Source organism: Apodemus sylvaticus, chromosome 7, assembly GCF_947179515.1.
Source record: "Apodemus sylvaticus chromosome 7, mApoSyl1.1, whole genome shotgun sequence".
Lineage (NCBI taxonomy): Eukaryota > Metazoa > Chordata > Mammalia > Rodentia > Muridae > Apodemus > Apodemus sylvaticus.
In genome coordinates, this window is record NC_067478.1 from 33,893,831 (window position 1) to 33,961,375 (window position 67,545).

The following is a 67,545-nucleotide window of genomic DNA, read 5'->3' on the forward strand; positions in this document are numbered from 1 at the left end:
GGCAAGAGTTTACCCTCTGGACCGTCTCACTGGCCCTGTCTTTGTTTATGATTTTGTACATGAGTGTTTGCCCTCGTGTGTGTTTGTGTTCCGCATGTGTTTCTGGTGCCATGGAGACCAGAAGAGGACATTAGGTCCCTGATACAGGAGTTTCAGGCAGTTGTAGCTGCCATGTGGGTTCTGGGGATGGAGCTCAGGTCCTCTACAAGAGCAAGTAGCTCTTTTAACTGTGGAGTCATCCCCACTATCTTCATTATAAAGAAGGGAAACACTACATTTTAGCTTGAGTAGGGAGAAAACAATTGTGTTCATTGGCTTCTAAATTAAGCTCTTCATCTATTTTTAAAATGGCACAACAGCCGGGCAGTAGTGACACATGCCTTTAATCCTAGTACTTGGGAGGCAGAGGCAGGCGGATTTCTGAGTTCGAGGCCAGCTTAGTCTACAGAGTGAGTTCCAGGACAGCCAGAGGGCTACACAGAGAAACCCTGTCTCAAAAAATCAAAAACCAAAACCAAACCAAACCAAACCAAACCAAAACAAACCAAAACAAAACAAAACAAAACAAAACAAAACAAAAGAACAACAAAAAAATGGCACAACAAATAAAGACTCTTGTCTCGCAGTCCTGGAGACTTGAGTCCCAGTACAGGATTCACAGAAGGTGGGAAGAGAGAACCAACTCCACACAGCAGCCCTCCAGACCACACATGGGTTGGGGCACTTGAGCCAATACTTGAGTCATACATACATATTTTTAAAAAGAGGGAGGGGTATGCACAGCTGGAACTGGAGTTACTGTGAGCTGTCCTGTGAGTGACAGGAATTGAACCCAGGTCCTCAACCAGTGCTCTTAACTGATTAGTCATCTCTTCAGCCCTCATAATAAAATCTTTTTAAATGGCCATAAACATATTTTTGTTGAGCTGATTAAATGGTTCAGAGGATAAAGGAATCAGTTGCTAAGGTTAGTGACCTGAGCTCTACACCCAGAGCCCAGATGATAGAACTGACTCTTGCAAGTTGTCTTTTGACCGCAACAAGTAAATAACTGTACCACACATAGTAAATAACTTAAAGTTTGTTATTATGGTATAATGTAGTTATGGTAAAGTCCTTTACTCATATGTATATATTTGGACATGCCTAAAATTCACACAATCATAAAAGATCTAAAAAAAAAAGATTCCTTAGTGCCTGTCTTCCTTCCTTCCTTCCTTCCTTCCTTCCTTCCTTCCTTCCTTTCTTTCTTGGGTGGTTTCCACAAGACTTTATTGGTTCAACAACGAATAGTAAAGGAAACATTAACTATCACCGGAGGGATGTCATGTAGACGTGAAGGACACCCTTGGGAAAGTGTCTCATATTTATCTTCCTCTATCCACCTTGGACATTCAATTAAACACTGTCCTGATTTCTAATCAATGATGAAAATCTCACTTTTAAACCTTGCTTTTGCACAACCTCCTTATGTTGATTTAAAGTCAGAGCGTGGAAATAACATGTATGGTAAGGATGTGGAAAAACAGTTATTCTCAAATTGCTGGGTGAACTGTAACCAGAGGAAGCTTTTCACAAAGTAGTTTAAAATACAGCAGAAGCCAGGTTTGGTGGTGCATACCTCTAATCCCAGTACTTGGGAGGCAGAGGAAGGTAAATGTTTGAATTTCGGCTAGCCTGGTCTACAGAACTAGTTCTAGGACAATCAGGGCTACACAGAGAAACTTGGTCACCAAAAAACAACAATGAAAAAGAGTCTCAGGAGGTAGAGTCTATGAGATCATGGTCAGTCTAGACTATATGGCCAGTTCCAGTCAAGCCAGGGCTATATACATAATAAGACTGTTAGTCTAAAAGAGAAAAGGCTTTACCTAGGTTAGTTAGGTAGCTGCGAACTGTGGAAGGGCTTCAAATATCAGCACGGCTATTTTCCGTCTTATCTCCTAGTTAAAGGCTCTAAGCCTTTGTGTGAGATTCATGTAATTTGCTGGGTACAGGGGTGCAGTGTTATTTCACAGCAGAGTTTTTGAATATAGGAACAATGTGAAGAGAGTTTTGTTGTCGTTTGTTTCCACACCCCCCCCACCCCAGGTTAAATATGCATCCAATACTACCTCAAAGAAATAAGATGGGGGAAAATGGTACAGAGAGGTTAAGTATGGAACCCTGACTTTGGCAGCAGTCCAGGTTTGCCTCCTTCAGTGAGACTAAGTACTTCTGAAGTCAGAAGCTGCAATCTACAAATGGCCATGGGCACCGACAGCCCGCCCCCCCCCCCCTGCCCCCTTACAACTTCCCCCAAACAAGGCTTTATAAACACTGAAGCTTCTGGAGCGGACTGCCTCCCCACTCGCCTCAAGCTTCATTTCTGGCTTGCAAAGCTCTCCTAGGCCAAGTCCTGGTGATGTCGTGGAACTCAGGCTGCAGAGGCAGTCCTGTCCTTAGGCCACTTCAACATCTCACTACATTTACGTGACTTCAATTCGTATCTAAGCATCTGCCCCCTGAGCCTTTCCTATCCTTTCATCGCTAGCTAGTGATTTACTTATTTCTTCCTCTTTGTCATCTACATAAAATCAAATCTGGGTTTTAACAAGCCTCTGGGGTCTGGATATTCAGCGTTTGGTAGAATCGCTGGGGGGTGGGAGGGGGAGGTGTCTCCGGCTCCCATCCCCCACCCTGCTCGCGTCATCCGAAGCTGAACTACCAATCCCGGCATGCCTTGGGGCGGCACGGGCGCAGGCTTGTGTGCGCGGCGGGTAGCCGTTGGCTGAGGCGGCGGCTGCGCGGGTCGCTGTGCTGTGAGGTCAGACGGCGCTGGCAAATCGCGCCCAGGATGTAGAGCTGGCTGTTCCCGACGGCGCGTCTGACGCTAAATTGGGTGGGGTAGAGAGTAGGGGGCGGTAGTCGGGGGTGGTGGGAGAAGGAGGAGGCGGCGAATCACTTATAAATGGCGCCCAAGCAGGACCCGAAGCCTAAATTCCAGGAGGGTGAGTGTGCAGCTTTGGGGAAAGGCACCTAACGGTGCAGGGCAGGGAGGCTGACGCAGGGCGGTTGAGGTTTGGGGGGTCGGGGTCGGCGTTGCTCGCGGCCTGGGGAAACCGCGGGCCTTGCTTTGTGAGGGGGAAGGCGCATTGCGGAGGGTGATTTCAGTGCGTCATCTGGCTTCAGTGCTTCGTGGCCTGAAAGCGAGCCTCCGGCACAGGCAGGGCCGAGGGAGCTCCGTGCGTGTGCAAAGCGTCGGCGCTTGTTTGTTTTTCTGAGAGCGGAGAAAGTCTATTGAAGGGAGGTGCCCGGCGGGCGAGCGATGGCGACGGTTAGGAAGTGATGTGGCGTGGGGGAGGGGAGCAGCGGCAGCCCATCCCCCGCGATTAATTCTCAGTTGCGGGCCGCGCGGGCGACTGTTGTCTGGCGGTTCGAGGCTGTTGGACAAAGTGGGGGTCCATCTCGGCGTTCTGTGGAGTTGTACTTTTTGGAGGACGCTGAGTGGGCTGTGCGCCCCGCGGCGGGAGAACTGCGTTGTAAAATGGCCGCGGCAAGATGGCCGCGCCTTCATGGCTGCCGGTGTCTCGCAGCTACGCGCAGCTTCGGGCCAGATGGAGCGCCCCCTGGCATGGGGATCAGGCGCAGCCGAGTTCCTCCTCTTGCCTCTGAGTGATGGGTGGGGACAGAAAAAAACGGGAGCCGCCCGAACGAGTTCCTTGGCTTGCTGTTGCCCGAGGGCATCGTTTTGCAGTTTTTGGAGCGCTGCGCCTGGGCCCTTTAAGTACTCTGCTCTCTAGAGCGGTTGCTCGAGAAAACAATTTTGTATTCCTCCTTAAGGCGTTTCCTTTTAGAGGTCCTTGGCCTCGTTGTCATTTTTAAATACGGTAGTTGCTTGACTGGTTGTAGTAGTAATTCGATTGATGGCGATTTGAAAGCTAAAGCTTATTAGTTGGCTTTGAGAACAGTGTTGCTGATCAGCGGTACTTCAGTGGAAAGCAGTTAGTCATCTGTCGATGTGGTTTTTCTGGCATACTAAAGGGAATAAAACTATAATCATAATGAGGTACACTTTAAACTTTTTACTGCTAGCTCTGGCCCTATATGCTTGTTATCATACATGCTGGGTCCAGACGCTTGCAGAACAACTGTTTTAGGATGTTTAACCATTAACGTACCAGACTTTTAAAAAGTTTCAAGCTCCAAATCGAAACGATTTTAACTAATCGATGTACATAAAGGTATTCCAGGGGTATTTTGGTGCGGCCTCTTAATATTTTTCTTCCACTTTGAGAAATTGTGGCCATTCATTGTTTTTGCTAGGTGTTTTTGCGAAAGCTTTTTTGTTTTGGTTTTTTTTTGAGGCAAGTCTTGGTATGTAGCCCCAGCTACTATATTCGTCTTCCAGTGTCAGTCTTCAGAGTGCAGCAGTTAAATCTTCTTTGCCTATAAGTTCTCTTAATATTATGTAATTATAATGATACTCAAAATAGTTTTGAGCGGCTGGAGAGTCCAAGTACTTACCAAGATAAGCATGAGGACCTGAGCTTGGAACCCTAGCAAGCAGTTTCAAAAGTTACTTTACTTCTGGATGAGGTGGTGCACTCACAAGGCAACAGCAGGTGGATCTTTGGGTTTGAGGCCATCCTCTTAGTCTACTTGAACATTTCGGGACACCCAGAACTATACAGAGAAACTCTTGTGTGTCTGGGGAGCGGGAGGTGTTGCTCTATACCCAGCAGGGTGCCTGTGTGTATGTGTAGACCTGCGCAGGTAGATGAATCTGTTAAGCTCATTGGCCAGCCAGCCCATTAGTGAGTTACAGTTAAAGTGAGAGAGCATCTCAAAAATAGTGTGAAGAGTTAGCTACTGTGGAAGACACTGAGCTGACTGGCCCTCACTTGTAGATAGATTGGGTACACTGTAGTTTTGCTAACTCTACTAAACAGTTTTCTTTTGAAATTCAATGTTTTATGTAGCAAAGCATGCCAAGAGGCTCAGACTTCTCCAGGTTGTCGGAGCACAAAAACTTAATCCTTGGTTGATGTTAGAAAGTAGAAATCAAGAATGGTTGTTTTGAAAGAAATTTTTTTCTTAAGGATCAGTGACAAAGTGAGATGGTTAAAGGCAAACCAGAAAGATGGTGCTGGTGTAGTTGGAGAAGAGTAGGAACAAATGCTAGGTTATGAAAGCTGTGGATTCCAGTGGTACCTGAGTGTGACACACACCTAAAAGGCTGTCCACCATTAGAGAAGCAGAGGCAGGAGGCTGACCAGCCAAGGGGTATGCAAGATGACCCTGTCTCAGAAAACAAAACCAAACCAAAAAAAAAAAAAAATGTAAACTAAAATATATGGTTATTTTTTTAAAAATTGTATAAAAGATATGCTTGGTTCCCACCTTGGCTGATTGCTAGGGCCCACAAGGTAGAGGTAAAGAACTGCCTCCCACAAGTTGTCATCTGACCTCCACATACTTACAGTGGCAAGTATAGGTACACTTACTCCCCTCCCCGCAGTAGATACAAACCCAGAGAGCATCTACAAAGGAAACAGTGTTGATGGGATTATTTGAAACCTTGGTAGAATTTTGATAGTGAAAGGTGGTTAATATCCATTTTGTGTTATGTGTGTGTTGCATTATTTTATGTGTATGAGTATCCTCAGAAGCCAGAAGGCATTGGATTTCCAGGAACTGGGCCTGCTGGGAATGTTTCTTAGTCCCCTGTAGGGGTGTTCTAAATAATCAATCAGCCCAGGGCAAGATTTTTGTCCTTTGAGTCTAGAGTGGATCTGAGGGTGGAGAACTAACTGCCTTTGTAATTTGTCCTTTCCACTTGTTAGATTGATGTTAGTTAGCTTGTGTTAGGTTGAAGCTAGTTAGCTTGTGTGTGTGTGAATTTTCATTATTCAAAGAGCCTTACTTAGTGTAGTTTTTAGCTGAAGCAGCCAGTTTAAAAAAAGTATATTTCAGATTAGCTTAAAAGATACCTGGAGTGAAATCAGTAATCCAGATCTTATCATAGTGCTTCTGTTTAATACTAGACTGTTTTACCTGTTTATTTGGATCTTACCTCTGGGCTGTTGGGAAAGAAAGTCTGGTCAATTATCCATTGTTATTCATTGTGGGCATAGGTTTAGTAATGCTTTCAACACTTGAGTGGTACAAGATTTTATAGACCCTTGATGTTAAAGTTACTGGACCTTATTCGAGAATTCTAACAGTAGAGGTCTCTGGTGAAGCTTAGGGGAAAAAAATAGTTTAAAAAATTACTCCAGGGGCTAAGGAGTTTGAAGCACAAACCATAGCATGCACAAACCATTAGATACAGAATCATTAGATATGATGGAATCAGCATCTGTTTCTCTTCTCCTTTCATATACATGTTCCATGGGTAGTGAAGAACATAAATCACTACACTTTTACAGACTTGTTTCTGCTGTCTGTATCCTGCTTTGTGAACAGTCACAAGGAGTTGGCTCTCTTTACTGCTTAATGGGAAGAAAAGTACAGTATAAATACAGAAAAGGATTCAAACATTTGATTACCTATGATCCCACACTAATGTGAAGTGCTTAACACACAACAGAGCCAGCAAATAGATGCTATAAGGGCACATTTGGGGTGGTGGTGGCTGGAGAGATGGCTCAGTGATTAAGAGCACTGACTGTTCTTCTAGAGGTCCTGGGTTCAGTTCCCAGCAACCACATGGTGGCTCACAACCATCTATAATGGGATCTGATGCCCTCTTCTGGTGTGCTTGAAGACAGCTGCAGTGTACTCATATAAATAAAGATAAATAAGTCTTTAATAATAAAAAATAAAAAGAGTGAGGAAAGGGTCTCACCGTGTAGCCTTGGCTGGGCTGTGTAGAACAGACTGGCCTTGAACTCAAGAGATCTACTATAGTAGCCTTGCCTCTTGAGCGCTGGGATTAAAGTTATGTGCCACTATGGCAGGTCCATAATATATATTTTTATATTTTATAATACACTTTTTTTTGGATTTGGTTTTTTGAGACAGGGTTTCTCTGTATAACCCTGGCTGTCCTGGAACTCACTCTGTAGACCAGGCTGGCCTCGAACTAAGAATTTACCTGCCTCTGCCTCCCAGAGTTCTGGGATTGCAGGTGTGCGCCACCACCGCCTGGCTATAATATACTTTTTAATGTGGTGGTTTTCAGCATAAGACTAGTAGATTAAATTTTATAGTCACATACCTGACCCTGTTGACTACCTCAGTGGAATGTGTAGAAAGAAAGTGGACTGTAAATATGTGTGAGATAAACTTCTGCTGTCATGTGGGATTGGAGTCCAGAGATCCCCTGTCCAATTTGTTTGAGCACAGGTGACTTCAAGTCTGAACTCTAGCAAGATTTTATTTGGATTTGCAAGTACTGATGACATTATTAGGTTTAAGTTCCCAGGGTTAGGATTGTTTCTCTCTGTTGCTCATTGAAACAGCCTAGATTTCAGAATACTGAGGAATAAACATAGGTAGGAAAACTTAATAAACATAAAAAAAACCTAACCATTCCATCTCATGTATGCAGTCAGATTTTAATGTGTAGGGGGTATTCATTAAAAGGAAGTAGACGTTAGTCAAGTGACTAAACTTAAAACTTTTGGAGAAGAATGTTTAAAACGTTTTATTTCCAGATAATTAAAACAAGTGAACTAGCCACACATTATCCCATAGGTAACTGCAGTAGCATCTATTACATAATTAAATGGAAATTTAAGTTAGTTGTTGCTCTTGGATACTAAGGATATGGCTGAAGTGTTCATGTATAGTCTGTTTTTTCTACTTTTGCTGGGATTATTATCAAGTGTAGTGACTCTTGGAGACTCATAATTAGCCGGGCAGTGGTGGCGCACGCCTATAATCCCAGCAGTTTGGGCAGGTGGATTTCTGAGTTCGAGGCCAGCCTGATCTACAGAGTGAGTTCCAGGACAGCCAGAGCTATACAGAGAAACCCTGTCTCCAAAAAACCAAAAAAAAAAAAAAAAAAAAAAAAAAGAACTCATAATTAACCTGGCCTTTCCCTCTTTTCCAGGTGAGCGAGTGCTGTGCTTTCATGGGCCTCTTCTTTATGAAGCAAAGGTAAGGAACCTGCATTTTATTGAGAAGGTGGCCAGAAATGTTGACTGGATCAGACTTCTTAATATCGAATTACAGTATTTTCTTATTTGATATGTAAAAGGTATTTCATTTTTTTCATAAGTTCATAAATCTTCCCATCTCATTTTGAGTTTGTTACTGCTTGCTTGGTGGTGGATGGAGAAAGTTCAGACTTTTCTATTCTTTACACTTTTCTAAATTAGTAGAAGTCTTTTGATTGGAAATAGCATTTAAGTGGTAAGTGACGGTTTGTTGGCTATAACAAATAGCATTTTATAGTTAATAACTTCAGCAGAAAACAGTACTGTATGCAAGCACTTATACAGGTAGGTGTGTGCCACCTCTCCAGTGGAAGTTAGAGGACCACTTCAAGTGCCAGTTTCCTCTTCTGTTTTTGAGACCATCTCTTTGTTGTCCTTATACATACCTATCTGACCTTCAGATATCCTGCAGTTTTTATCAGCTTCCATCTCAGTGTGGGAGCGGCAGGATTATAATGAGTTTGGGGAAATTGTATGAGTTCTGCACCTTTATTCACTGAGCCATTTCCTCAGTGTGTGAGAGCATCTTTGTCTGTCTGTCTGGTTTTGAGATTTGAATTTTACACTTGCTCAAGCTGGGCTTGAACAAACAACAAACTTCTTCAGCTGTACTTCACAGATGGTTGTCATTTAACTTCCTGTTTGTTAATTTGAATGGTAAAGTTAGAATTCTGAGGCTCTTTTTTTTTTTTCTGTTGCATCAAGTGCTTCTCTTACATAAAAACTTTAAATTTAGCCAGAGATGCCTGGTGGTAGTAACTGATGACTTCAATCCCAACACTTGGTAGGCAGAGGCAGGCGGATATCTGAATCGAACCAGTTCCTGGACACTCACAGCTATACAGAGAAACCCTGTCTTAAAAAACAACAACAACAAAAAAATCCTAGAGATAAGCAGAAAAAATACATTTTATTTTAATTAAAAATGTTTGTAGCACTCAGGATTAAACCCAGGGCTTTGCATACACTTGGAAAAGGGCTACCACTGCAGTTACATCCATATGCTCTATACAACAAGCATTTTAGAGTCATTTTTTTACCTTTTTTGGTTTTTCGAGACAGGGTTTCTCTGTGTAGTCCTGGCTGTCCTGGAACTCACTCTGTAGACCAGACTGGCCTCGAACTCAGAAATCCACCTGCCTCTGCCTCCCAAGTGCTGGGATTACAGGCATGCGCCACCATGCCTGGCTAATAATTTTTACAGTAATTTTTATTACTTTATTTCCTATGACTTTCGGGTAGAATTTAGCTTGGGGGTATTCTAGTACTTGAACCTGGATTTAAACATTCTAGCCATTTTGTCTCTCACTTAGCTATCTTCAGGACAGAAAATTAAACATTTCCCTAGCCATTTGTTTTTTGAGACAGGATCTTGCTATAGAGCTCAGATTGTTCTCAGTTGATAGGTAGTTCAGATCATAGTCTGACTGCCTAGGGATTGCGATTACAGGCATTTCTTTTTATTTTTTAAAAATATTTTTGTGATAATTGCTCATTTTGTAGCTGTAGCTGTCCTACAACACACAACTCTTACGAGCAGATTGTCTTGAAATCACTGAATGACTGCTTCTACCTCCTCAGGACTGGATTTAATTTTAATGCTGTGCCTGGCCAGGCATTTAAGAGTTGAACATTTAAGAGTTAGAATTCTGAGGCTCTTTTTTTCTGTTGCATCAAGTTGCATCATGAAGGCCGCTTGAATACCTGCCTACCATGATTGAGGTGCTGAGTTCAATCCTCAGTACTATGACCACCACCCCTGAACAAAACAAAATGGAAAAACACTCCACACATGTAATCTGAATGTGGCACAGGCCTATGGCCAGGCTACTTGGGAAGTTGAGACAGAGGTACAAAGTAAAGGGTGACCTGGGCAGCTTAGTAAGACCAAAAAAAGTCTCACAAAGTAGTAAACAAGGCAGGGCACGAAGCTCAGTGGCAAGGCAGTTTACATGAGTGAAGCACTGGCTCAGTCCCAGTTCAGAAAACAGGAGCTTAGCCTTGGCCCACCTTCCCTCTCTCCCCCCCCTTCTCTTGTCCCCTCCTCCTCCCCTCTCACATATACACATGTCCTGTATGCATGCGTGTAACTCTTAGAAGCAATTTCTGTGCATATTTCTAGCAATTTTATAATTGTATGAAATATTAAAATTGATGTTCACTCCTTGTGTTTTGAATGTGTAGATATTTGTTTATAACTGAGTCATTTTGATGATCTTGTATGGTTTCCATTGCTAGTTTGCTGTATAAACTTGCAGTAATCATCTGAACTGGCTGTTTTTCTTTGGCAGCAGAATGCCCTGGTGAACTTTCTCTCTCTCTGTCTCTCTCTCTCTCTCTCTTTCTCTCTCTCTCTGTCTGTCACTGAACTCAGTTGATATCCTTGCCACAGTATCACAAGTATCTGGGTATAAGGCTCAGGTATACGCCATTGAGACTGATCATTCTCTTTTTTTTTTTTTTAAGATTATTTATTATATGTAGCTATCTTCAGACACTCCAGAAGAGGGTGTCAGATCTTGTCACAGATATTTGTGAGCCACCATGTAGTTGCTGGGATTTGAACTCAGGACCTTCCGAAGAGCAGTCAGTGCTCTTAAACACTGAGCCGTCTCTCCAGCCCCACTTTATTTTTTTAAATTGTGATTGGAGTAAACTGTTGTTTAGTTTGCCTACACCCTTGTATCCAGTCAGTCAGTCATCACTTGTCATAGTGACTTTCCTTTAATAATTTGTTTTAATTACAAACTACACTTGAGAGTACTTTCAAAGCTAATTTTTAAAAAGCAGCATAGTATCATTCATAGACTGAAAATTTTTTTTTTGAGTTTTTTTTAAATGTAGTTCTTAACTGGAATTTGCAAAACAAAAATAGCTTCTATTTCTTGATCTTGGATAGCAGATTAGCCTGTTGTTTTATTGTAACCTCTTATTAACCCTGTGTATTTATTTCTAAATTGCAGTTTTAGAACTTTATACGGAAAGGTGTTCCAGCACTAGGATTATAAAATCAGATTGGCCGATAACTTTGAGTTCTCAAAGGTGCTCTGAAAGCTTTATAAGTAGTTCAACAAGATTGGATTCTTCATAGTGAAAAGAACACTTCTGTCATTAGGATACAAATTTGCTTTTGTCTAAGAAGTGGGAAGATTATGTGTATACCAAAGACTTACTTTTTTTTTTATTTCAGTGTGTAAAGGTTGCCATAAAGGACAAACAAGTGAAGTACTTCATCCATTACAGTGGTTGGAATAAAAAGTGAGTATTAGATTTTTAAAATTAGTTTGTCTACTATTATAATGTTGAAGCGAGGATGAGTCATTTTTAGTATGATGAAACTTATCAGGGTGAACTCAGCCAATTTATATGTACTTGACCTTGGCAATATTTATTTTGTAGTATCCAGTAGTTCTACTTGACCAACTATCTTGGTTCAACTATGAGTGTGGATGGATGCATGTTTTAGGATGGCATGATTGATTTTTTTTCTTTTTCTTTTTTTTGGGGGGCGGAACAAGCACAAACCTTACCTTACTCATGCGCAATCAAACTCAAAAATTATTTTAGAAACGGGGGAAAATGTTTTAGTTTATAAACACATTCTATGAAGTTTTGAAACATATGCTGTTAACAGAAAGTAGATTTGTGTGGCTCAGCTTAAATTTTAAATCATTTTTATTATTGATCTTTTGTATTTCAGGGATGGCCTTGCAAGGAACTAGCCATTCAGGAATTATTTTCTGATAACTTGTAATGCTTTGTCTTGACACCCAGAGTCTGGTATATGCCAGAGTTGGCAAATACCAACTGTGAGGATGGTTGGTACACTTGATGGAGAGAGGGGTTTGTTGTTGTGTTGTTTTTCCTGTTAAGTTTACTGGCCCTGTGACTTTGGTCTAAATTACATTTTAGAGTTCTTATCTGAGTAGCCAGCCAGTCAACTCAGTTTGTTTGATTAAAATAAACTAATGCTTGTTTAGCTGCAAAATACCAAACTTCTAACTTACTTCATTGTTATAATTGTAGAAAGACCACAATTTAAAATACAAGAAAGCATGTTCTGATAGCTTGTGAACAAAGTATTTCTAATAATGGTTAGTAGGTAATGCCAGTATTTCAGAATGATGCCAGTCTTATTTGTATTAAGAAATTGGGAGCCGGGCAGTGGTGGCACATGCCTGTAATCCCAGCACTTGGGAGGCGGAGGCAGGCGGATTTCTGAGTTCGAGGCCAGCCTGGTCTACAGAGTGAGTTCCAGAACAGCCAGGACTACACAGAGAAACCCTGTCTCGAAAAAAACCAAAAAAAGGAAAAAGAAATTGGGAGCTGGATGTACTGGCTTGAAGAAATAAAAGCTATAAATTTTGATTTTTAAGTTGATTATAACATTTAGGAAACTGACTTTTATGTCTTCATATTATCTCCATATTAAAAATGAGTTAAGAACTGAATTTCCATCTTTAGTAGTTTATGAGGCTTATATTTTTGGTTGATATTTTGCTAATATCCAGGTAAAATAACGTGTAATAGACTGTTGCTACAGGAAGTAGAATGTCTTTATGCGTATTTGGTATGGGAAAGTTAAAAGTCCATGTAAAGTATGAAAGGAAAACATAGAGAACATTCATGGGCTGGACCTGCTTCCTCTTTCCTTGCACACTTCAAAGTTTAACAACTGAATATAGCTTTCATGCTTCTCTCTTCTTGTATATTAAGTATTTTGTATAAAGTTATGTCATTATCTGTACATTAATTAGGTAACTATTTTTGTTGGTTGCCATAAATTATGAAAACTAAAGCAACCAGTTTTCTAGTTTTACTTTTTTCGAAAAGATTTTCCTTTGTTGGATTGTGGTTCATGACAAAAATAAGTGGTAGTATTATTTAGATCTTGTTCTCTTGGGAAAGTAAGGAGGGGAAATGGCCATAGTATAGACATTCCATGACTGTTCTTATGAGTCATGTTGCAGTATACTGAGGGAACTAAGATATCTAAGATATTGTAGGTGTCTTTCATAGTTGACTTGCTAAATGTGCCATTTTATCCTTTGGGAAGTATTTAGAAATGATTTTTCAGTCTTCTTTTTTAAGACTGATTCTTGCTTTGTAGCTATTGGAATTTGCAGTAATCTTTCTACGGAATGCTGAGATTACCACCACATCTAGCTCTAGAGAAAGTTTTAAGACCATTTCAGAGGAGTGTTCTTTAAATACCTGTGAAGTATATTATGTGTGTATTTAATTTTGCCTGTGGGTTTGACTTTTGGGATTATTCACAACTACTTTGAAAAAAATGAGTTACATGCTTGATCTATTTTTAAAAATTTGAGTGGCCCTTAATTATTTAGTAGAGATTCTCAGAATGAAGACTTGAGTTTTATCAAGGATTTTTAGTTCTTTGCTTATAAACTCTTGGAATGACTTGATAATTGCATATTGGTCCAAGTGCTTGTTTAGATGTGATTTACATCTGAGGGGAGCAACTTTTGATTTTGGGAGAATAGGGATATAATTATTTCTTAAAAAAGATCTTCATTGATGGGGGATGGGGTTGAGTAGTGGAGATCTTTCTTGTCCAGTATGTGTGGAACCCTGGGCTTATTAATCTCCTATACTCACCTCACCATATCCCCAAGAAAAAGAGAAAAGAAGACGGTTTGTAGAACACTTTTATTCATTTATTTAGAAACAGTGTCCTTCCTAATAGGTAGCCCTGTCTGGTCTAGAGCATGGTGTATAGACCAGGCTGCCCTGGAATTCAGATCTACCTGTTTATACTTCTAGGGTGCTGGGATTTAAAGTATACATACACCACTATGCCTTGTTGTAGGACATCTTTTAAATACCCTGTTACAGCAAAATCCCTAATTGTAAACTGGAATTTTTTAACATTAGTTTAAATTCACTTTAAAAATCACAGATACTGAGATATTTCTAAATTTTCAAAAAAAAAAAATCATACCAGAATTTGTTGACACAGACATTAAAATATTCCATTTGTAAATGAATCTTGATAAAGCTTAAGCTAAATTCTGCACATAGTTACTGAGATTACTTTGTACTATGCTGTCTGTATCAGAAGTGCTGTGAGGCCCAGGCGCTCTGAAAAATCTTTGAAGACACGTGAGGATATTGTAGCCCTTTTTCCTGTTCCTGAAGGAGCTCCCTCAGTACACCACCCCCTCCTGACCTCTAGGTAAATGCATGTTTTAAAGTTTTCTTTAGGAAATCATGTTGAGGAATGTTTTTCTTTTATTTATTTATTAATTTTCCTTTTGACTATACTCTATAAGAGGTCAGAGGTGGGAATCATTAAGATTACTTCAAGTCTACCCTTGATGGTGTCACTAATGGAGCTCCATCAGCAGGAGAAAAGACTCATTTTGCTCAAAAGTTAGCTTGCTTCAAAACTTGAGCATTCTACCTGAAAGTTTTTGTTTTCCCCTACACATCAGCAAAAAGCTTGTTTTGTGAGAAGCCAGATAGACACATTAGTTTTAAGAAAGCCTCTAGTCATCATTGAAAGTTGGATTGCTCCCTTTGAATAGACGAAAGTGAACAATGGGTATCTGAAAAACTATTCCAAGCCCCTCCCTGCCTTTTTAAAAGACTATTTATTTTATATGAGTACTGTAGCTATCTTCAGACACACCAGAAGAGGGCATCAGATCCCATTACAGATGGTTGTGAGCCACCATGTGGTTGCTGGGAGTCAAACTTAGGTCCCCTCTGGTCAGTGCTCTTAACCGCTGAGCCATCTATCTCTTTAGCTCCTTTTCTAAGCTTTTAATGTACAGAGTTAGTTGAGTCATCTAGATGGTGAGTATTAATGGAGTTTATTATGTGTTCCGGTGTACCTTCAGTGTGTGTGAGCTGTGTAACAGACAGTGCTGTATGAAAGGGTAATGACCAAGAGACTCTTAAGTGACTTATTTTTAGAACATTTAAAAGTGATATGAATAATCTACATCCATAGTTTATATTTGGAATGCTACGTCTCACTAGAACACACTTTGCTTAGATTTGTCTTTTAAGAATGGATTTGCAGTGCCAGCTTATCAAATTATTTTAGAAAAAGCATGGTTTGTGGATTCCTGTACTTAGAGAATTTGGAATACTCAGGCAGGAGGATTACAGTGAATTTAAGGTCAAATTGGGGCTCAGTGGGTAAAAGTACCCGCCACCAAGGGTGAAGACGCAAGTTGGATTCCCATGACTTAACTTACATGGTAAAAGAATCCACCCCCAAAAGTTGTTCTCTGGCCTCTGCACACATACAAATAAATAAATGTCAGAAGAACAAAATTAAAACACGTTATTTCAGGGAATTCCAAAGTTTTAACTCTTCAATATTTTTTCTTTTTTTCTTAAAGATTTATTTTATTTATATGAGCATGCTGTAACTGTCTTCAGACACACCAAAAGAGGGCATTGGATCTCATTACAGATGGTTGTGAGCCACCGTGTGGTTGCTGGGAATTGAACTCAGGACATCTGGAAGAGCAGTCAGTGCTCTTAACTGCTGAGCCATCTCTCCAGCCCCCAACTCTTAAATCTTTAACATTAATTGGAACAAACTCTAGACTGTATTAAAAATGTACTTCAGTGCTATTTTAACTTGTCTTTTTCAGTTGGGATGAATGGGTGCCAGAAAGCAGAGTTCTCAAATATGTCGACACCAACTTGCAGAAACAGCGAGAACTTCAAAAGGCCAATCAGTAAGTTTGATTTGAAAAATGGATTTTGAGATTTTTGGATATGGAATGAGCAAAATTGGATCATATTGGTGCCTTCATCTAATTTTGGTAAACGATTCTTGGTATGTGTTAGTTCCAGTGTTAAAGCTTTAGGAGTTCAAGGAATTACATATTTTCTGGGTAAAAAATACTCTGGCATTTCTAAGTCTGTCTTCAAGCAGAAGATCACAGTGTTGGAAATTCAAACTCTATCTTTTTAACTTCTTGGGTGCTGAAGAAGGCACAGTTGACTGATGGAGAAACAAAAAAGAAGAGATATTTCCATTAATTAGTATCTCTAAAAACACATTGAGGAAAAGGGACCCAGAAAAATTATCTAGAGGGTACTTATTATATTTGATTTTTTTAAATAATATTTAAAAGATTAAAATTACAACATGGAATCCAAAGAAAATATTAGAACTGCTAGTGAATTCCCAGCCAGGCATAGCACTGGTATTTTCAGTTTTTGAAACCATATATTAGTCAATTTGTGATACACTGACCTTAATAATAAACTATTTTTTTAAAGATTTATTTATTATTATATGTAAGTACACTGTAGCTGTCTTTAGACATATCAGAAGAGAGCATCAGATCTCATTACAGATGGTTGTGAGCCCACCATGTGGTTGCTGGGATTTGAACTCAGTACCTTAGGAAGAGCACTCAGTGCTCCTAACCACTGACCCATCTCTCCAGCCCCCTAAACTTATTTTTTCATTCATTTCTTTGCATGTGGGCATGGGTTTGCTATGATGAGATTGTAGAGGTTGGAGTCAGTTTTTCTTTCTTAAATGTGGATTCCAGGTATTTACCTCAGGTCAGTTGGGTTTGGTAGCATCTGTAGCACTTTGACCTACCTTCGGGCCAACTCTCTGGTGCTATACTTGTTTGTTAATCTTTTTGTTTTTTATTTATTTATTTATTTTTGGTTTTGGCTTTTTTCAAGACAGGGTTTCTCTGTATAGCACCGACTGTCCTGGAACTCACTCTGTAGACCAGGCCGGCCTTGAACTCAGAAATCCGCCTACCTCTGCCTCCCAGAGTGCTGGGATTACAGGCGTGCACCACCACTGCCTGACTTCTTTAAATTTTTTAATCTTTCTGTCAACTTTAAACATTTATTTTGGTGTTTGTTTAATATGTATGAGTATTTTGGCTTTTACTTACATATGGGTACTATGTGTGTTCCTGGTGCCCGAGGAAGCCAGAAGTGGAAATCAGATCCCCTCAAGTTACAGATGGGTGTGGGCCACTATGTGGTACTGGGAATCAAACCCGGGCCTTGAATAAGAACAAGGAGTGCTCTAAACTTCGAAACCATTTTCTCTTATCATTTTGGTTTTTTGTGTCTGTGCATGTATGCATACCAGTAGATGGCATCAGATCCCATGGAACTACAGTCATACATAGTAGGGAAGCAGCCATTGGGTCCTGGGAATTGAATTCAGGATCTCTGGGAGAGCAACCCTGTTTTTAGCTGGAATAACAGCTCTAATTTCACACTTTCTGTGGGAACTCATTTTAAGACATTTTAACTCTTAATTTTGTAACAGTTAATCTGTATAGGCAATTTGAAACATTCTGAAAGTCCACTTAAACTAACATAGGCTTTTACAATTTTTTTCTGAGATGGTATCCCTGAACAAATCTTGCTGTCTGGGAACTTACTAAGTAGACCAGGCTGGCCTTGACCTCACAGGCATCCACCTGCTTCTGCCTCCGAAGGGCTGGGATTAAAAGCATTTGCTACCATACCTGCTAGGAAGCTCAGTTTAATAAAATTCTAGATGGAATCAAGCAGGCACAATTGGTTTTTTCTTACATAAGTAATTATGATGACTTTCTGACTTTACTTTTAAAGGGAACAATATGCAGAGGGCAAGATGAGAGGGGCTGCTCCAGGGAAGAAGACATCTGGTCTGCAGCAGAAAAATGTTGAAGTGTAAGATTCTCTTTGCTTAAACATTGCATACTGCTTTATGGGTATAATTTAAATTTACTATTTATCATAATACATATTTTGTCTCTAATGGGAGCTTTTAAAAGTTTCAGTGAAATTCTTAACTTTCAGATACCAGGTTATTAAAGTAATGTAAAATGGACATTACCTACTTGTTTTTCCGTAGTTTCTTCCCTTGCACTAAAATATATGCAACATTAGATAATTATTTTGGCAAGTATTACTTTCTCAGTAGTGCTAAAAATACATGTGTAAAATGAGAGAGAAAGAAAGTATAATTTGTTAACTCTGGATTGTAAGATTTGTTGGTAACTATAATATGAAAGTCATGTACACACACTGTATCTCTAAATTCTGTACCTGAAAGTTACTATAGAAATATGACCAACTACATGATCTTAAATATTGGTAATACAAAAACATCGGCCACAACTGTTACTAAAGGGTAAGTTTTGTGTTCATGGATGTAGGGCCATTCAGTAGAACATGGGCGGCCTACTAATGACCAAATTCCTAAAGAAAAATGGCTTGCTTGTTCTTCCCCAGCAGCTGTAAACTGCCAGTGTCTCCTCAACTAAGGGGTAGGTCTCATGGGCTGCTCTGCAGTCCATGCTGGAATGTTGATTTGTACAGGTAACGACAGTGCACCAGCCGTGTCATGTCCAAAAGTCAGCATTTCATAGTACTCTGTCCTTGTCCTGCTTTTACATTTGTTCCAGACCATCTTAGGCCTTGTTCCTGAGCTTCTGGGTCTACAGCTCAGGACTTGTAGAAAAGCAGCCGGGATTCTTAATGACTGAATCATCTCTCCAGTCCCCTAGAATATGGTTTTTAAGTTATAAGCTTTTGGCTATATATACTTAAAAGTTTTAGAACTGGAATACAGAACACTAGCGTATGAATCCTACTGCACACTTGAACTAACTTGCCTATGTGTTTAATAGGTAGCATGTAAATAGAATAAGCAAGACTGTTTAGGAATTCTTACTAGAAGTCATTAGAATGGGTGGTTTTAGATTAGTTGAGCAGTGATTTTCATGGTACAGAGCTTGTGTATAAAGGATTAAGTATAAGAACTGGTTTCTTTTGGTTCCCATGAATCATTAGCGTATATATGCAAGTGAAGAAGTTATTGACTAGCTTTGTACTGAAGAGATCTGCCTCTGCTTTCCCAATGTTGGAGTTAAAGGTTTGTACCACCACACCCAGCCTTTTGTTAAAATTATTTTTTTCAACTTTGAAATTGATGTGTATTTGTGGCTATGTGTTCACGAGTGTGCAGGTTCCCACGGGGACAGGTAAGGCCAGCCTCTGTCTATATTTATATTCTGAGTTTCAGGATGCAAGAGCTGCATAGTAAGACTTTATCATCATCATTATTATTAATAATAAGAATAACTCTAAAAGATTACTGTTTTGGGAAACAGACTTAGATATAATCACTAAAATTTTGGTGGGCCATTTTTCTCTGAATTTACCACTCAAAAGAGTTGGATAGTTTTATGAGGGTAATTTTTGTTTTCCTCTCTTTCCAGGAAAACAAAAAAGAACAAGCAGAAAAGTAAGTATAAACTTTCTTAAAATTTGACGTATTTGTAATATTTAGATTGTGAGTTCACTATATTAAACTGACAGGTATGTGGTTTACTGTCCTCAAGTAGAGGTCTCACAGTAGTAGTGTTTGTAGATAAGGACAGAATTGTTGTAATCTTTTGACCTTCTGTAAGATATAGTTGTTTCCACCTACCTTTAGTCTTACTGCTTCTCTTAGGAGAATAGCATTTTAAATATGTTATTAAGTGTTTCCTAAGTAAAGTGTTAAGTTCTTTTAGAATTACGATTCTATAAGATGAGTTTATGAAATATCTGTAATGGGGAAAAGAGAACTTAGACACTCTTTACATTAAGAATTTGTTAGTTAACCAATACTACCCCCACCATTCATACACATTTTGTAGCACCTGGAAACGGAGATGGTGGCAGTACCAGTGAGACACCCCAGCCTCCTAGGAAGAAGAGAGCCCGGGTAGATCCTACCGTTGAAAATGTGAGTTTTCTTCTTTTCCTCTGGCAGGCTGGTCTAAAGGCTCTGATGATCCTTCTCCTTGACTTCCTCACTCCCTTTCCTTGAAATATTTGTGTTTGAGACAGGATCTTGCTCTGTAGTTGGCTAGTCTAGTGCCTCAGGTTCCAAATGCTGGGGTATGCTAAGGCATCCAAAGTATAGAGCAGGTAAGTGCTGGTCTAGTAGTAACTGAAAAACAAGAAGTATCTTTAAAGAAAGATAACCATGTAAGCTATGCCTAGTGGTGCATACTTCTAATCCCAGGACCCAGGAGGGCAGAGACAGGCAAATCTTGTGAGTTTGAGGCCAGCCATGTCTACACAGTGAGTTCCAAGACAGCCAAAGCTACATAGTAAGACCATATCTCCGGGATAGGGCTCCGGGAGGAAAAAGATAAAGTCATGGTTGGGATAACCATTTGGGTAATGTGAAGGAGCTGTTAAGCCTTACCAATTCAGAATATTCTATTTCCAGAAGAGGAAAAAATGCACTAAGGCCATATAATTCAAGACCATATTTCCCCACCCCCCACCCCCCATGACAATTCCTTTTGAGTGGCTCCTTCAAGGAATTATTGCATGCCTGGTATCTTAAAGATCAAAAGAGAAGCAGGAAAAGTTTGTAATACCTTTGCTTTTTTTATTTAGGAAGAAACATTCATGAACAGAGTTGAAGTTAAAGTGAAGATTCCTGAAGAGCTGAAACCATGGCTTGTAGATGACTGGGACCTGATCACCAGACAAAAGCAGGTAACTTGAGAATGACAGAGCTGTGGTAGCTTTGGCAAAGAGAAAAAAAGTTTTGTGATGAAATATTCTAATCTCATTTTATAGATTTCTTTTTTGCCTGCGTATGTATGACCTATGTGCAGCATCTATGGGGGAGGCATTGGGTCTCTTGGAGCTGGAGTTGTAGATGATTCTTAGCTTCCAAGTAGGGTGCTGGAATTTGAAACTTGGGTTCTAATGCTCTTAATTATTGAGCCATTCCTTAAAATTTTGTTGATAATTAAAAGTTGGGAGGTTGCTGGAGCAGAACTCTCTCAAAAAACTAGTAGGTAGATGCATTTTCCATCTTAACATTATTGGCATTAGAACATTTAGAATGGAATACAGTAGAAAGCATATGTCATTGCCTACCATTGATCCTGAATGTAATAATAAAGGTCCTAGGTTTAATTAATCATAATTAATTTGCAGACTGTTGTGGGAAAAAAAAATTCCTCTGGGAGAGATATAGACAAATTGACCTTGCCCTAGGATAGAACAAATGCCAATAGTAGGAACAGCTTGGCAAACCAGTGAGGTTTTTGGCTTTACAAATGGATGATGGGTTTCAGAAGTAGGTATACTGAAAAGTCCACCCCTAAGCACACCATGACTCAGCAGAGCTGCTTGTGAATGTTATGTCCCTGGAGCTAACCGTAGGTGTTGGGAGAACCCTGTGGATCAGTCAAATGTCTGCTTTCTGGGTCTTGTTTACTGATTGATTACTTAGTCTTAGGAGCCCCTCTCTCCCATGAAGGGACATGTTCAAAATCTAAAGAAACTGGCTTCACAACAATCCAGAAAAACATGAATGTTGAGACTTCAAGAGAGTTGGGATCTCTAAGTCCAGATTTAGGAACTTTAGACAGACTATTTAAATTGACACATGACAGATGCAGTGGGAATGGTGGGGATGAGATTAATAATTGTTCCTGCGTAGTATTTGTAATCTTGAACCCATTTATCAGGCTTCCATGTGCCTCATATACTTATTTTGGAAGGAATGTAATTTTTATAAACATTTGTATTCAAATTTTCTCCTTAGCTTTTTTATCTTCCTGCAAAGAAGAATGTGGATTCCATTTTGGAGGATTATGCAAATTATAAGAAGTCTCGAGGAAATACAGATAATAAGTAAGAATGCACCCTTTTTGAGTATCCACAAAGTAGTTAAGTACTGTTAGGTATAACTGAAGGTATGTTGTAGGTACTTGACAGTCATGAAAAGTTTTACTGTTTTGAGGCTGGGTATTGGTGATGGGGCTTGCCTTTAATCTCAGCACTCTAGAGGCAAAGGTAGGAGGATCTCTATGAGTTTGAGGCCAGCCTGGTCTACAGAGTAAGTTTCAGGACAGCCAAGGTTTCACAAAGAAACCTTGTCTTGAACCTCAATTCCATTCCACACTCCAAAATTTCCTACTGTTTTAAAAGCATAAATGCTTTCTTATTTTTATATAATTTTGAAATTGATTTTAGTTTTAAAAAAAAGTATTAGCCACAGTTCTTTACCTTTACAGTCCTCAGAAAGGAAATATTTTGAAAGCAATGTTTTTGTTTTTTTGTCAGGGAGTATGCTGTTAACGAGGTTGTGGCAGGGATAAAGGAGTACTTCAATGTAATGTTGGGCACTCAGCTGCTCTACAAATTTGAGAGACCACAGTATGCTGAAATTCTCGCCGATCACCCAGATGCACCCATGTCCCAGGTGTATGGAGCGCCACATTTACTGAGATTATTTGGTAATAAGACTTTTAAGAAACATGATTGTCTCTTTTTTCCCTCTTTTGAGCCTTTAATAATTGAGTTTGTGGTCTTTACTAAATGACTGAGAGGTAAAATAACTGAAACATGACTTTCAGTTTGAATATTTAAAATTTTATTCACATATTTAAATATCAAACCTTTTTGCCAAAAAAAAAAAAATTGAAAAATCATTAAGACTGGGAACATAACTCAGTTTATAAAATCTAAGTGTGAGGATCTCTCATCTTCCCAAACCCACATAAACAAAAGCTAGATGTAGTAATGGTGCACATTTGTGATCCGGTTCTGGGGAGATAAAGGAGGGGGGACATTCTGGGTTCTGCCTGCCTGCCTTGATCCAGTTGGTGAACCCAGTCTGGTAAGAGAGGGACTCTGTCTTTTTTTTTTTTTTTTTTTTAAATAAGGATGGGTGGGTGGCATTAAGGAAAGACACAGTCAAAATTTTTTAGCTTATAAGACACACAAAAACATTTAGTTTCATGGAACCAGTGACAGCTCATGTATTACATAGTTAATATGTGCTATATACTTTGAATGTAACTAACTTAATTCTCTGTTAAATAGTGCGAATTGGAGCAATGTTGGCCTATACACCTCTAGATGAGAAAAGCCTTGCTTTATTACTGAACTATCTACATGATTTCCTCAAGTAAGTTTAATTGAATTCACAAACAATTGGGATGGTTAAAGTGTGAAAGGATGGATTAACCTGATAATTACTATAATAACTGTATTTGTACAGATATCAATAAGACAGCAAAACTAGCATATATGGGAATCTTACAGATGGAGAGTAAGTGCTATATGGGAAATGATAGAGTGACTAAACCTCAAAGCGATTAAGACAGTGAAGATATTGTAGGTTGATTTTTGTAGTTTTATAGTGTTAAGAGAGTAGAAAGATTAAACTGGTCAGGGAGAAAAGGTAAATTTAAAAATAAAAAGGCATAGGAGACATAGAAATAGTGGCGCCGGACTGGTGGCGCATGCCTTTAATCCCAGCATTTGGGAGGCAGAGGCAGGTGGATTTCTGAGTTTGAGGCCAGCCTGGTCTACAGAGTGAGTTCCAGGACAGCCAGGGCTACACAGAGAAACCCTGTCTCGAAAAAACAAACAAAAAAGAAATAGTAGTAATGTTTAACTGATGGCTCATGCCTGTCAAAATTGAGCAGAATATTTGTAAGTTAAAGGCCAGACTAAGGCTATACTCTTGAGTTGAGGCTTGTTTCAATGATGTAATACAAATACAAGTTAGCAGTAGTTAACTTATCACATTAGTTGAATTTAAAAGATTGAAGAAATGGCGAAGAAGTAGTTCCAGTTTCAATATGTTAGAGGGCATTTTTATACTAGGGAAGAACTTAAAACCTAGCAGCTTTTGAAAATGTTAGTATTCTCTATACTATCAAGTACAATTTAGCACTGTGATTTAAAGAAATCAGCTGTAGTGGTATGCAGTATTCTGATTCTTGTTGAGAGAGAAACATTTCAATTTTAAAAATTGGATCATAGCTACTGTGGATTATTTCTTGAACTTGGTATTGGAGGGAATGATTGGAGTATTAGATTGCTTATGGCCCTTTTTCTACAGTGGTAAATATTTCCTTCAGACTCCAGTTTCATTGAAAATATAGAAATGAACTACTGTTTCACATTTTGTATCCCTTTATTTCAGGCTTAAATTTGAAATATGGTTGCAGGCAACCTTGTACTTAGACAGTTTGGGAAAAGCTAAAGAAAATATTGTTTTAGGGTAGTGCTACTATACAGGATTTTATAGTAGAATTTGCAGGTTGGAGGCACTTGTCCCTGGTTTAATAGAGAATAGCTTGAGGTGTATTTTTGTTATATAATATTACTGGATTGTAATTTAAAGATGTGGTTTTTCGGGGAAGCAGTCATCTATGATAAGTATCTATAACTTAACATTTTCACAATTAACAATTTTCTTTTCAGGTACCTGGCAAAGAATTCTGCAACATTGTTCAGTGCCAGTGATTATGAAGTGGCTCCTCCTGAGTACCATCGGAAGGCCGTGTGAGGGGTGTGCGCTCTCTCACTCGTGCTTGGATCTCTGTAAACAGTTTGGTTCTTAGTCCTTCTCTTGTACAAATGATGTACTTTGAAGACCGTTAGTGTATAACAGAGTTGATGTTTGTTTTCTCTTTGATTTTAAACAGAGAAAATAAAAGGAGTAACTGCTCCTTTTTTCTTTCTTTTTTTCATTTCAAAGTTTCTACCAGTGTATCCGTGATGGACAACAGAGAGACATGCTGTAGAGTGTTTGCCTAGTTGACAAAGCTGCTTTTGAATGCTGGTGGTTCTGTTCCTTTGACACTACGCACTTTTATAATATGTGTTAATGCTCTATGACAAAATGCTCTGATTCCTAGTGCCAAAGGTTCACTTCAGTGTATATAACTGAACACTCATCCATCTGTGCTCTTTTTTTTTTTTAATGGTGCTTAAAGAGCCCATCCTTTGCAAGTCATCCATGGTGTCCCTTAGGCATTTTATCTTTGCTCAATTGTTAAAGAATGGTGGCTTGTTTTCATGGTTTTTGTATTTGTGTCTAATGCACGTTTTAACATGATAGACGCAATGCATCGTGTAGCTACAGTTTTATGGAAAAGTCAATCTTGTAGGAGTTGTTTTTCAGATCTTCAATAAATTTTTTTTCTTTAAATTTCAAGAGATTGTGTGGCCGTGTTATCAAGATTTTAGCACATTGTATATTGTGATTAGAAATTGATTGCTTAGGAAACTGGAATTACCTAGTTGTTTATGGAATGAAAAGCTTAATTGGAAGTGGAGTAAACTACTGGTTGTAAGAGTTTGTCATCTTGAGTCCTAGCCAAAAAGTTAGATTATAGTGCCCTTCTTTATTTAGATTCTTGGTAGTTTTGAGCATTGGGGACATTTTTTTTCCCCCGAGACAGGGTTTCTCTGTATAGCTCTGGCCATCCTGGAACTCACTCTGTAGACCAAGCTGGCCTTGAACTCCCAGAGTGCTGGGATTACAGGTGTACGCCACCACCGCCCAGCTGGGGACATTTTTTTTAACCTGTGTAAAAATTGCTGTTAGTGTTGTTTAAGGCGTTTCTGTGAGAAATGAGCTAAGCATCAGTATGAAACCTGCAGAGTAGCATTAGGATATTGGAAAAGGGTAGCATTGTTATAGAGATGTCAGTGATTTGGCCCTGGGTACAGAACATTGGGAATGGTTCAGATGGCAAGATCTAGACAGTCTAGGGTGAGGGGGGGTTGAGAGTGAGGAAGGAGTGGAGCGGTGTGAGCTCAGTCTCTTGAGCTGTGGTAGTAGTTGATTATGTGTTAAGGATTTCCTCGTGGGGTGGAAGATAGTTTACCGTTAATTACCTATTGAGTCTTGGGTTCAATTCCTAGCACAGAATGGGGAATAAACCTACCTGTTTCTTTGATACATATACGTTTGGTGGGTTTTTTTGTTGCTTTTTGGGTTGTTTGGTTTTTCCTGTATTTCAGTGCCTGTATGTAGGTGTGGAGGGGGTGCCACACTGCACATGTGGGGGTCAGAGGACAACTTTATAAGAAAGTTCGCTCCTTTCACCTTATACATGGGTTCTGGGGATTGAACACAGGTTATTAGGCCTTTACCTGATGATCCCTGGCCCCAGTGGTGTATGGTAGTTATATTCAGTCAAGACTGGTTTACGAGTCATTTAATTTATGCAATTGTGAATCTAGGTTTGAAGTTTTTCTATAGGAGCAACTGTGCTCAAACATTTTTTTGTTTTAGGACTTATTTTTCTGTGTTAAGAAGTAATGGCTAGGTGTGATGATAACACTGGGAAATCGGGAAGGAGGAGTTGCAAGTTCCCGGTACATCCTGGTCTAACACATCAAAGTAAAATAGGACCTTTCCTTTGATTAGTTGGCACTACTTTCTCTGTATAGCCCTGCATTTGGAATTCTCTAGAGACTAATGCTGAGCCCTTTACTTCCCTAGCACTAGGATTAGAGTCATGTTACCCCCACTGCCCAGCCTACTGTTTCATTAATCCTTGATTATAAAGCATGTGTCTTGGTAAGGTAGAACTGGGAAAGTGGCTTTTACAGTAAGGGTGCTAATCCTGAAGACTCAGTGACCCAAGTTTGAACCCCAGAGTATAAATCTGTAAGCCCAGCCCTCTTGTATGGAAAGAAGTGGAGATAGAATGCAAATGGTGTGGAGATGACAGGTCATCTACTAGCAGAAACAAAAGGCCGGTAGAAGCAAGAATCAACTCCTAGACTCAACCCAAGGGAAAGCAAACAAAAAACACCCCAAGAAACTGGCCAGCTACAAAATGGCTGTATTAAGGGTACAGTCTTGGAATGTGAGACACACTGACCCTGAGTCTATAGTATCTGCTGCTGGGGAGACTGGAATAGGGTCACTCAAGGTCGGCCTATAGAAGATTCACTGTCCAAAGATGAGAAAGTTCATTCTATACAAGTTACAGTTTGAGACTGAAGTGGCCCCCATACATTTATTTGTTAAACATTAGGTCTCTAGCTGGTAGCACCTGTCTAGAAGAAGTAGGCCCATCTGGGTGGACTGTCCCTCGTGTCACACCCTGCTTCTTGACCTGTCAGTATGTCAGCAGGTTGAATCACATGTCCTGCTAACATGAACTGAACTGTCCTGTTCACCATGTCTCTTTGAAATATATGCCTTGAAATTTGCAGCTATATTTTCCATAACAACAAAGGAACATGTTTATGGAGAGATCAAGTTGTAGACTTTAGTGATGCTATTGGGAGCCAAAAACAACAAGCCTTAAAATGGATATTTAACTTACTTTTGTGTGGCATCTATATAGATACCTGGTACCTTGCTTGCATGTAACATACAAAGTTTGTCCTATTAAGGATTGGGATATGTTATTTTAGGTTTTGAAATTATTTTCTTAAAGATTAGCATACTTGGGCTCCAGTTTGCTTTCATCATTTAATTTTTAGTCTGCTCACGCATACCTGTGCAGGTTGTACACATCTTCTGGTGCTGGGAAACTGCTGACCCATTGATCACCACAGTTCCTACTGTCTCCTACTCATAGTAACATAATTTTTAATGCTCAGTACAGTGTCCCCTGTCTTCATTGTCCATTCTTTCAGCCAGTATTTTGTTTTGTTCGGGGCTTTTGTCTCCCCTCTTGACTTAGCTTTCATGTGTTGTTGAATGAACAAAGCACATCGAAGAATAACACAGTATATGTATATGAAATATGGTACTTCCCAGGGGGTGTATATAAGTATGTATCTACATTTAAAAGCCTAGACACTGAACTCTTTGACCAGTATAACAGATTGTAAACCAAAAGAGCTTACACTACAAAATATCAAGAAATTAAGAGGAAGTGTATTGGGTATATATGCAAGGACTGAAGACAAAAATGTGAATGAACATTCCTCTGCCTTCAATGTAGGAAATGAAATAACATATAGTTTCAGGATACTTAATCAGAAGACAGAAATGATACTCCTACTGTTATATAAAAAGTTTGGAATAAAGGAAACCCTTTATCCCCCAAACAGGGGCCATAAAAATAAAAGGGCCCCAAATCTACTGCCCAAGGAATTCCAGAAAGCACATGCCCTGGAGCAGAGGTCACAAGCAGCAGGCAGTTTGACTTAACCTTTTGAATTTGGAGAACCAGTTTACCCAAAAAGCGTGTGCAGTGTCATGCTCCCCTCCCCCCACTGGACTGTGAAATCTGATTCTCAGTGCTCTTCTGTACCCTCATACCACTCCTCAGACTAAGGCAAGATTTGGAGAAACCTCCTAGACCAATGAAGGTTTGTCTCACTATTTTGAGTTGGAATAAAAGATAAAGAATAAAGGAACAAAATGGTCTTAGACCAATAAAGTTGTAACTATTCCACAGTATCAAGAACAAAAGCATAGTGTGGAGCACCCATATTTAATGTAGCTTAATGGGGCTGATGGCTGCCCCCTTTACAAAGTCCTCTTAGAGCTGTGTCTGGTAACTCAGACATCTGGTATGTCTACTTTGAGGCCAAGCTGATCTATATAGCAATACCAGGTTCATACAGAGCTACATAGACTGTCTTTAGTGGGGGAAGTGGTGGTGGGGGAAGTAAATGTGTTTTTTAAAAAAGAAAAAGCCAGGGTTATGTTTGGTGGAGGCTCCATATGGTATAGGGGAAGGGGGTGCCTCAGGGCCCATGCTAAGGCATCCTCTCCCCTGAGGTACCAGCCACAGGACTGAATAGTATAAAATAAAGTTTGCTTAGAGCATGGGGGGGGGGGGGGAGAAGAGAGAAAGGGGGAAGAAGAGGAGTGGCAGGAGAGAGGGGGAAGGAGGGTAAGAGTGAGCAGGAACAAACAACCCCTTTTATAGTGAGTCAGGCACACCTGGCTATTGCTGGGTAACTTGAGGCAGAGCCTAGAAATGCTAACAGCAAATATCCTTCAAGATGTAGATTTGTTGACTGTTGGCAGTTGTGTAAATGGGGATCCAAATTCTACTATTGTTTACTCAAGCTGCTTGCATCTTAAAGGGATAAACCTTTCTTTTTTCTCTCTTTTTCTTTTTTAAGAAAAGTCATTCTGGGGGCTAGAGAAATGGCTCAGTGGTTAAGATCTCTGACTGTTCTTCCAAAGGTCCTGAGTTCAAATCCCAGAAACCACATGGTGGCTCACAACCATCCATAAGGACATCTGATGCCCTCTTCTGGAGTGTCTGAAGACAGTTACAGTATACTTACATATAATGAATACATCTTTAAAAAAAAAAAGTCATTCTGACAGTGTGAGACATTTAAGAATATACTTTATGTATTCAATGCTGAAAAATCTGTATTTAAAGCACAAAGTTAAGCCCAAGAAACAATTGACAGGAAATAGAAACTTAGATATGGTGGCATAACCTGTTATCTAGCATGTGAAGGTTAAGATCTCCAGCATTAAATATTTAAAAATGATCATTTCTTAAGGCATGAATACTCAACTTGTGAGGCAAATGATTGAGGTAAAAACTAAAAGCATCAATGACTAGTCAGATCCTTCAAGAATGATTAAAACATTTATATATATGGGTGTCTTGCTTACATGTATGTCTGTGTCTCCTGTGTGTGATCCTGGTGCTTATGGAGGCCAGAAGAAGACATCCTGGGACTGAGGCTACAGTGAGCTGCCCTGTGGTGCTAGGAGTCAAAGCCCAACCCTGTTTTGTTTGTTTGTTTGTTTGGGTCTTTTTTTTTTTTTTTCTCCTCGAGACAGGGTTTCTCTGTGGAGCCCTGGCTGTCCTGGAACTCACTCAGTAGACTAGGCTGGCCTTGAACTCAGAAATCTCTCTAACCCAAGGGGTAATCTCTTATTTGTTTTCTGCAACAGGATCTCATTTAGCCCGAGCTGGCCTCTCAACTGTGTAGAAGAGATTGACCTTAAACTGATTCTCCTGCCTCAGCCTCCTGAGTGTTGGTATTAAAAGCTTTAGCCATTACACTGAGGCCATCATGGTTTCCTGACACTGAGGATATATATATCCATGGTTAGTAAGTGCTGTACCACTGAGCACTAGGAATGGTGTTTGAGGCCACTGAAGAAAAGCCAAAATGAATACCACAATAGTTGAGATGCTTGAGGCATGGAATCAGAGGAAATGACAAGGAGCTAGAGAGATGGCTCAGCAGTTAAGAGCACTGACTGCTCTTCTAGAGGTCCTAAGTTCAATTCCCAGCAACCATGTGGCGAGTCATATCAATCTGGAATGGGATCTGATGCCCTCTTCTGGTCTGTCTGAAGGCAGTTACAGTGTATGCATATACATAAATAGTTCTTTCAAAAAAAAGAGAGCCTTACCCTTGTGACCAGTTCTAGAAATCTGAACTTTAGCAATGTGTTTTCTTTTTATTTCCCACTCCCCTCCATTCTTCTGGAGAATTTTTGTTGCCTTTTCTGTCTGTAGTTTAGGCTACATAGATCTGTCTGCCTCTGGAGTTCTGGGGTTACAGGTGTCCATAGGGAGAGCTGGGTGCTCTTCATCCATTTCAGCCTGAAGTGTTTGTTGACTGTTTCTGGTGATAATATGTGGGAGAGTGTTAGGGGATGAGCATCCTTGGAGGAGGGCAGTGACTGGGTTTATTGTGTAGATACTAGGTCTGGGCTTTAATCCTGCACTTTGTGACCAGGCAAGATGGCCGAGTAGGTGAAGAAAAAGCACTTGTGCCAAGTACAACAAACCTGGGTTCAGTCTGCTGAACACAATTGGTATAAGAACTGACTCCTGGCCTGACTGACTTTCACTGTGGTGTGTACACACACACACACCTCATAACTTTGTGATTTCTTCTGCAGTTAGAGTCATTAGAGGGAACCTTGAAGAATTCAAAGAAAGGTCTTCTGGCTTGCTGCCTGCTTGCTGTTGAGCCAAGTCCTTTTCTGAGGGGGCAGCCTAGGCGGAAGGAAGGCTTCTGCCCTTGTCTAGCCGGCCGGCTTCTTATACATCACACGAATCACCTCGTGTCCCGCCCACATGGAGAGCTGCAGTTTCAGCCAAGGCTTTTCTGAGGCAGACTCATGAAAAGACCATTTGATCATTGTGGTTAGATTCTTTGTCCCTCCTTCTATCCTCCTTATCCCCAATCCCTTCCTCTGGAGAGTTAAATATATAGCCTAGGCTTATCTTGTACTCAGGACCGTCCTGTGCCTTGTCTTCCCCGATGTGGAGATTATGTGTGTGCAAATTCCTGGTTTATTTTGATTTTTTGGAAAAGCTTTGTGAAGTGTATATTCTGATTTACTCCTAAAACTTTAAAACTTTAAACCCCCCCTTTTTTCCCCTTTGAGTCAGGGTTTCTCTGTGTAGCCCTAGCTATCTTGGATCTGCCTGCTTCTGTCTCTCAGTCACTAAAGCCACATGCCAACCACCGCTTAGCACAACTCTATAGCTAGAAGGAACATCATTTTCTTTTTGTTTTTGTTTTTTTTTTTTTTTTTTTTGAAATGAGGTTTCTGTGTTAGCCCTGGCTGCCCTAGAACTCACTGTTTAGACTAGGCTGGCCTTGAACTCAAGAGATTTGTCTGCCTATGCCTCCCAAGTGCTAGGGCAGACCACCATAGTCCAGCTATCTTAAAGCAGCATTTTAAACTGGGTGACATGGGGCGTGTCTGTAACCCAGCTCTGTAGGCTGAGACAGGAGACACACTACATGATTAAACCCAGCCTGGACTACATAACCCTGAATCAGAACAGGTGCCAAGGGCCAGTCTTGGCTAGATCTAGCTTTCTGAGGGAGGGATGTTTGGGAAAAGCAAAACAAATGACTCAAAGTCAAATTGTGGGTCCAAGCTGGTGACCTAGGTTCTGAGATGGCTTTGTAGGTTGCTCTGCTCAGACAACTATTTTGATATTTTAAAAACTGGTTAAGACAGCTCTCTCTGCTAGTAAAAATTCTAAAAGCTGTCTGGATAGCTCATGGGTTTTCTGACCAAAGTCAGAAATGCTATAAAAAAATTCTTTTCCCACCAAGTCAGGATTCCTGTTAGAAAAAATTCTTGAAGAGTTCTTCAGATAGCCTTAGAGAAAAAGTACTAGAAAGCTACTGTTGCTTTCTGCTAGCTCACCTCATGCAGACCAAAACCCTTTAAATTTATATATCAGTTCAATTATTCCAGGTTCCCTTTTGATTACCCTATGAATCAGCATCCTGTAGCCCCCACCCCTTTAATTCCTAGGAGACAGCAAGTACACATTTTCTTTTAACATTGTAAAAGAATTTAGAGATTTTAAATGATGCTCATCTCTGTTAAACACAGATGGTAAACTATAGAAAACAGGGTTCCCATCCTGAAATTACCATTTCTGCCACACTTGGGCCTAAACTCCTGTGTCCCAGGCTGACCTTGAACTCCAGTATCTGTCTGCCTTTCTGATAAGCTGGTATGAAGTGTAGCTGCCTCTGTTCCTTTAAATTAGTGAAATTATATATAATATATATATATTATATTTATTTATTTATTTTGCATAGTTGAGAAATAAATTTTTAACTCATTTTTCCCCCCTAAGGGCCGTCCTCAGGGTCCTGGAGTGTATCATTTTGCTGAGACATTAGCCACACTTTTGCCTTTAGGTCCAGGACTTATGCTTATCATAGTCATTAATGTTAACAGGGAGGACATTCCTCCGAGGAATATGAAAATATGTACATTATTATACAAACAAGCCTTTCGCTCATGGCCACTGACCCTCGTGGAGGGTCCACATCTGCTGCCTCTGTCCTAGGGGCAGGAATCATGTCCCCACCAAGGCCATGCTGAACCCAGCAGACAGGCTTCCTAGATAGATAGTTCCTCTGACAGGTGTGATGTTGGGTGCTGTCTTAGCCTTAGCCTTCTGCTGTGGGAGGGCCTCTGCATGTCACAGGTGATTTTTTCATACTGCTCCACTCTTTCTCACACGGTTTCTTATCTTTCAGGGCTTCTCAAGCCGTGGTGTGCCAGTCTCAGGTGAAAGTTGAGCTTCTTACACGTTGTCTCAGGACTCCTCCGTAAGAGTTCCAAGGGAAACTAGTCACAGGCTAGGCTGTGCACTCTGCCCCGCCTCCCGCCCCCATCACCTTTTCCTTCTTTCTCTTGCTTTCCCTTCTCACTCTTCTGACAGGGTTGCAGGGACAGTCCAACTCATAGTCCAGCACGAGGCAAATGCATTGTGTTTTAAAATTCTGAGCACTCACAAGTCAGAAGAAAACCTGCAGGAGTTGTTTCTCCTCTTCTATAAGTGGATCCTGGCTTTTGTTTCATTTTGTTTTAACTTTTTATTGGTCAAAGAAGTTACAAGATTCAAGTATAAGGGACGAATGTGGGTCTTATTAAAGTGTCAGGGTTTGAGGTCAGCTTGAATTGACCACAGGTGGAACCCCAACAAAGGAAGTAAGAAATGAGCTATGTTATTTAAATGAGCTGTTCCTGCCTGAAGTCAGGATGAAAACAGTAAGTTACCTACCTCATGAAGATATTGATTAGTTGGGAAACCCTAAGTATTTAAAGCTGTGTGTGTGTGTGTGTGTGAGAGAGAGAGAGAGAGAGAGAGAGAGAGAGACCTGAGGAACTTACTGTGATTGCTTAGAGCAACATGTGTGAAGGGTTTTCAGGGGCACAGCATCAGTGCCTTGCCCAGCAACCAGTACCTGCCTGTAGAACAGCCGCATAGTACAGTCATTCCTGGGTGCAGTGGCCACATTATTTACAGAAGATACGACATGCCACCCCTTCCCCCAGCTCTTACTTCCTTTATACTCCCTCTTCTGCAGGAGGGTGAGAAGAGCGAACCCACTTAGGCAGGGCCCCGGCAGTTCATTTTAGCACTATGACCATTTATGAGCCTACAGTTACACTGTTGCCCTCTGCGAAAAAGTTTCTCTGACAGCAGCAATTTATGGGTATGAACATTATAATAAACATTTTTGTTAATTTTTTAATGATTTTTATTTTATGTGCATTGGTGTTTTGCCTTTGTGTGCGTATGCTCTGGAAGTGGAGTTAAAGAGAATTATGAACTACCATGTCCTGGGTCCTGGAAATTGAACTTGGGACCTCTGGAAGAGCAGCCTGTGCTCTTGGCTGCTAAGCCATTTCTTCAGCCCCCTAAATATAGATATTTAGAAGGCAATTTTCATTTAGCAAACTTCCCCACTGATGCCTGTGACCTCCGTAAAAACAACCAAATTTTTATTCTGTATATGAGTGCTTTGCTAGCATGTATGTATGTGGACTGTGTAGGCACCTAGTTCCCATGGAAGCCAGAGGAGGGAGTGGGATCCCTTAAAACTGGAGATCTAGATGTTTCTGAGCCATCACATGCCTACCAGGAATTGAGCCCAGGTCCTCTGTAAGAGCTGCCTGTGATCTTAAAGACTAGATCATCATTTTTCTGAAAAATTGGACTTGTAATGATTTCATCACATATAGTAGCAAGCACACTGCCAAGGTTTATAATCATGATTTTGATTGCTACAGTCTGTAAGAGCCTAGGCTGTAGCAATGAGAAGACAGGTATGTGAAGGGGTTTTGTCCGTTCTCACATCTCTGGGAATATAGCTATTAACTGTTTGCAAACGTTTGTTTTGTTTTGTTTTCCAAGCAATGCTAAGGATGACACTTTGGGCCTTACCATGCTAATCAAGCCTCCTCCCTTGAGCTGTCATCTGTCACCTCAAATGTGGCATTTTGGGGATGACCAGGTGGCTCAGTGGGTAATAAAGGTGCTTGCCACCAAACCTCATGATCTGAGTTCAATCCCCAGGGCCTACATGAAAGTAAGAGAGAACCGATTCTCACAAGATGTCCTCTAACTTCAGTATATGCATTGTGGTACCTGTGTGTCTGCACACATACAAAATAGACAAATGCAATAAATTTAAAGGGAAGGGTCAGTGAGAGCTCAGTGGGCAAAGGTGCTTGCTCACAAGACTGAGTTCAAGTCTCAAGAGTTAGGAGATGAAGAGAACAGACTCCTGAGGGTGGTCCTCTGGTCTGCACATGTGCTCTGTGGCAAGTGTATGTCCCCTCACCCCTTCCCAAATAAAAATGTAATGAAAAGCTTCATTACATGTAAAGATGTAACTATAAAAGGGGGATCTTGCTGAGATACGGGAGTTTTTTACATATTTCAGATGCTAGACCACTGATGTCTTGCAAATCCTGTTGGAATTTTCACTTTATTATACAAATGCCTTCAGGATGATTTTTCATTTTTTAGCTCTTAAAAGCATGTGTCCGTGGGGTTTGCTATATATAGGGTGCCATCTATGGATAGAATAGTTTAGCTTCTTTTAATGTGAATACCTGTTCTACCATTCTCTTACCTGATCGCCCAGGCTATATACATGTCTTAGTTACGGTTTCATTGCTGTGAACAGAAACCATGACCATGACAATTCTTTTAGCTTTTGGTTTTTTGAGAGCAGGTTTTTTTCCTCTGTGTAACCCTGGCTGTCCTGGAACTCACTCTGTAGACCAGGCTGGCCCCGAACTCAGAAATCGGCCTGCCTCTGCCTCCCAAGTGCTGGGATTAAAGGCGTGCGCCACCACTGCTCAGCGACCACAGCAACTCTTAAAAAAGAAAACATTTAATTAGGGCTGGCTCACATGTTCAGAGGTTCAGTCCATTATTGTCATGGTGGGAAACGTGGCAGCGGCTAGGCAGGCATGGCGCTGGAGGAGCTGTGAGTTAGAAGACTAACTTCCAGAAAGCTCCAGGAAGGTCTCAAAGCCCACCCCACAGTGACACACTTCCTCCAACAAGGCCACACCTACTCCAACAAAGCCACACCTCCCTAGGCCAACCTTACTCAAACCACCCCAATATATTATAATCTGCTGTACTGAGCAGAGCTGCTGAGAGCCATTTCTGTATTCTGTCTCTCACCATTTACATATTAGCCCTGGGTTTTTCTTAGAGGACCTTTAACAGCCTGATGTCTATTCTTAGTTCACTGAGGTTCTTTTGTTACCATAAAAATTCTGTCTTTGTTTCAGTCTCTTTGTGTGTGTGTATGCTCAGTGCAGTGTTTGAGACTTTGCGCTACACATGTACTGTGTCACTGACTGAGCTATATCCTTACTCAAATGTTGACTTTTTTTTTTTCCACGTTTATCAAAAACCTGGAAGGACTCAACTAGATTGTAATCATGTTTTGTCCTGGTACACTCATTGTGACAGGTACCATACCACAGCCAGATCCTAATAACAAGCAAGTGTGAGTATATAGGGGCTCTATTTTTGCAATTATTTTATAGATTTAAAATGGCTACAAGAGTGTTTTGAAAGAATATGGTAGTGAGGGTTTAAATTAAATTGGTTTAATTGTGACTTTTATGACACTTTATTGAATAGTAAAAAACACAGGGCAGGCTGGTAGTGTACACATTTAATCCCAGCACTCAAGAGACAAAGGCAGCCTGGTCTACACAGGGAGTTCCAGGCCACCCAGGGCTAGCTACGCAGTGAGACTCTGTCTCAAAAAGAAAAAAAAAATCTGTCTTCTGTTACTGACGTCTTCATTTCCCTTTTTTGGGGGGGGGGTGGATTTGGTTTTTTGGAGACAGGGTTTCTCTGTGTAGCCCTGGCTGTCCTGGAACTCACTCTGTAGACCAGGCTGGCCTTGAACTCAGAAATCCGCCTGCCTCTGCCTCCCAGAGTGCTGGGATTACAGGCGTGCGCCACCACCGCCCGGCCCTTTTTTTTTTTTTTAAAAGATTCTTTGTGGTTAATTATCCTTAATCTATGTCCTACCTTACTTAACAGGTGACATTTTATATGTTTTTAATGCAAAAATAATCTCTTCTTGCTACTTGTTTATAAAAACTGAATTTTATCTTGGGGATGGTGAGATGGCTCAAGAGGTAAGGGCACTTGCCGCGGCCCAGCCTGGTGACCCAAGTGGGAGGCACAGAATCTCCACTGTGGAAGGCTAGGTTCCCACAAGCTGCCTGTCCTCTGACCTCATGTGTCTATGCATGCACATCCAAAATAAATATTTTCTTAAACTTTTTAAAAAAATTATGTGTATTGATGTTTTGCCTGCATGTATGTATGTGTTAGATTTAGGAGCTAGAGCTAAGTTATGAGCTTCCCTGTGGGTGCTGGGAATTGAATCTGGGTCCTCTGAAAGAACATTCAGTGAGTGCTCTTAACTGCTGACCTATCTCTTCAGCCCCCAATTAAATATTTTAAAATTGACTAAAAACCAGTAAAATTTAAAAACTTTTCACTCTTTCTCCAGGTAAAAAGACTCTTATTTTATTTTTTGAGATTTTTAGGTGGAAATATACTAAACTTATATTTCTACTTCTAGCAAAAGTCAATTTTCAGTAATCTTATCACTTGAGAGTATACTATGCTCTGTACTTCTTTGGGGTGTTTCGTAATTTTGGTGTTAACGGTTTTTTGAGATGGAGCTGACCCTGTAGCCTTATCTTGCCTGGAACTTGCTCTGTAAACCAGGCTGGCTCCAAACTCACAGTGATCCGTGTTAAGGGTGGGGACTAAAGGCGTATGCCACCTTTAATAACCACCACACGGTTATTCCTAGACACCATTTTGTTGTTAGATAGTTCTTTCCCCCAAACTAGCCATTTTCTAAGCTCTTTGGTTTTATGTTCGTTTGCTTTGCTTTCCCACGGAGCTGGGGATTGAACCCATGGCCTCATGAATGCTAGGCAAGCGTGGTAGCTAGATTTCAGGTTCATATTGATCAGTCACGGTGTTCTTGGACCTTGCTACTATTATCTGTCTTCAGTGGCATTCTTTTCATATCACTGTCCATTGATTTGGAGGGCCTTAATAAACTGAGAAATTATAATTTTATTTCATGTTCTTTTTTTGTTTTTGTTTTTTTGTTGTTGTTTTGTTTTTTTCAAGACAGGGTTTAGCCCTGGCTGTCCTGGAACTCACTCTGTAGACCAAGCTGGCCTCGAACTCAGAAATCCACCTGCCTCTGCCTCCCAAGTGCTGGGATTAAAGGTGTGCGCCACCTTTGCCCGGCTCATGTTCTTTTTTAGCTATAATAAAATTTTATCATGTTTAGGTCTTTTCAGTGTGTGTGTGTGTGTATGTGTGTTGGCACTGGGGATTGAACGCATGTGTGTGTGTATATATGTGTGTGTGTGTGTGTGTATATATATATATATATATATATCATGTGTGTGCACATGTGTGTTAGATACACTTGCATGCTGGGGACACCAGGGCCCATTAGGTAACTTCCATATTTTTTTTATGTACCATATATCATTTTTTTTTCTTTCTTCTTTTTTTTTTTTCTGGAGACAGGGTTTCTCTGTGTAGCCCTGGCTGTCCTGGAACTCACTCTGTAGACCAGGCTGGCCTCGAACTCAGAAATCTGCCTGTCTCTGCCTCCCAGAGTTCTGGGATTACATGCGTGCGCCACCACCGCCCGGCTCATTTTTTTTATTTATTATTTATTATATGTAAGTACACTAAAGCTGTCTTCAGACACCCCAGAAAAGGGCATCAGATCTCATTACAGATGGTTGTGAGCCACCATGTGGTTTCTGGGATTTGAACTCAGGACCTTTGGAAGAGCAGTCAGTGCTCTTAACCACTGAACCATCTCTACAGCCCTGGGCTCATTTTTTAAAAATTATTTTTGTGTGTGTTTGTTTTGCCTGAATACCTGTGTACCACATGCATGCAATACCCTTGGAGACCAGAAGAGGGCATCAAATCTCCTGGAGCTGGAGTTAGAGATGGCTTTGACCTGCAATGGAGGCAGATGCTGGAAGATTACAGATGCTTCTGACCTGCCGTGGGGGGTCTGGTCCTCTGGAAGAGAAGCCAGTGCTCTTAACTGCTGAGCCCGCAATCTTATCTTTTGAGACAATCATCTTTCATTGAGACTGTTTCAGAATCTACCTGTTTCTATCCCACAACACTATTTAAAGCACAGGTGGCCACTCCCAGGTTTTATGTGCGTGCTGAAGACTTAAACTCAAGTCATCCTGCATCCACAGCAAATGTTCTTACCCACTGAGCCACTTCACAAACCCCACAAGTCCTGTTTTGAAATTTTGAGACAGGGTCTTACTAAGTGACCCAGGCAGGCCTTGAATTTATGATTCATCTGAACGGCTTTGAACTGAGAGGCCTGCAGAATAGCTTCGTGGCAGAGGGGATGCTGTGCACAGGACAGGGGCAGAAGGGCTGTCTAAAGAAGGGTCTGGTGAGGAAGCCATGGGGCACCCGGACTGGGAGCCAGCCACAGCTGAGATTTTGGGGCTGCCCTGGCTCTGCCACATCCTGGCCTCTTTGCTCCATTCTTCCTCTAGGGGTTTGAAAACAGTCGAATCTCTAAACCTGCTCTTCCTCCTGGGATCTCCATCTGGTTGGCACCAGCACCCCCGCCATACTCCAAGCTAGCAAAGCTTTTTCTGTCCAGGGAGATGGAGTAGAATGTCACTTAGAAGGGCTGGAGAGATGGCTCTAAGAGCACTGACTGCCCTTCTGAAGGTCCTGAGTTCAAATCCCACCATGGTGGCTAACAACCATCCATAACAAGATCTGACGCCCTCTCCTGGAGTGTCTGAAGACAGCTACAGTGTACTTACATATACTAAATAAATAAATCTTAAAAAAAAAAAAAAAAGAATGTCAGAGGCCTAGGCCCAGGGAGGTATTCACTGTGCATTTATTGAATACACAACATAGAAAAGGTAGCCCTTGCAGCTCTCAGTACATGAAGAGAGCTGGAAAGAGAGACACTTCTAGGTCCATGTGGGTCTGGGTCATTTAAAAACCACAATCAAAGCATATGGCTGGTGATGGTGTCACACGGGTGGGCTTGTCGCTGGTCGAGTTCTTCCTTACAGTCTTTAGGCGTCTAGACTCAGGAGTAACAGGGCCTCTGGGTGGATTTCTCGAGGGTGACATTCTTGCCGAAGGACCAGTTCCTCCCTTTGTCTGCCATCCAGTGGCCTGTGCAGCTTATACCTGAGGGATGGGGTAGGAGGCACAGGCAGCCAGGCCACACATGTTCTTCCCACGCTCAATGAGGAAGTACCTGGGCAGAGAGAAAGGATTGAGGACTGACTAGTCGCAGCTGCACCTCAGAGCTTTCTGGAATGTTCTGAAGTGGACTAGGACTTGACTTGAGAGATTAGGCCCTCAGTATTTCTCCACAGAGCAGCTACCACACGTTTATTTTATCAGCAGGAAGTGACTGGCCTCACTTTGTAACTAAACTCTTCCCTTTTCTCCTTGCACAGCCTACTTCTCCCCAGAACTGATGGCTCCCTCCTTCTGGTGTCTGAGTCTTCACATAGCCATCTAACGAACGGCCAGTACAACTTCCTAAAACTGAAATCTCTCTTTCAGGTGTGTCTGTGTGTCTCTTCATCCTGAGTCAAAGGAGGGGTTGTTACTCACTGTAACAAATTCATTGCTTTCATTTCTCAGACCCTTCCAGAAGTTGGTTTTGTTCCAGCAAGATGTTGGGTCTGCCTGTAACTCTCAGTTACAGAGTCTCATTAAGCTAATCAGTGTCCTGTCCTTTGCAGACTTGTTGGGACCTGGGATCCTATGAGGGGGGGTCTTGCTAACAGGGCCTTGGCATGCGAAGGTTCCATTCTCATGTTCCCCTTTCCTTGGCCTGACTAAAGCTTGCTGTCCAGCTCCCGCAGACTCTCTGACTTTGAGGTAGCGATGCCTCCACCTTCAGACATTAGCTTGTGCTTACCCATTGTCCCCCCACTGGGAGCCCCAAGAGTTTTTCACAATCCAGTAGAGTAATCCATTCTGTTCTCCATAACCGACAGCCAGGACTGCGTGGTTTACTTTATCCGGAGTTTTATGACAGGATTTACTGGAAATGAAAATGAAATCTATAAAGGCTTGTAGTATAGCATAAAGGCAAGGACTGTCACAAACAAGGGCTCTCTAGTGCCGTAGAGATGACTCCCATTGGAGGCAGGGTGGTGTGTTGGGTGTCAATCAGCTACGGCTCAGCCATGATGGGAGCCGACAAGTCTCATCAGTTCTCAGCCCTTCTGCTTCAGTAGTCTCCACACAGTACTGACCGCACTCCACAGTGGACCCTTCTGATTCCCAGCAAGGGGAGGAGCCCCTGCCGCTCTTCTGTAGGCAACAGTGTCCAACTAGAATTCAGCCAACTGCTCTGTTGCCTCTGCGTTCCTTCGAAAAACTACCTCGTACTTATGACAAATATGTAGGCTTGCCCTTTAGCCTCTGTGAAAAACTCCAGGACTTGAAGACAAACTGCAGTGGCCACATGTTGATTCAACGGGCATGGAGAGAAAGGGTGTGGTGGCATAAGTCTTTAATCCTAGCGCTCTGGAGACAGAGGCAGGCAGAGCTCTGTGAGTTTGAGGCCAACCTGGGCTACAGAGAGAAACCCTGTCTCAAAGAAAAGAGGGAAAGAAAAGAAAAGGAGAGAGAAAGAGAGAGATAGGGGTACAGACGTTAAATGGGCTTGGAGCTGTCACCAGTATGTGTCCCATATAGGGCAAGATGCTGAACTGCAGACAGTAGGACCCACTCTGCTCTTAGGGGGCAGTTGATCAATGAAGCTGCTCTGTAATGGTCTGCAGGATGTGCCAGTGAAGTAGGGATAGGAGCCCCAAGGAGCAGGACATAAACCAGAGGGGTGGGGAGTGAAGATTCCTTGAGGAGCAGGGGTTGTACCCGAAACTACGAGCCCTTCCTCGTGGCTCACGTGAGGGAGTAGGGGCTGAATAAGAGGAGACAAGAAGGGAGGTTTGATGGCAGGTGTGTGCAGAGGAAGAGGGAACAAGGTCACCAAGGACAGCTAAGACCCTGGGTGATGGGAAGGCCTTGGGTATTTATACCCCAGGCACCACAGGGCAGGGAGGAAAGGTGTATGCCACACACGTCTTGAGGATCTGAGTTCAGATTCCCAGCATACATGTAAACAGCCAGCTTACTTTTGTAATCCCAGTGCTAGGGAAGTAGAGACAGACAGATTCCTGGAGCACATTGGCCAGCCAGACCAGCTAAACCATTGATCACTAAGTCTAGAGAGACCCTGCCTCAAAAAATAAGAAAGTCATCAGGGAAGACACCTTAGATTGACCTTTGGCCTCCACATAACATACATATACAGGTGCATGTGCATGCACACTTGGACACACATGAATATATATCCTTGTACAGAAATTTTCATAGCCAGAAAAGTACTTAAGAAGGATTCTGGGTCCAAGTGGAGGAGGGGCCAGGATGTCTGTTGTAGGAGAGACAGATGTCAGGAACAAGCCAATGAGGAAGCATCTAAGGAAGACAGTGACGGGCTGGGGTAGGTAGGAGAGCAGAGTGGGCAGTCTGCTGTGGCTCTGGCCTCTCGCTCAGCATCATGGTCTGCTAACAGACTCAGAGGCCTCCAAGGAGCCCTGGGCAGGAGGAGCGCAGGGTTGGAGGTCTCCATGGCCACCCAGGCTGAATTGGCAGGGTCTAATAATACTCAGACCTAAGCATGGGTCCGATACTTGGAAGGGTCTTGGTGGCCCATGGATGTTCTTATCAAATAGATGGCAGTGGAGTTATGAGTGTGTCTGGCAGCTGCACAGAGGGCTGAGGGCAAAGCCCGGAAGAACATGGACCTTCTAGGTGTGGCTCAAGAACAGGACATGGAGACTGGAGAGCGGGAGAGCTAGAGAGACTCCTGTCGCCAAAGGGCAGCTTAGGGAGTGTGGACACTAGAACTCCCATATCAGACATGTGATGGGGGACACGGTGCAGCTCATGAATAGCCTACTACCCATGAGGCTCTGGGTACTCAGGTCTCTCTATGGTCCTCCTGAAGAACCAGATGGTGAACTCTCTAGCTCAGAATGCTGGTGTCTGAAAACAGCTATTTTTCCTTTCCCATTTTTGATCCTCAACTTTTTTTTTTCTTTTTTTGAGACAGGGTCTCAAGCTGACCAGACTAGGCTTACTTCCCTATGTGGTGAAGGATGGCCCTGAGCCTCTGATTCTCCTGCTTCTACCTTCTCGGTGCTTGAATTTTAGGTGTGTACCATTACACCCCATTAATGTGTTGCCAGGGACCCACTCCAGAGTGTGCTGCTGACTAGGCAAGCCCCCCATCAAATGAGGTACATCTCCATCTTCAAATACTTGACTGGATGCAGCACTTCTGTAGAGGACCACAGAGCTCTGGGCATGGAGTTTGGCCTTAGTCATGATTTAGCTCTCGGGGCTGGGCCTGCGGCATCCTTCACTACCTCTCTTTTCTCTGCTGGCATAGGGACTTGGTCCCTGACACTCAAGAACTGAAGGAGACAAATAGAGGGAACGTATGCTAAGTCTCACAAATATCATCTAATTAGGAGTCTAGGTTGAGGCAGAGGCCAAGTGCTGGCATTGAGGAGCGCCTAGTCTTATCCTGTCTCCCTCTGACTCCCCCCTCGGCTCACCTGGAGTAGACGCCACTTTGATACATCATAAAATCTTCAGTCACCTCAAAGGCAAAGCTCACGGGGTTGTATAGAGCCACAGCCTCCACCATCGCATCCTCATCATTCTGTGGACAGACAGAAGGGCTGACAGACATGCAGGGCCTCTCCCACCTCTTCTCCATGTTTATGGCCTGTTGTCTGAAGTAGGGACTGTAGTTCTAGAGCGGTGCAGGTGACCGTGAGGAACAATAGCCCCTGGCATTTAGCAGTAACACAGACTCCACCTTCTTTTGCAGAGTGCCAGCAAGCACCATTCGGATTGAATTTTGTTATTTTTTTGAGATAGGGTTGTATGTGGCCCAGGCTGGCCTCAAACTTGTTACCTCAAAGTGAGGGCCATACCGGGGGCCCGCAAGCTGAGGATGATCTCGGACGTTCTTCCTGCCTCTATCTCTAAAGTGCCGGGATTACAGGTTTGTACTACCATGCCTGGCCTGGCTTGGATGAATTTTATCTTTTAAAAACCTTTTAAAACAGGGCATGATGGCACACACCTTTAATCCTAGCACCTGTGAGGCAGAAGCAGGTGGGTTTCTGAGTTCGAGACCATTTGTGATCTACATATTGGGTTTTAGAACACCCAGAAATAAATAACAGACTGTCTCAAAACAAAACCAAAAGTAAAAATAAACAGAGATGGAGACAGAACCTGTTCGGCAAGTGTTCTGCACTTGTGTGTGCCACTCTGCCTCTCCTTTGTTGTGATGGTGGTGGTGGGTCAAACCCAGGATCAAATCGTGTGCAAGCAGGTTTTCTATGACTAAGCTACACCTCATTTAGATTGTTATCTGGCTTATAGTTCTTCCTCCCAAACCAAACCCTTGTGGCTTCGGTTTACCCTCCCTATCTGAGTGTCTGGGAATCTCTCATCTGTCTCCCTTACGACCTCACACACAGCTCGGCCATTCAGTCTCTCAGTCACCACTGACCACTGAGGCCACCCTAGGAACGATGCAGAGATGAGTGTGTGGCGCTCCCAATACTCCACATCCAGGAAGACAATCTCGGGAACCTCACTGGTGGAGCCCAGATCTTACAGACCCACAAATTAGGTAATAACTATACGGGTGTGGAAGCGAGACCAGCCAAGGCTTTGAGCCTTCTGAAAAGCACCTGCCACATTGGTAGGGGAAGGCAAACAAAAGGGAGTCACGGGAGATTTTTGGAGGCAGGGGGATAGCAGCAGCCAGAAGCACCTGGTAGACCTCCTCAAAAGTCTCCCTCCAGGGCAGGGTGGGTGGTTCCCACACTGTGTTTCAAAGCACCCCAGTTAGGAAAGACCTGAGAGGGGGGTCATGGTAACAGGATGACCCCTTAGGAATGGGACTGAGTCTGGAGGTTCAGTGAGTTGAGGCCCATGCTTAGAGAGGAGCAGACAGGAGGAGACAGAGTGCAGATCTCCCGCCTGTCCTGACTCAGGCAACTGGTTCCTTCCAAGTACTGCTAGATTTCTGGGGGGCACAGGAGATCACAGAGGCCTGCCTCATTAGGGCAAGAATCTTGGCGGCCAGCATGTTTCTACTGCTGTCCCTTGTCCTGTCTGAGAGTTTGGCCTGCTCTCTGGGGCTCTGCTTGGGCTCCTGACGTGTCTTCCTGGGATCCAGACAACAGGTAACTTTTGAGAGCTTCATTCACTTCCTGGTAGAGTATAGTGGCCCAGAGGGCCAGTCTTGGTGGGTGTGTTAAAAAAAACAGGTTTCTTTTCAGGAGATGATACTATCCTGCAGGAACTGGGCTACGTTGCTGAGGTGGCAAATGTCAGTTGTGGAGTGACATTTCTCAGTTCAAATCCAGCCCCACCTCCTGGCTCCTGGGCACATATTTTTTTAAGCTCCTCTGAGACTTAGTTTTCTCATCTTTCAAATGGAGGTCATGACCACATTCCTGCCATACGTTATTTGGAGACGATGCCTATCAGGTGGCTTTATACCGCCTCTAATCACTCCAAACTGTTTTGCTATGGAGAGCTTGGCATGCCCTTCAATTGGATGGCAGCCGCTGTCCTTACATCAAGTACAAGCTTGTGGCACACGCCCCCTTCCCTGCACACCACATCTGCACACACCGTGGAGGTCTCTCACATCATACACACGTCTCCCTGATGCAGCCCACGTCTCCCAGACTCATGAGGCCCCTCATGCGTGCTCACACGTTCTCTTGGAAAAGCAGGGTATGACTGTGTGCTCAGGAATGCTGTCCTTCCAGTACGACAGACATTACCATCTTTGAGTGACCCTGATCAGACTCAGTAAGTTTGACTTGCTGATGTTCCCTCCTAGGAGAAGGGAGGGAGGCTCATGAGACTCTCACCTATGGTTCCAGAGACTCCCCCACCCCAGCCCCTGTCAAGGCTGTATAAACTCTGTCCCGGCTTTATGTGGGTTATACAGGTTCTAGTGTGCACAAGAGGCGGCATGTGCTATCTGTGCAGCTATGTGAAGTTGTTATCTTCTCCAGGATGGAACATTCTGATGACACAGTTGTTTTTGAGGTTACTCACATTCCTGTAAGTAAGCCCGACAAACTCAAAGGTTCACCAAGCTAGACTTGGGTACGAGGTGATTCTTTTGGTCTGTTGTTGGTACCCTAGCTGACATGAGCAGGCATCTATCAATATCTTATTGGGAGAACTGAACATGTTTCCCCAGTACTTAAGGTGAGGTGTGGCATACCTTATTAGAGGAATGATTGGTTACTCTCTTTCCCTCAGCCTGGGTGCTGAAGGGAGACCAACAACACAGGATACACACAGCTCCCCCTAAGCCACAGGCAGGTGACAGGGGTGAGACACACTGTCCCTTTCAGACTTGAGGATGGCAGGGGCTGCAGCAAATCCTAGCTTGACCTGACTGACAAGCACTTGCTCCTCCCCTTCCCACATACTGACTTGCCTGGTCTAGCCTCGAGTGCAATGGTTCTCAACCCGTGGGTCTCAACCCCTTTAGGGGGTGCTGTTGAACGACTGATCCTTTCACAGGGGTCACATATCAGATATATACATTATGATTCATACCAGTAGCAAAACTACAGTTATGAAGTAGCAATGACTAACTTTATGGTTGGAGGTCACCACTACATGAGGAACTGTATTAAAGGGTTGCAACATTAGGAAGGTTGAGAACCACTGTGCTAGAGGGACGGTGGAGATTATCACTTGCATTTTAGACAAGAAAACAGACCCACAGGCACAAAGCGCCCTGAAAACTTGTAACTCAGAACCCAGAGCATCTCCTGTCACCCCATGATTCCGTCCTGTCTTTCACCACACAGCCTTTATGGTGAGCAGCAGTCGGCAGTAACCCAGACTCCTTTATCCGTGACAAGCTGCCCAGAAGAGCTGCTCTTGTGGTCTCCATAGCAGAGCACACTCCCTAGCTAGAGGTGGACGCAGTACTCACAAGTGTGATGTTGACAACATTCTTGACAAATGCGACAGCTTTTTCGGGGTTGAATCTGCACTGACCATCCTGTTCGGGGTGAAATAGGGAAGAGAACACAAATTAGAGATGCTTAACCTTCCTTCGGCTGAGGTCACATTCTCCCCATGAACGATGACGGCATTTTCTAAGCAGTCTGCATGCACCGTGGGCTTGCTGACAGTGGCACTCCTGAGGGACTTAGAAGTATCCTTGTCCTTAAAGGAGCAAGAGACACACACATAGTGTGTGGTCAGAGCCCAAAGAGGGACCTGAGCCAGCAGCGCAAGGAAATCAAGAAAGAGAAGTTGAGTTGAACCCTATATAGCAAGGTTGGAGGAATGGTCCAGGGAACGTGCTGACCAGAGGCAGGCAGAGATTAAGTCACCAGACAGAAATTGGGGGAGAGGGACATGGTTTGTGGGAGCCGGGAATTGATGGGCTTAATGACAGGAAAGACTTGGCCTTGTGGGGGTGAAGCAGATCCAAGGAGCCTCTAGGGATCTCTGACCAAGGTGGGTCTATAGGTCGAGCTGGTCAGAGAGACCAAGGGTGAGGGTAGATAGGTGTTTCCTGATGAAGAGACCAAATTCTGGATGGAGGCGGACACAGGTTGGACCAGTGGAATCTCAAAAGGAATAAGGCAATATAAGTTGAGGTAGAAATGTCTTGAAGAAGGTCATTCATGAAAGAGAGCAGGATCGACAAGAGGTCCCTGGTAAGAGTGAAGGGCACAAGCAAAGCACCACAAAGGCTCCCAACTGAATGGCAGCAGGGTGGGGGAGGACAAGGGTGAAACGGAGAGGAGACACAGCTGAGGCCACCCACGGTTACCTTGCCCATGTAAGGGTAGCTGTTTTCTCCCATGATGCCCTTGTTGTAAAGGATGTACTCGAAGGCCTGGCTGGGGAGACCTCTGAAAGAAGAACACACTCGTAAGCTCTTCTGGGCCTGGCCTCACAGACAGGACTGGGCATCAGCGCTGGAGCCTGCTGCTGTGTGTCCTTGCCCAGATCACTGGGCACTTGTAGGGCATGGTCCAGTGGCAGAGGTTTCTGAGAGTTCAGCAATGTTTCCTGGTCTCAGCCACTGGAGTCTGCATGAGCCACAAGTGTCCCTCTGGGACAGGGACCCCTGGCAGGAGAAGCAGGCAGCCCCTCAGGAGGCTGAAGGAATCACCATCAGCACAACGTCATCTGTTCCAGGCATCCTCACGGCTAGTGTTCTGCGGATAGCCCGCCTGACCCCTCGTGTCAGCTCCAGGTAGTAGCTACTACCATGCCCGGGGCCACAATCTGAATTCAGACTTTGGAGATTCTAAAGATCAATCTTTCCTACCTTACTACCGCCCACCAACAAACCAATGAACAAACCAATCAGCCAATAAATCACTCAGCAGACGCCGCTTTGTCCAGCCTTTGCTCTTCTCCACATGACCCATGTTAACACCTGACCTATGACATGCTTGTGCACGGCTTATTTAGGTCTGAGGAATGTCGATCTCTGTGTGTTCTATCATCTCTTGGGTCACCAGTGCCTAGCCCCACAGGGGCACATGATGGGAACTGGGACTTGAAAAGAAAGTGGCTGTAAGGTCATGAACCGAAGCAAACAGACTTCCAAAGATGGTGGGACTGACTCCAGCATGCACGGGCGGTCCGAAGATGGACAGAAGAAAGAGATAAAAAGTGAGGGGAAACTGAGCATCCTGGCAGGCTGTAGCATCAGGCCTGGATGGATCCCTGGACTCAGGCTACAACATGGCTTTCTGCAAGAGACCCTGCTAGTCACTGCTGCCAGAGGAGATGGTGCATGAGATGTCCCTCTGAGGATCACTGAGGGCAAGTGGGTCTGACCAGAAGTCAAGGCTGGGAATGTGCCCTAGAGGACCCTAGGGGACACTTTCTGCATATTATATGCCCAGAAACACGTTTAACCACACAAACTCTCAGAGATCAGCTCACATGACCAAGAGAGGAGGGTAAGTGTCGTGAAAATGGGAGCTACTTCCTAGTGATTTATTACGAGGATGACCAGGAAGCTGGCTTAGTACAGCTTTATGCATGGCTACATTTCCAAAACTCTCAGAGCTCTCATGACTGGGGCAGCTTGTGCTTCAGGTAACGTGTCTAAGGGCCCATCAGTTCTCCATGTGTGAATGTGGAGTTTGGAGGGTGGTATGTTTCTTCCTCTATTGATTCCTTCGACCACCTGTCCTGAGACTTTGGTGACTAGTGAGGCTGACCATGCTGAGCACAGGGCTGGGTGACATCTTGGAAGGAAGCTGGACTTTTATCCCTAAACCTTCAGTTGTGAGATCCTTTGATTCTCTACTGATGGGGGAGGATGGGCTATGACCAAATCAGACAGCAGCAAATGAGGGAGACGAGAAGGGGTGAGCATTCCCACTCCCGAACATACCCTTCGCAGCCATGATTGTTGAAGGCCTGGGCACAATCCACCAACTGCTGCTCAGCCTAGAGGAAGAAGCACAGCGCCCGTGAGGAGATGGCTGAGAGGCCCTGGAGGTGCTGTTGTGAGGCGCCAGCATTCACTAGCTCCTGCAGCTGGCACATGCTGGGAGGGGCTCCAAATGACCTGGCTGCCAATCAGGTGGGAGGGCACCAATAGGCCCTCCATCCTAATGAGCACTCATCCCGTAGAGGCACACACAGTGTGAACAGTGCATCTCAAGGTACTGTTCTAGAGGGAGAGGGGTCAGGTCCAGCCACTGACCGTCACTCCTGACTTTCCTCCCTATACAGTGGGACAATTCTGTCACTTATGGGGCCCTTCCCTTGGGGGTTAGTGGATAGACAGATAGGCTCTAGCTCTCCTCTGCATGAAGATAAGAAAGCACGGTAAAGGGCACAGCTCCTAGACGGGGTTATCTCCTTGCCAGTGCTGTCCAGAGCTCTTATTGATAAAGTACCAGGCTGAAAAACTGAGGAATGTGGATACCCACATTGACTCAGGAAGGAGCCCTGAGGGCCTTTCCTCACTCCCATTCTTTTTGGGAAAACATTAGCTGAGCTTCTCAGGCTAAATGTCATCAAGGTTGGGACCGGGAGATCCAACAGAACTAGAACTCTTGGCTGACACCATGAATGACCCTGAAGGCCCAGGCCCAATGCTGAGAGGTGTGGTCTGTAGGAGACAGGCCTATGGCTGACTTCTTACCAAAGACAGCATTTTCCCACTGGCGATAGCCACAGCTGACTCTAGGGCCCCCGTAGTGGAGAAAGTCCAGCAGCTGCCACAGGCCCCCTAGGGAGAACACACAGAGTAGAGGGAGTCAAGGACTGTGCCCTCAGGACACAGCTCCACCCACCAGTGTGGGCACCACCAAGCAGTGACACCCGGAGCCCTGCAGAGGAGGGGACTGGAGAGATAGAGGGAAAGGGCAGCATCAGGGCATGCTTGCAGAGGTGCTGTGAGCATCTGAGTTCTCCATCCTACTATGAGGTCTGACCGCATGGCTGTTTTGGAGGGAAAATGTGGGGCCTGCCATGCGTACCTGATTTTTCACTGCTGAAACAACATTTCCTTTCTTCCGCCAGTCCATGGAGGAAGGGTAGGGGCCAGTGCCACGGAGGTAGTTACCTCTGGTGGCCGAGCAGTTCTGAAAGAACCAAACACATTATTTTCGAGGAAAACGTAATCGTTGAAAGGGAATGAAGGGTCTGGGGAGATGGTTCAGTGGGCAAAGGGTTTGTTGTTGGCAAATGAGGACTGGGATCTTCACAGCTATGTAACTTTGTCACCCTAGTGTTGGGGGTGGGGCGGGAGACAGGTAGATCCTGGGGACTTGGTCAGAGAGTCTAGCTGAACAGGTGAGCTCTAGGTTGTGGTGGAAGTGGGTTGGTTGTGGCACCCTGTAATCCTAGCACTCAGGAGGCAGAGGCAGATGGTTTCTTCAAGGCCAGCCTAGGTTTACATAAAGAGTTTGAGGTCAGTCAGGGCTGCATGAGACCTTGTTTGAAAAAAAAATGGTGTAGGGACTGGAGAGATGGCTTAGTATTCAGCAGCTGAGGGCATAGGCTGTTCTTCCAGAGGACCCAGGTTTGGTTCCCACCACATTAGATAGCTGACAACTATAACTTCAACTTCCGGGGATCCAATACTTTCATCTTCTGGCCTCCATGGGCACCACATACATATGGCATAAACATATATGCACACACACACACACATGTGCACCTAAATACATAAAAAATAAGTCTTAAAAAATTTAAGATGGAGAAGATTGGAGGAAGACAGGGATGCTAGCTGTGGCCTCTCGTGTGCACATGTTGGAGTATAGGCAAGTGCACTCACACACACATCCACACAGGCATCCACCACACAGGTGTATCTACCACACACATGCATATCACACATATACACACACAACACACACATATACCATACACATACACATTGACCAAGTACGTGCAGACACCACACGGGTTCAAGTACACATGCGCATACACACATACGAAAGGGAATGGGAAATGAAAACTTGAGTGTGGTACCACCCACCGCGAGCAATTCTGAAATAGAGGCAGGAGGACAGGAGTTCAAGGTTAGACCTGGTTACATATCAAGAACCAGGCCAGAGGCAGGCGGTGGTGGCACACGCCTTTAATCCCAGCACTCTGGGAGGCAGAGGCAGGTGGATTTCTGAGTTCAAGGCCAGCCTGGTACAGAGTGACTTCCAGGACAGCCAGGGCTACACAGAGAAACCCTGTCTCAAAAACACCAAATCCAAAAAATCCAAAAAGAAAGAAAGAAAGAAAGAAAGCCGAGCAAGCCACGAGGACCAAGCCAGTGAGCAGCATTCCCCGGTGGGCTCTGCATCAGCTTTTAGGCACGCCTTTAATCCCAGCACTTGGGAGGCAGAGGCAGGCAGATTTCCGAGTTCGAGGCCAGCCTGGTCTACAGAGTGAGTTCCAGGGCAGCTGGTGCTACACAGAGAAACCCTGTCTCAACAACAACAACAACAACAACAACAACAACAACAACAGCAACAACAACAAAAGATCCAGGCCAGAGTCTTGCTGCAACTTGATATGGCATGGCTGGTTGATATTCATGGAAGATCTACCCTTTTCTGAAGAGAAACAGGAGTGGATTGGGGTTCCAGGAGAGAAGAGGTAAAGGGGGGATGGGAGGAGAAGAGGAAGAAGAAACTGCAGTCGGGATGTTAAAAATAAAAAAGTCTGTCTGAAATTCACTTTGAAGAGGGCACCTGTATTTTATCTGCTACTTCTAGATTATGGGTTCATGTTGTTAAGGCCAGAGCCCTGGACTGAGGGCTGCAGAGAGATGGATACTCCTGCTCCCCCAAAGGACACCCATGCACCCACATGCATGGCTGGAGACAGGGCTGAATCTAGCTGGAGACAGGACACGCGGGCCTAATGCTTATTTCACAGGTTTGAGTGGAAAAACCCAGATTTATTTACAATGAAGTTCACTAACCTGAGGCTCTGACCAAAGGAATTTGTGTTTTATTTCTGCAAAGCTCATATCTGAAAACTGGTTCAGCGCCACTGAAAAAGAAAAGGGAAAGCAAACTAAACAAAGCTGCAGTGAAATGGAGGGTCGTAGTGAACCGCTAACAAACAAGAATCCTTGTTCACCCATGTTCTATGCATAACCACTACAACTTGGGCTCTATAAAGTTCTATACTTTGTATGATTCATTATAGCAAGGTCAACTGATACTGTGCCTCTGAGAAGTCTGGGCAGACAGACACACCCCAGAGTTGCTGGTGGATGAAGTAGATCTGGGGTGCACCTAGGCGCCCACTGTTTTAGATTCCCACCGTGAGGCTGGTGAACACCCAGGTAATGTCTGGCCACCTGCAGTGTACCCAGTGTTCAGTACAACCCAGCCAGTTCCACTTCAACCCAAGCCAGCCCCTGCTCCAAGGTTGTAAGCTAGTACCAGACAGAAAAAGGCAGAACTTCCGTTTTCCTTTCAGTTCATGCTTGCTGCCCAGAGTGCCTTTAGCTGGGCTGCCGTCATTGCCCAGAGACTGCAGTGGTCAGGCTAGACGTGCTTCTAGTGACCCTCGCCAGGAGTGAGGCTGTACTCCTGCAGTTCATGGGCTCAGAGCAGTCTGAGAGACAAGGCCCCCCAGCGACCCGGGCAGATCTTGGTTGTGTGTGCTGTACCCTCAGATGGAGTGGGGTAGAAGCTCCTGTAAACGTCACTTCTCCCACAGATTACCAGTACCGTCTACATTTATATCCTGGACAGAATCCAAGATTCACCAAAGGCTCCCTCAGATTCTGAGTCTCTGCTCTCTACGCCCGCTAGCCCTGAGTGGATCCTTTTTACCAGCCTGTGGCACTAATTATTTTCTTTCCAGGTCTGAGGTGCTCCCCCGCCCCTCCTTCTCTCAGAGGCCTGGCTGGAGGAAACAGGGCTACCCAGTACTTTTAAATGTGTGGTTCCTCTGGTTGTGGGCATGAATCTTCCTCCAGTTGTTGGCAAACATCTGTAGTCTGTGGTTGTACTCCTCCGAGCTGTACGTCTTTTGATGCTAAAACAAAACACACCAGCAGCCAAGTCCTGAGAATAGGTGAGTGAAACTAACCAGAGGGGGTCATTTTAGAGATTTCCCCATCCCCTCCCAACACTCCTCCAGGGTGTCATGTATGTAGGCTGATTTCAAATGTCCCTAGACAAAATGATCACAAGCATCTAAGATTCCTATCCTACCTCTACCCCTCAAGTGCTGGATTACAGGCATGTGTCACCATGCCTGGATTACATGGTGCCGGGGTGCAGAGTTCTGTGCATGCTAGGTAGGCATGCTCCCTACTGAGCTGAATCCCCAGCCTGTGGAGGTTTTCGTTCTGCCACTATCTCAGGACAGATCTATAGCTGACTCCTTTCTTGTTCTCTACCGCCAATTATCAGGAAGTTACAAAGCAATCCTTTACCTCCAGGGACCTGTGGGCAGAACGAAGACCATGCAACTGTCAGGACACCAGATAAGAGTTCAGGAGACCCCAGTAAGGAGACCCTGCTAAGAGGAGGTAGCCGACAGGCACCATGATGCATTGCTGAGCCAAGCGTACAACTGATCTACCATTTTCAAGCTGTACACACTGATGTCCTCAATAGATTCTGCAGCCATGATGCCAAATGCTCTGACTATGAACCACAGGGATGAAGAGAAGGCCTGGAAGGCGTCTGCCAGGCTCCCCCCGGGCAACACTATTTGGAAGTTCACTTCACTGTCTCCTTCCTAGAGTTTGGTCAGTTTGAATCGTGGAAAGACCCTGGGACAGGGCAAGGTTGGGAAAGTGTTCTTTTGTCTCAAATCTGTTACAGTTTAGTTTGCTAACTGGAAGCTTTGTGATGAGAGAAACTTTAAAAGAAGAAGTTGGCCACTGACCTGTTTCATCCATGACTTAAAGTGAAACTTTTCTGTAAAGAAAAGAAAAAGAAAAGTTAATTAGGTCTACACATGCCTCGTGATCATGTTGAGTCTAAAAGCCTAGGAGGGCACTGGGGGGCTGATTTGCATTTTATTAATTTACTACTACTACTACTACTACTACTACTACTACTACTACTACTACTAAGAGACAGGGTCTCACTCTGTAGTCTTGACTGGCCTCAAACTCACAGAGATCTACCTGCCTTTGCCTCAGAGGGCAGGAATTAAAAGCATGTGCCACCACACCTAGTGGATTTGCATTTGCAAAATACCAAAGTGGAGGTTGATGTGGGCTATCTAAAGCTTGGGTAAAAAGGAACTCAAACTCTTTCTGGTTTATTGCCACAAGAAAATTTGAGAAACTGCTATTTCTACGTGGTATGTGGGGGAGGTGTGCAATCATGTGTGCACACGTGAAGGCCATAGTTGAGTAGATCTCTCCCTCTCTCCCCCCTCTCTCTTTCTCTCTCTCTCATATTTCTTTCTTTTTTTTTCCCCCCGAGACAGGGTTTCTCTGTGTAGCCCTGGCTGTCCTGGAATTCACTCTGTAGACCAGGCTGGCCTCGAACTCAGAAATCCACCTGCCTCTGCCTCCCAGAGTGCTGGGATTACAGGCGTGTGTCACCACCGCCCGGCTCCCATATTTCTTGAGACAGAGTTCTTCTGGAAGAACCTGGAGCTCAGCTATTCAACTATATAGGCTGGCCAGAAAGTCCTGGGATCCTTCTGCCTCTTCCTTTCAGCTCTGGGGTTATAGGTGTGCACCCCACATCTGACTTTCTATGTGGGTGTTAGGGAGCAGGACTCAGGCCCTCAGGCTTAGGCCATAAGCAGCACTTTGCCCACTGAACACCCCCATCTGTGATATACTTAAAAGTTTGAGATTATATTTATTGATGTGTGTGTGTGTGTGTGTGTGTGTTTGTACACGTCGGAAGATAGCTTTGTGGAGTTGGGTCTTTCCTTTTACCAAGTGTATCGTAAGGATCCAACCCAAGTGTGGTAGCAAATGCTTGGAAAAGCAGAGATCAGACAAGATATAGATTTCCAGCTTTCCTGAGCTGTCACCCTTGCTGGGGAGGATTTGTGCTGATGCAGCGCTGAGTTATTTCTGTTCCTGTAACTAACCCCTGACCCGCACTCCAGTAAGTCATACCAGGAAAACTCATTGGCTCATCAAGCTGGACTTTGGTGGTATTTACTTTGGTTTGTCACTCATTCTCTGTCTGGGGTAAGCAGATTTTTTTCATGTCTACCCAGAAATAGAATTTTGAAGTATTAGGAATATTTTATTGCTTCAAGGGGTGCAATCTACATGATTCTGTTCAGTCACTGAAATTCATGTTTAATGATTAGGGTACTTTTGCCACTTCAGTTCAAGATAAAGTTAATTGAAGACGTGGATACATTTGCCTCACTTTCCTGAGATTTGGGATTACAGACATGTACCACCATGTCCAGTGAGAGTAACTGTTTTACCTTTAGCAATGTCCATGGTTACTGATATTACTCATCATTGTCGCCTAAATGGAGCCACAGGTAATGGGAAAAGAAATGGGTGTGGTCATGTCTCCTATAAAACTTTAAAAAGTTTGTGCATTCTAGCTATATCCTCCCTTGTACACAATTTAAAATTTCCATTTTAAATTTAAATACCTGAGCCGGGTGGTGGTGGCACAAGCCTGTAATCCAAGCACTCTGGGAGGCAGAGGGAGGCGGATTTCTGAGTTCGAGGCCAGCCTGGTCTACAGAGTGAGTTCTAGGACAGCCAGGGCTATACAGAGAAACCCTGTCTCAAAAAAACCAAATCCAAACAAACAAACAAACAAAAAAAAAAAATACCTGCAAAAGATGTATTCCAATGTATTGTGTGTGTGTGTGTGTTTTAAAAGATTTATTTATTTATTTTACTTATATGAGTACACTGTAGCTGTCTTCAGACACACCAGAAGAGGGCATCAGATCTTATTACAAATGGTTGTGAGCCACTATGTGGTTGCTGGAAATTGAACTCAGGACCTCTGGAAGAGCAGTCAGTGCTCTTAACCTCTGAGACAACTCTCCAGCCCTCCAATGTATTGTTAATGTTTTAAATTTCTATTTTTTTTACAATGTGTACATATGTTGTACCTGCACACACTACGGTGTGACTGTAGTGGTCAGAGACAACATTCAGAAGCATGTTCTTGCCTTCTACCATGTAGATTCTGGGAACTGAACTCAAGGCGTTAGGTCTGGTAGCAAGCACCTTTCCTCTCTGAACCATCTCATTGGCCCCTTAGGTTAAATATTGACATTTATGGCTAGGGAGATGGCTGAACAGTTAAGCCACTAGCCATGAATGCAAGCGGACGGGAGTTTGTATCTACAGAACCTATTAAATGCCAGTAGAATATGAAAGCTAACCTGTAGTTCCTCCTGGGGTGGCCGGGCCAGGGGCTACCCAGAGGGCATTCAGTAGCACTAGCCAAATTGCTTTGACTGACAGACCTGGCCTCAATGAAGAAGGTTCAATCAAGAACAATTAAGGAAGGTGCCTGATAATTAACCTTGGGCATGCACACATATTTATACACGTGTATATACATGAGAATATACATGCATATACTGCTCTACACACAAACACAAGAGCTGGATACCTTGCTGTTGTGGAGGTGCAGCCTGTTAATCCTAGCTTTGCGGAAGCTGAGGATGGAGGAGGAGGAGGAGTTCAAATGGTAGTCTAGGCTACACAAAAGATGCTACCTCAAAGCCCCACCCGCAACAGCAACAACAAAAGAGTTGGATATTTTACATGTTTTTTTTTCTCCTTGAACACCTGCTTTTCTGTTAGCCTAAGAAATAACACTTATATTAAAACACTTATAACCTATCTCTTTTTCTGCAACACAAAAGATCGATCAAGATTATTTTTGCTTCCTAATCATTATAAAGTTATTCTCGATTGAACAACAATTGAAATGATTATGAAGACCTTGATTTTTTTCCAAGTATATTTTACACTATGAAGAGTCATTGTTAAACCTAAAAAAGTAAAACTTGAGTGGAAATGTATCTTTTGTATGTGTGTTTAGAACAGCATCTGGCTAAATAGCCCAGGCTAACCTTGAATTCATAATCCTTACGCTTTAGCTCTATCAGTACTGGGTTACAGGCCTGTAGTGGCTATTCCTGGTTGTCAACTTGACTATATCTGGAATGAACTACAATCTAGAATTGGAAGGCTCACCTATGATCCTAATCTGGAGGCTCAGAGATATAAGTTTCTGACCTGGATCTTGGCATGGAGATCTTGAAGCATAGTGGCTATGAAGTCCAGAAGATTAAGACAAGGAGATCTCCGAGTTCAAGATCATCTGGGATTAAAGGCATAGAGGCACACACCTTTAATCTGGGCCATACCCTCTGCTGGAGACCCACAGCCTTTAATCTGGGCTATACCCTCTGCTGGAGATCTATATAAGGACACTGGAAGAAGGAAGATTTACTCACTCTTCCTTGCCTGCTTGCCTCATGGGACTGAGCAACTGCTAGATCCTTGGACTTCCATCCACAGCTGCTGCTGACCATAGTTGGGGAGTTGGACTATAGACTGTAAGTCATTGACAAATTCCCTAACTATATAAAGACTATCCATATGTTCTGTGACTCTAGAGAACCCAAGCTAATACAAGGCCTCTGTAATCTGGTCAAATGGGTAGCTTGGAAGTAAAGGGTCTAGTCTGGTGGCACTGATGCCATCTGTGTCCAGATCATTTGGGATGATTCCATGTGGCCCCAGGGGATTCCTAGGGATCTATGTCAACATAGCAAGATGAAGTCCATTGCAGTGTGGCAGCTACATCTCTATCTAAAAGCTGCAGAAGCTAAGTCAGGACCATGGGGGCGGGTGTGTGTGTGAGGAGGAAGCGTAGTCCCTCAAGACAGGCCCTGAGCCAGGTGCAGGGGATCCCACACCAGGCTAAGGGCCTGCTGCGGCTGAGGCCTTCAGAGAAGACAGTCCAGGACCGGCTCAGCAGCCGGCCGAATTTAGAGCTAACTAGTGCCTCTTAGGGTAGGGGTTGGGAGTTTCGGGGAGGTGGTGGTGGTGGTTTCCAAACCAACAAGAGGAAGAAAGCCCCAGAATTCTTCAGTGTTGGTGGACGAAAGCACAGATGACCTCAGACCCATCCCGAGCTTACTCTGATGAAATAAAATTCATTTCATAAATTTATGTTTTTTGCATGTGTGTGTCGAGTGTGTGTGCCGTGTATGGTGCACTGTGTACTCACAGACATGTCCCATGTTTTCCTGTCTTGCACTTCGCTTTACTGAGGCAGGGGTCTTTAACTGAACCCAGAGCTCACCGATTCTAGGTAGTCTAGCTAGCCTGTTTACCCCAAGACCCTTCCATCGTGGCCTCTTGAACGTGGTGATTACAGGTGCCTGCTATGCATGGCCAGCTTTTGCAGAGTTTGGGGAATAAGGACTCTGGCTCTCAGACCTGTATACTAAGGGCTTTAAGCACTGAGCTATCTCGCTAAAAGGAACATTATTTTAACTAGGGCTTGGCACATGCCTATAATCTCAGTACTTGGAGATAGAGACAAGAAGATCAGCAGTTCAAAGTGATCCTTGGCTATTTAATGAGTTAAAAACAGAACAAATAAAACCCAAAAGGGCCGGAAGGGCTCATAGGGTCCCATCCCTGCCAAAAGATTTACAGGCAATTAATAGTAGCCAGGGGAGGGAAGATGCCTTTTCTCGGCTGGTAAGGTAAAGGTGACCAAGCTGGGCAGTGGTTGCACATGCCTGTAATCCCAGCACTCTGAGAGGCAGAAGCAGGCGGATTTCTGAGTTCGAGGCCAGCCTGGTCTACAGAGTGAGTTCCAGGACAGCCAGGGCTATACAGAGAAACCCTGTCTCAAAAACAACAACAACAACAACAAAAAGGTAAAAGCGACCATGTTTTTGATAACCCTAATAAAGCCCAGAGGGTCACAGAAAGATATGAGGGAAGGATGGAGGGGGGGAGGGAGGAAGGGGGAAGGGAAGAGAGAGGAGAGGAAGAGAGGGAAAGAGAGGGAGAGTGAAAGAGGGAGAGAGGGAGAGAACTCGACTAGTTTCTGACTGATTTCGCTGATGCCATCTGTGTCGGGATCATTTGGGGTGTCTCCATGTTGCCCCAGGGGATCCCTACGGATCCATGCCAGCACATGAAAAGTGATTTGCGATGTGGCATTTACATCTCTGCTCTGTAAGCCCTAGACCTGGTCCAGAAGCTCAGCCAGGGCCTGTTCTCTCTAGGAAATAGTTACATAGTGAGTTACAAAAAAGAAAGAAAAGGGGCAAGCTGGGAACAGGAAGTGGAAATGGGAGGGGGCCATAGAGGGTGATGAAGGCTGAAATACGACCAGAATATGTTATAAACACCTATGAAAATGTAATAATGAAACTTATTATTAAGTACAATTAATATATGCTAATAAAATCATTTTCGTGTGTCCTGCGGAAAGACCGTCAGCGGGGCTAGGAAACCACAGACCACCACCTACTTTCCAGCCAGGGGGCTTTGATTGACCAGCTCTTGACACTTCAAAATGGCTGGCACGGGGGTGGGGGTGGTCGTGGGGAGGAGGGAGCGCCTGAAAAGCTTTTAACTTCTGTCTTCACTGTCCATAAATAAACATTAGACCAAGCTACCCGTCACAGCTGCGCAGGTCCCACAAGCGAGCCTTTAGGAGTTGCTACAGAGACCCACGTTGTACACAGCTAAAATCTTTACTAGTTTAGTCTTCGCTCGCCCTTTGCCAAGAGTCAAGGCGGCTTTCCCGAGCCAGCTTTTCCAGGCACACCGCAGACGCTAGGGTTAAAACTGCTGTGGGTGCAGTGTGTTCTCCAGGGCAGGGAGTCACCCAGTATGGCACAGTCGGACTAATAACCAAGGCGAGGCAATCCCCGGGGAGGCCGAGTCCACGGAAAGTACAGGCTGGGATGTCCCGCTCCCGTGGCGGGGCAGGAAAGTTCTGTGACCTCAGCTGTCGGGCAGAAGGGGCTGAAGGCGTCTAGATCTGAGCCAGAAGGATTCGGATCACGCCGGGTGCGTGTCCCCCGAGACTAGCCCGAAGCTTCCCGGTCCCCCTCCGGTGCCCCCGAGCCCTGCGCTCCACTTTCTCCCTCGTACCTATGGCGTTCACGGTCAGCTCCGCGGTGGCCCCCGCACTCAGCAGCCAGGCCCCAGCGCACAGCAACGGCAGCGCAGCCCACATCTCGGCGCTCACTGCCCGGTCCTGCCAAGCGCCCTCCGAGCCCAGACTGTGGGAAGGAGGTGGGGCGACGCTGGCCTCCGCCTAGGAGATGCTGGTTTCTCTCCCGCCCCCTGCGGCCATTACACTCCTGCTCTTGGGAAGAAGGGCTCTCTCAGGGCCTGACCCTGAAGACTCTTTCCTGCCAAGTGGGAAGAAGCGCAGCCTAATCCCCAATTTCCGGTCTGTCCCCATCCCTGGTAACTTCATCTCCATGGAAATTTCTTGAACCATAGCTCCCTGGCCTTCCCTACAGCTTGGAATGAAGTAACCAGAGGGCTCTCTGGACTGCTCACCAGTTTGGGTTGGTTCTGAGGAAGTCACATTTACTTACTTGGCCTTTTTTTGTTTTGTTTTTTGGTTATTTTGTTTGTTTGTTTGGTTGGTTGGTTTTTCGAGACAGGGTTTCTCTGTGTAGCCCTGGCTGTCCTGGAACTCACTCTGTAGACCAGGCTGGCCTCGAACTCAGAAATCTGCCTGCCTCTGCCTCCCAGAGTGCTGAAATTAAAGGCGTGCGCCACCACTGCCTGGCTGGCCGTTTTCTTTATTTTCCAAGTCTGAAGGAGGAAATGATACATTTAAAGTCCGCATATGAAATGAACAGACAAAGCACTTTTTGAACTAAGGAGCCCTTCTTGCTAGGTTTCCTCTAAAGGAGGAAAGGGAATTCAGACAATATTAACACCAGGCCTGGCACTCATGCCTGTCGCAGATGGAGGCCGGGTTACTCCCACTGGTACCGTTGCCTTGCCAAACGTCGCATTTTTTTACTTCTTACTTTACAAATGGGGAAACTGAGGCCTTAGGACTAGATGAGTTGTTTTTCCCCATAGAAAGCTACTGTAGCATTTTCCCCTCCCTCTTCCTTCCTCCCTCCCTCCCTCCTTCTCTCTCTCTCTCTTTCTTTCTTCCTTCCTTCCTCCCTCCTTTTCTTCCTTTCTTCCTTCCTTCCTTTCTTTCTTTCTTTCTTTCTTTCTTTCTTTCTTTCTTTCTTTCTTTCTTTCATTCTTCCTTCCTTCCTTCCTTCCTTCCTTCCTTCCTTTCTTTCTTCCTTCCCCCCTCTCTCTTTCTTTCTTTCTTTCTTTCTTTCTTTCTTTCTTTCTTTCTTTCTTTCTTTCTTTCTTTCTTTCTTTCTTTTTTCCTTCCTTCCTTCCTTCCTTCCTTTCTCTCTCTCTTTCTTTCTTTCTTTCTCTCATCTTACACTCTCCCATTTAGCCCACGCTGTCCTTGAACTTGTAACCCCCCTGCTTCAGCCTCCTTTACAAGCCCCCCTGGCAGCCCATGGCATTTGGATGAAGGCAGAATGACCTTCTTTTCCTGAGATTCTTTGGTCAGATTCTGCCTTTCTGGTGCCAGGGGTACAGATTCCGGAAGTCTTTTAAAATTAAGTCTAGAATGGTGGTTCTCTACCTGGGGGTCAAATGGCCCTTTAAAAGGGTCCACCTAAGACCATCTAAAAACACAGATATTTATATTATAATTTATAACAGTAGCAACAAAACAATAACAGTAGTTATGACACAGCAACAAAAACAATTTAATGACTGGGAGTCACCCTAATGTGAGGTCACAGCATTAGGAAGGTTGAAAACTACCAGTCTGGTATATTTGACCAGTTGTCAGAACTCTGTTTAAGAAGCCTTGAGAGTAAGGACATAAGTCGGAGAGCAGGGCCCAGCATGCACAAGGCTCTAAGTTCAATGCCTTGTACTTCTAGAAACACACACACATACACACACACAGACAGACACACACACACAGACACACACACAGACACACACACAGACACACACACACACACAGACACACACATAGACACACACACACAGATACACACACAGATGCATACATATACACATAGACACACACAGACACACACACATACAGACACACACACAGACACACACACACAGATACACACACAGATGCACACATATACACACAGACACACACAGACACACACACACACACAGACACACACACACAGACACACACACAGACACACACACAGATACACACACAGATGCATACATATACACATAGACACACACAGACACACACACATACAGACACACACACAGACACACACACACAGATACACACACAGATGCACACATATACACACAGACACACACAGACACACACACAGACACACACATACGCAGACACACATACACACACAGACACACACACACATACCATAAATAACCAGACACACCGAACCAGGAGCCACCACACAAAGGCATGTCTCTCAGATGCTCTGGACACGTGGACACTGAATCTACAATGATCAGTCCTGACAGGCCTGGAGCATGACTCCAAGGACAAACATTGTGCAAAGGGCTCCCATTTTGGGATTTCTGACTTGATGTGTTTCAATTTTGAATTTTGAGCTCTTTCCAGACTGGCAGTTTCAGTGACCTGCAGCTCCAGTCAGCAGAGACACTGAGGGGAAGCAGCTGGCATTCTGAAGCAAACCATATGAGGTGAATGGTTTGAGCTGTTTTGGTCTTTGGTCTTTATTATATAATGGGTTTTATTTGTCAAATGGTCTTGCTCAACTGTTGGCGAAGACTGACTTTTGAACACATTTTCAGTAAGCTAGGCAAAGCTGTGATATTTGGTAAACTGGATATATGGTAAAACGTACACTCGTTTTTTTTTCTTTTTGCCAAATATTTTTTCCTTTTTTTTATTATTCTATATATTTTTATTTACATTTCAAATGATTTCCCCATTTCTGGCCCCCCACTTCCTGAAAGCTCCATAAGCCCTCTTCCCTCCCCCCTTTCTCCCATCCATCCCTTCCCACTTCCCTGTTCTGGTTTTACCCTATACCGCTACATTGAGTCTTTCCAGAACCAGGGGCCACTCCTCCGTTCTTCTTGTACCTCATTTGATGTGTGGATTATGTTATGGGTATTCCAGTTTTCCAGGCTAATATCCACTTATTAGTGAGTGCATACCATGATTGATCTTTTGAGACTGGGTTACCTCTCTTAGTATGATGTTCTCCAGCTCCATCCATTTGCCTAAGAATTTCATGAATTCATTGTTTCTAATGGCTGAATAGTACTCTATTGTGTATATATACCACATTTTTTGCATCCATTCTTCTGTTGAGGGATACCTGGGTTCTTTCCAGCTTCTGGCTATTATAAATAGGGCTGCTATGAACATAGTGGAGCATGCATCCTTATTACATGCTGGGGAATCCTCTGGGTATATGCCCAGGAGAGGTATAGCAGGATCTTCTGGAAGTGACATGTCCAGTTTTCTGTGGAACCGCCAGACTGATTTCCAGAGTGGTTGTACTAATTTGCAACCCCACCAGCAGTGGAGGAGTGTTCCTCTTTCTCCACATCCTCGCCAACACCTGCTGTCTCCTAAATTTTTAATCTTAGCCATTCTGACTGGTGTAAGGTGAAATCTCAGGGTTGTTTTGATTTGCATTTCCCTAATGACTAATGAAGTTGAGCATTTTTTAAGATGCTTCTCCACCATCCGAAATTCAGGTGAAAATTCTTTGTTTAACTCTGTACCCCATTTTTTAATAGGGTTATTTGGTTTTCTGGGGTCTAATTTCTTGAGTTCTTTGTCTATATTGGATATTAGCCCTCTATCTGATGTAGGGTTGGTGAAGATCTTTTCCCAATTTGTTGGTTGCCAATTTGTCCTTTTGATGGTGTCCTCTGCCTTACAGAAACTTTGTAATTTTATGAGGTCCCATTTGTCAATTCTTGATCTTAGAGCATACGCTATTGGTGATCTGTTCAGAAACTTTCCCCCTGTACCGATGTCCTCAAGGGTCTTCCCCAGTTTCTTTTCTATTAGCTTCAGAGTGTCTGGCTTTAAGTGTAGGTCCTTGATCCATTTGGAGTTGAGCTTACGTACTCTCTTTTTTTAAAAAGATTTTTTTATTGTTATATATAAGTACCCTGTAGCTGTCTTCAGACACACCAGAAGAGGGTGTCATATCTCATTACGGATGGTTTGGGTTTTTTGTTTTGTTTTTTTGTTTTTTTGTTTTTTTGTTTTTTTGTTTTTTCGAGACAGGGTTTCTCGGTGTAGCCCTGGCTGTCCTGGAACTCTCTCTATAGACCAGGCTGGCGTTGAACTCAGAAATCAACCTGCTTCTGCCTCCCAAGTGCTGGGATTACAGGCGTGCGCCACCACCGCCCTGTCATTATGGATGGTTGTGAGCCACCGTGTGGTTGCTGGGATTTGAACTCCAGACCCCCGGAAGAGCAGACCGTGATCTTAACCACTGAGCCATCTCACCAGCCTGTAAAACATACTTTTATATTTATAGTGTTTTCAACTATGGAAGCTGAAGAGCATTTGCATTTTATTTATTATACTTTTTCCCCCCAAACACATGCATGCACATACTTTCAAGTATGATCACATGTATGTGCAGGTATTTCATGCGAATGTGCACATGCATACTGAGGACCAAAGTCGACTCTAGGGGTCCTTCTCAATCACTTGCCTTGTTTACTGAGCAGATTCTAGCCAGTCAGCTTGGAATGGTTGTGTTCCTGCCTCTGCCTCTTGACTGTTGTGATTAAACAGAAGGCACCAAACTTGTTTGTGTTTTAGCGGGTTCTGGGGATCTGAAGTCTGGCTGTCACACTTGTCGGACAGGCATCTTACTGATTCACTGAGTCACCTCTCTGCCTCCTGCACTTGTACTTCTGATGAAGCAGATGCTTTTCTGGGACAGAGTGGTGCTTTGAGGACAATGTCTCTGAAGTGAGCCTGCCTGGTTGCGATTTGGACTGTAAGTTCCTGGTCTGATGAAGATATCCTCTATTGCAGATAGATGTCCTACCCTGCAGGGTGCGGAGACTGCCTCGCCCTTCTCTTGCCCTGGCCTTCTGGAGAGCAGTGGGATTTAAGGACCCTATATATTGAATTGGCCCAGAGCTGGTCCTATGGCTTAACAATTGTAGATCATCCAGAAGGCAGAGGGCCCTGGGTTGGCGAGAAGTGGAGGGAACCCCCTGGTCTCTTGGGTGCCAATGTGTCGTTCTAGCCTTACCACAAATTCCATCTGTCGCCTGAGCATGGTTTGCTCTCAGAGGGCTTCAGTTTCCTCATCTGCAAATGAGCTAAGTGGCCTTGTCTCCCAGGAGGGTTAAAGATAGTCACAAGAAAAGTGTCACAGGGGATCCCTGAGCATGACCACATGTGGGCTTCGCCAAGGTCCAGATGCAGCCTGTGTCCTGAGCTCGTGGCGCCTGATTTTTATTTTATACTTTTTATTCTTTTCTCAGCTATTACATCCCTATCGATGTTTCCCTCCCAGCTCTTCTTCCAGCCCCTCTAACTCCCCCTGCCCCAGATCCACTCTTCCTCTATTTCCCTTCAGAAAAAGGCAGGCTTCCCAGGGATATCAAACAAATATGGCACATCAAGTTGCAAGAAGACTAGGTTCATGCCCTCATATTTAAACCACCTGGGGCAAGCCAGTAGGAGGAGAAGGGTTCCAAAAGCTGTCCAAAGAGTCAAGGACCACTGCCCCTACTCCCACTTTTAGGAATTCCATTAGAACACCAAGCTATACACTGTAACATGTATTTAGAGGACCTAGGTCAGACCAGTGCAGGCTCCCTGATGTCAGCTCAGTCTTTGTAAGCTCCTATGAACCCTGCTTTGTTAGTTTTGTGATTTTCTTTGTAGTGTCCTTGACCCCTCTGTTACCTACAGTCCTTTCTTTCCCTCTTCTGCAGGATTTCCTGAGCATTTGGATGTGGGTCTGCATCTGCACCCAACAGTTGCTGGAGGAAACCTCTCTGATGACAATTATGCTAGACTTGGGTCTACGAGTAGAGCTTAGTATTATTAGGAGTCATTTCGCTGATTTTTTTCTTTTCTTTTTCTTTTCCTTTTTCTTTTTTTGTTTTGAGAATTGTGTTTGGTTCTGTTGTGGGTCTCTGGGATCTCCAGCCTCTGGTTCCTGGTCCTCCGGGCAGTGCCAGGACTGGGCTTCCTCTCCTGGCATAAGTCTCTCTAGCTGGACCAGTCATTGGTTGGGCACTCCCACAAGTTGTTTTCTTGGTGCCTGATTTGATGGTGAATTTGTCTGCCCTACTAAAGTCAGTTGGCTTTTGCCTCTGCCCCTGAGAGGTTTTTTTCTTGGTGGGTCTTGGCTTCCTTGCATCTGCATTAAAGATATTGAAGCCTGGTGCTGGTGGTAGAACTTGGTGGGGACAGGCTCTGGATAGACTCTGCAGGTCCCTTTCTTCAGGTTATCTGGTCAAACAAATTCTAAATACTGCTGGGAGGGACTTCACATCTGAAATTAACTCCAAGTTAATTGGCTTTAAAACAATCATTTTGGGAACCTTGTAATCAATCACAGGATCCTCAAAGGCAGAATGTTATAGGGTATCCACTAGAGAAGACTGTATCCTCTACATGGGTTTAAGCCAATAGAAAGTCTTTATTAGCTGGCCAGTGATTATATCAGGGTGAGCTTTTAAGCACAAAACCCATATTCTGGTTGACATACTTCAGTTGACAAGCATAGTTAGCCAGAAGCAGAAATACAGAAGCCAAAAGCAAAGTTAGTATATTTAGAGACTTTCCCAGAACGATGGGCTTTTATGTATTAAGTCTTTGTTTTTGCTTGGCAGGTGGTATTTCCATAATTGGAGTCATTTGTGCTAAGACCTGGGGCTGCAAAGGTCTGAGACCCTGTTACAATAGGAGGAACAGAAGTGAGGTAGAAAATGAGGTCAGAGGAAGTCAGAAGAGGAGAAAAAATTGGGCAGAGAGGAAAGACTGGGGCTGTAAATCAGTTGGTAGTGTATTTGCTTAGCATGCAGGAAACCCAGAGTTTAGTCTCTAGCATTAGCTGGCGGGTGGTGGTGGTGGTGGTGACGCCTGCCTTTAATCTCAGCACTCAGAGTGCTTGAACTTGAGGCCAGCCTAGTCTACAGATCCAGTTCCAAGAAGGCC

At 43.6% G+C, this 67,545-nt stretch overlaps 2 protein-coding genes across 3 annotated transcripts; one reads left to right on the forward strand and one right to left on the reverse strand.

Moving 5' to 3' along the window:
• The first annotated feature begins 2,873 nt into the window (after nt 1–2,873).
• Morf4l1 (mortality factor 4 like 1) lies at nt 2,874–25,134 on the forward strand. Of its 2 annotated transcripts, XM_052187662.1 has the most exons (13): nt 2,874–2,990; nt 8,039–8,085; nt 11,335–11,402; nt 14,224–14,340; nt 15,776–15,862; nt 17,748–17,828; nt 19,382–19,407; nt 19,805–19,893; nt 20,559–20,660; nt 21,724–21,812; nt 22,245–22,417; nt 23,007–23,091; nt 24,399–25,134. In XM_052187662.1, exons 1-13 carry the CDS (start codon nt 2,951–2,953, stop codon nt 24,481–24,483), a joined length of 1,089 nt encoding a protein of 362 aa, XP_052043622.1. In that variant the 5' UTR covers nt 2,874–2,950; the 3' UTR covers nt 24,484–25,134. The 2 variants fall into 2 exon arrangements, with proteins under 2 accessions (XP_052043622.1, XP_052043623.1); XM_052187663.1 differs by lacking the exon at nt 14,224–14,340.
• A 14,486-nt stretch (nt 25,135–39,620) lies between these two features.
• On the reverse strand, nt 39,621–60,659 carry Ctsh (cathepsin H). The gene is made up of 12 exons (XM_052187664.1): nt 60,459–60,659; nt 54,251–54,282; nt 53,284–53,389; nt 52,320–52,390; nt 50,374–50,478; nt 50,037–50,123; nt 49,278–49,333; nt 47,691–47,772; nt 46,839–46,907; nt 43,399–43,505; nt 40,686–40,811; nt 39,621–40,010 (listed from the first exon to the last, which is right to left on the reverse strand). The coding sequence occupies exons 1-12, from the start codon at nt 60,541–60,543 to the stop codon at nt 39,935–39,937; spliced, it is 1,002 nt and encodes a 333-aa protein (XP_052043624.1). The 5' UTR covers nt 60,544–60,659; the 3' UTR covers nt 39,621–39,934.
• Nucleotides 60,660–67,545: the final 6,886 nt, after the last annotated feature.

What these genes read in the sequence shown, in the direction of transcription:
- Morf4l1 (XM_052187662.1), top strand. Translation starts at nt 2,951, where the DNA reads ATGGCGCCCAAGCAGGACCCGAAGCCTAAATTCCAGGAGG. An exon ending in CAGCAGAAAAATGTTGAAGT is followed by an intron (nt 17,829 to 19,381) that starts GTAAGATTCTCT and finishes CTCTCTTTCCAG; the next exon opens with GAAAACAAAAAAGAACAAGC. An exon ending in CGAGGAAATACAGATAATAA is followed by an intron (nt 21,813 to 22,244) that starts GTAAGAATGCAC and finishes TTTTTTTGTCAG; the next exon opens with GGAGTATGCTGTTAACGAGG.
- Ctsh (XM_052187664.1), bottom strand. Translation starts at nt 60,543, where the DNA reads ATGTGGGCTGCGCTGCCGTTGCTGTGCGCTGGGGCCTGGCTGCTGAGT. An exon ending in GAGGAACCACACATTTAAAA is followed by an intron (nt 52,391 to 53,283) that starts GTACTGGGTAGC and finishes TTTCTTTTTCAG; the next exon opens with TGGCGCTGAACCAGTTTTCA. An exon ending in TCCTTTGGTCAGAGCCTCAG is followed by an intron (nt 50,479 to 52,319) that starts GTTAGTGAACTT and finishes TGGTTCTTTCAG; the next exon opens with AACTGCTCGGCCACCAGAGG.